We start from the raw sequence: 71,577 nt of genomic DNA, 5'->3' as shown, positions 1-71,577 counted from the left end.
CGGTATGGACATGAGCAGTTCAGGGGACTCAAGGTATGTGAGAGTGAGTGAGTGAGTGAGTGAGTGAGCGAGTGTGTGTGTGTGTGTGTGTGTGTGTGTGTGTGTGTGTGTGTGTGTGGTATTCGGTGTATAGTATTTAGTGTGTTTGTGAGCTGCATGTGAGCTTGTAGGTGCATGAGTCTGTGGATAGGCATATGGTGGCCTTTGTAACTCTACCCCACTGACTCAAGACATTTGACATTCTTGGGAGCCACCTGTCCCTGTCCTTCAAATCCCAGGGTTACAGGCACACACAGCCATGCCTTTTTTTTGGGGGGGGGATTCAAACTCAGGTCCTCACGCTTGCAGGGAATTCACTCTCAACTTCTGTGCCATCTTCCCAGTCCTCTAGTTTAGGCTATTTTTTATTTTTAATTGCATCTTCTGTTACTTACAGCCAATGTAGCCTTGTTTAATGCTTTGCTTAAAAATTACTTTCATGAGGTTGGGGATTTAGCTCAGTATAGTGGCACACACCTTTAATTCTAGCACTGAGGAGGCAGAGGCAAGGAGATTGTGAGTTCAAAGCCAGCCTGGCCTACATAGCAAGTTCCAGAACAGCCAAAGCTACGTAGTAAGACCCTGTCTAAAAAAAAAAAAAAACTAAATAAAAAGGCATTCACAATTTAGAAAAGCAGACTTTATTATTAAGAATAGTTTTTGGTTTATAGGAAATCCAACAAACAACAGTTTCTGAATACTGTTCTCCCTCGACTTTCACTTTATCCTATTACTAGAGTCTTGTGTTAGTATGGCTCATTCATTACCACTGATGGTCCAATATAAACCCAAGATTACATTAAGATTTCATCTGTACATTCTCCACAGTTTTGTAATTGTATGATGAGACGTATCTTATCTTATAATAGAGATAACAATCTCACTGCCATAGAAAACCCCTTATGTAGCCAGGTATGGTGGTGCAAGTGTTTGATCCCAGGACTTGAGATACAGAGGTAGGAGGATCTGTGTGAATTTGAGAACATAGTGGGTTCTAGACCAGCCTAGGCTCCCAGTGAGGCCCTATTCCCCCAAACAAAATAAAATCCTCTATGCCCATCTATTCACCTCATCTTCTACTACTGGAGACCACTGATTTTTTTTTTTCTAAATTGTCTCCATAGTTTAGCCCTTCCAAGAACGTTATATAGTTGGACTCACACATAAAGCCTTTCCATATTGTTTTTTTTTTTCACACTTACCGATTTTCATGTAAGTGTCTTCCATGTCTTTTTGTGACTTAATAATTCCTCTTCCAATTGATTTCTTTTCTTTCTTTTTTTTGTTTTTCAGAGCTGAGGATCGAACCCAGGGCCTTGTGCTTGCTAGGCAAGTGCTCTATCACTTAGCTAAATCCCCAACCCCTTGATTTCTTTTTTTTTTAATCACTGAATAATATTCCACTGCATGGCTATGCCAGACTTTGTTTATATATTCACCTATTGACAGACATCTTGGATGTCTGTATTTTAGAAACTAGCACTAAATCTACTGTAAAATCCATGTGCAAGTTTTAATGTGTACATATGTTTTCAGCTCATTTGGGTAAATAGCAAGGAGTATAATTGGCATATCATATGGTAAGAATGTGTTTATTTTTTTACTTTAAGAAACTGTCAAATTATCTTCCAAAGTGGTTATACCACTCTGCTTCCCACCAGCAGCGAAGGAAGAGTTCCCATTACTCTGTATTCGCACTAACATTTGGTGTTGACAGTATTTGGATCCCAGCCACTCTGACAGGCCCAAATTCGAGCAGGCTATCTGGAACGGTTTCTCATTGCTGTTCTAACTTCCAGCTCTCTGATGACATAGGATGTGGCCATCTTTCACAATGTTTACATCCCATCTGTAGGTGTGTGTGTGTGTGTGTGTGTGTGTGTGTGTGTGTGTGTGTGTGATTTATCTGTTCAGATTGTGTGGCCATTTTTTTTGAGCTGAGGATCAAACCCAGGGCCTTGCACTTGCTAGGCAAGTGCTCTACCACTGAGCTAAATACCCAACCAAGTGTGGCCATTTTTAAATTGGAGTGTTTATTTTCTTACTGTTGAATTTCTTAAGTTCTGTGTGGTATAATTTAGAGGCCAGATCCTTATCAAATATATGTTTTGTAAATATTTCCTCCTCATTTGACTTATCTTTTTCTTTTAACTGTCTTTCCTGGAGAAGTTTTTAATTTTAATGAAGACCAACTTAGTTTTATTTTTCTCCCAGGAGTCATGCGTTCTGTGTTGTACCCACAAAATCCTAAAGTCAGGCAATAGCTCATGCCTGTAAACCTAGTACGGAGGGGCAGAGCCAGGATCATCAAGAGCTCAAGGCCAACTTGGACTATGTAACAAGACCTTATCTCAAACAAAATAAAACAAACCCAACAAAAACAATTTTTAAAAAAATCCAAAAGTGTCATCAAACTCAAGATCATGTAGAATGTTCTCTCAGTAAGTTTTACAGTTTTACATTTAGCCTTACAATCTATTTTAAGTCTATTTGGTTTTCTGTGGAAGGAATGGATATGTGGGAAAGATTATTTTTTCCATGTCACTGCCCAGTAGTTCCAACATTGTTTGATGACTGAGAATATCCTTTCTCCCCTGCACACGCTTCTTCTCTTACACAGGTCAGTAGATGTGTTTGTACTGGTCTTCTTCTGGGCTTTCTGTTTGTTTTCTTGATTCTTCTGGGCCAGTTTTTCAACAGCTCATTGTCTTCATCACTGTGGATTTGTATGTGGTAAGTCTTGAGTCTGGTTAGTAACCAGCCACCCCACGTTCCATTCTGTTTTCTTTTTTTTTCCTTTCCATGTAAACAGTGTAGGAAAGGTCCTTTCATTTACCCGTTCACAGATGAGCTGGAGGCCCAAGGCCATTGAAGATTTGTTCAGCATCGTTGTGAATCCAGACCTGTTGCTGCTGAGCTCCCAGGTTTTCCTTTCTCCCACATCCCCAGACAATGGACCAAGCATGTGTATGAACTAGCATTCAATGTGGTTTCTTAGCTTGTGCATCCTGTACACAAAACAGAACCTGGGATTTACCAGAGATAAGGGTCCACTGAACAGCAACTTGCTTACAACGATAAGCAGCCAACAGTTCAGAGCAACTGGGAAAGTAATAGCTTGTTCTGTTGGGAGGGTTGGAAATGAGGAAGCTGATCAAGAACGGGAGTGATCTGGCTGTCCTTGGAACCCATAGAATAAAAGGAGAAAAATTACTCCTGTGAGTTGTCCTCTGGCTTCCACACATGTGGCATGCATGCCCATGCGCACACACGAAAAATAAATGTGAAAAAATAGGAAGAGAGCAAGTAAATGATACTGAAATACAGCTGCCCCCCCCATCTTAAATCTTTCACTACTTAATGAGTGTGTCTCTAAAGCTGAGGGGAGGGGCTTGTTCTCATATCACATTTAATGTATGCTGCCCCTCTCAACCCGAAGGCATGAACTTTTTCTTATTAGGAAACAATACAGGTTTGGGAAAGTATATGTGCTGTGTGGTAATTTCCTCTGAAATGAAACATTCCCTTTTGGGAGGAGGGAGATTCTTAAGACATGGGTAAAGAAAATCTACAAGTCTCATTGAGCTCCTGAAACTTACAAGATTCCCAAGGCCCCTTCCTGAGGTCATACGGGAGAAACCTTTCTTGGGGGAAGAGACTCTGACCAGCCAAGTTGCCCATAAGTGGTGCAGGACACTCCAGGCATGAATGAATCATCCATCACCTGTGATGGACTGGGACTTGGTAATTATGCTGCTGCCTTTGAGTCTCCCAGTGCAGTAATCCCTCACCCACACTCCGTAAATAAGCACGATAAAAATGCTTTGTTCAACAAGATGGACTTTAATGGGGAATTGCTTTGGTCTATCATCAGTTGATGGATATCTCCTCAAGGAAAATGTCACACAACAAAATCAAAAGTTCAGGAAATCCTAAGAAGAAAAACAAAACCATGTCCTTTCAGAGAGAGAGAGACAGAGAGAGAGAGAGAGAGAGAGAGAGAGAGACAGAGAGACAGAGAGCCACCATCCAGTTTAGCATTTTCCTTAGAGTCCTGCTGCTATGAGTGTGCCCAGGTTTTCAGCATTACTCCACTTTGTTGCTTAGTTATTTTTCCTTGGCTCTATTGTTTTTGAATGTGTGCATGTTACACTCTATTATGGACCTTTCCTATGATGTTGCAAATATTTCACAAATACAACTTTCAACAGTTGCAATATATTTCTTTATCATATAACATTCCAATTATTGAATTATTCTAGCTGCTGCTAGAAATTTTGGTTACAATTATGTTATCATAGTTCAATGTGTGCATGTCTTCATCCATATCTCTGAGTTCAAACTTGTCCCTAAGTAAAGATTCGGATGCTGTTTGAAGAGGGCGGCCCTCTTCAACAATTTTGCTGTCAGTTTTGTCAAAACATGTGTGGTTTTTTAACACATTAGTGCCATGTTCTTACTGTCTTCCCATCCAAACACAATGCAAGACACTTATCTTGTCTCCTTCTCATCAATTTGTTTGTTTTTGCCCTTCTGGTAGCTCTTAGCCGAATATAAATATCTTTTGCTTTTTCAAGTTAAGACAGAGTTATGGGACAATGGCCTTTAAGAGGAGATTCTTACTTGAAAACTAAACCAAAGAGCTGTCAACAAAACCCCACACAGACTTGTCATTAATAAGGACCTGCCACCAGAACTCACCAATGGTTTTAGATGCATCTCTGCATAAAGATTATTGAAATGACCTAAAAACCTTCTCTCCCACACTCAAGAAGTTGAATTATCCCACATCAAAATACATACATTAAAGTCTAAGAAAATTAGAATGAAATAGAAAAATGTACAAGTTCCCCCTCCTGTCTCCATATAAGGTTGAGTGATGAATCCTTCTGCCATTTTAATGATATTTTCTGCCTTGTTTATCTAACTTGTTATATAGTCAGTTGGATTGAATAATTGAAATCTCCCAAGACTACTACAGCATATAAATATATGATATATATGTTTGTATATTTAGCCTTAGGGTAGAGTGGATAGTTAATTGATTGCCACTGGTACAATTGTAGAGTAACCAAGCAGCATAACAACCACAGGCCAAATCATTGCCATGCTATCTACTGATAAAAATGTAGCCCTTGTTATAAGACAAGAAAACCATAGCTTAAACTTCCTTATCAATAAACACAAAAACCTTCAAAAACTATGAACAAATCAAGTCTAGTCATATATATATACATATATATATGTATATATATATGTATATATCTACATATATATATATGTATTTATTTTGTTTATGTGATATGTGGAGGCATGGGGGATATGTGCATGTGTATGCATATGGCACAGAGGCCAGAAGAGGGCATCAGAGTCCCTGGAGCTGGAATTACAGGCTGTTGTGAGCTACCTGATAAGGGTGCTAGGAACCAAACATGGGTCCTCTGTAAAAGCAGTAAATGATCTTAACCACTTAGCCACCTCTCCAGCCCTGAATCATGGATCTTGGACAGTGCAGAAAGGCAAGAAGAAAAGACAGCATCTCACTAAACAGCATCACCAACTGGGGACCAAGTATTCAAATCCCTGAGCCTATGGGGGACATTTTGTATTGGAACCACCACACCAACTTCAGTTACTGCACACGGTTAGTGTTGACAAAGCAGCTCCATTTTGATTCACATATCTGAAGTTGGGGTAGTCTCATATTCCTTAGACTGTGGGCCATGACACTAATTCTAGGTACTGAACTGAACTGAACTGGACTGAATTGAATTGAAAAGTATCCAGTTTATGTTAGAGGGGAAATCTCCTCTACTCATTTGTTCTTGGAAATGGTTTGGTTTGATATTGAGAATATAAGGAGAAAATGGTTTGTCTCTCCTTATTATACATCTTTGTAGCTTAGAAGTAGCTAGATAGGATAGAAAGAGTACTAACCTTTAACAGAAACATTAGAGACTAAGACTTCATCAATTGTAAAGTTGATGATCCTTACTAGACGCTATTAAGGGCAGGAGACATGGCTCAGTTGGTAGAGTGATTGCCTGAAACACACAAAGCCTTAGCTTTGATACCTAGAACTGCTTAAAAAACCATCCTCAGAACCGCATAAAGCCTGGCATGGTATACAATACTGTAATGCTACCTCTCAGAAGGCAGATTGGAAGTTCAAGGTCTTCCTCAGATAAACAGAGAATTTGAGGCCAGCCTGGGCTAACTGAGATTCTGTCTCAAACAATTGAGCTACAGGGGCTGGAAAGATAGCTCAGCGGTTAAGAGCACTGGCTGCTCTTCCAGAGGTCCTGAGTTCAATTCCCAGCAACCACATGGTGACTCACAGCCATCTATAATGTCTTCAGGTGCCCTCTTCTGCCCTGCGGGGATATGTGCAGGCAGAACACTATATATATAATATTTAAAAAAAAAAAAAAAGAAAAGATGAGCACAGACAGAGATAAAGTATTTGCAAAAGACTTATGTCTACAGTACCTATGATAAAAAGAAGTGTCAAAGAACACAGTTTCTTAAATTGATGAAAGACTGGAGCAAATATTTCACAAAGATAAAGTTATGACTCAATAAACACACAAGAAATGTGCTGACATTATCATTCATCAGAAAGTTGCGAATTAAAACCACAGCAAGATACCACATAAAGCCACAAGGAAACTAAAAGTAAAATTACTGACAGTACTAAAAGTGTACTCTCATCTTGCTAATGTAGATGAGTAACAACCATGTTGGGAACATTTTGAACACATACATACACAGCAATTCTACTCTTGTCTGAACTAGAGAAACGAAATACATATGCACAAAGTGATTTGTTAGTAGCAGCTTAATTCACATTACTTAGTGAGTTAGTAGAAAATGTAAATGGCCCATCCACAGAGAGTGGATAAGTTGAGCCATATTCATATCATTGAATTCTACTTAGTGATAAGAAAGAATGAATTGCTAATTTCTGTACCATTATGCTGTACAGAAATTATGTATGCATGAATATTAGACTAATATACTAATATAAATACATACACACAAAATAAATAAGTATTCTAAAAATTAAAACACAATAAGAAGACAGCTTCTGGTGGGAAGATATGCGCAGAGGACAATTCCAAGGTGTCATTCCTCAGGAGACATCCTTTTTGTTCATTAAGACAGAGAGAGTCTCTTGGCGCTGATTTCATGGAGTGGGTCAGACAGCCCAAGGAATACACCCAACTGCTTCTCCAGAGGTAGAATTACAAGTGTGTCCACTATATGTAGCTATAGTGCACATATAGGCGCGCGCGCACGCGCGCGCGCGCGCGCGCGCACACACACACACACACACACACAATAAGTAAATAAACAATATATTTTTTTAATAAAATGGGCCTCCAAATGGTCTGTTCCAGAATTTCAGAATGTCTTGACTGAACATGCTGTTTGCTCAGGGTTGGCCTAACAGACCTCCCCAGCTCCAAGACTGTGAGAGTGTGTGAACTGTCAGCTTCCCCAGCTGAGCAGTGCAATCAGAGAAACAGAATGTGAATGATCACTTAGTCTGGAATGAAAAGATTTATCCATGAAGCGTAAGTCCAGAATAAAATCTATCAGAAGGCTGCTGGGAGAGTTGGCAATCAAAGCAGGTAAGGCTGGAATCAAGGATGAAAAGCAAAGCTCAGGGGCCAGAATGCTGAGTACACAAGCAGAGAACGTGTGGTCTCTCCTCCCATCTTTCTTACTTCCTCTAGATGGCTCCTGGGAAATGTGATGCTAATGATGCCATCCTTGAGATGCAGATGTGTGTTGAAAATAAATTAGGGAAGAGTCATAGTTTCTCTTCTGAGCTCATTAAAATCACTTACACCTCACTAGCAGAGTGATGATTATCTTTTTTTTTTTTTTTGGTATTATACTCTGTGTGTGTGTGTGTGTGTGTGTGTGTGTGTGTGTGTGTGTGTACACAAGTGTGTATTTGTGTTTGTGAGGGAGGGTGTCATTCTTCAGGAGCCATCCAGTTTCTTCACTGAGACAGGGCCTCTTACTGACTTTTTGCTCACTGAGTGGGCTAGGCTGGGTGGCCCAGGAGCCCCCAGAATTTACCCATCTCTGCCTCCCCAGTGATGGGATTACAAGTGTACCCCCACTGAATCCAGCTTTCTTGTGTGGATTCTAAGGATCAAATCAGGTCCTTGTGTTTGCAAGGAAAGAACTGTAGTGATCGAGCCATCTCCCAGGCCCCAAATTTATATTAAAAACCTCCTTAACTGGGTGTGGTGGCACACATCTTTACTCTCAGCACTGGCAAGACAGAGACTCTGTGAGTTCAAGGCCAGCCTGGTATCGAGTTCCAGGACAGCTAGAGCTGTTCCACAGACAAACCTTGTCTTGAAAAACTGAAACAAACAAACAAACAAAAAGACATCTCCTTAATCAGGCATGGTGGTGCACATTTTTAATTTCAGCACTTGGGAGGCAGAACCAAGCAGATCTCTATGAGTCTGAGGCAGCCTGTGCTACATAGTGAGTTCTAGACCAGTCAGAGCTAGAAGATATCTCCTTAATAATTGTCCTAAGGCAAATTACTTCATTTACTTCAGCCTGCCTTGTGTTGCCATATTTGTGGGGGGGGGTTTAACCTTTAAGTTTATGTATGTGGATTTTCTGCTTACAGATGTGTCTGTATACTGTATCCATGTAGTGTCCAAAGAGGCCAGAAGAAGACATTAGATCCCACAGGACTGGAGTTACAGACAGCTGTGAGCTGCTCTGTGGTACTGGGAATTGAACCCAGGTCCTCTGGAAGAGCAGTAAGTGCTCTTAACTGCTGAGCCGTCTCTCTAGACCTCTTGCTGCCATATGTGGATGTGCCCCTCTAGATATTCTTCCTTTATCTGAATTATACACCATACCTATTGAGAACCATTATGTCGTATTCACATGCACACCAATTAAAAGAACTACTGTGAACATCATTTTCTATTGACTATAAACAACAGGGGTTTTCTTTCTTTCTTTCTTTCTTTCTTTCTTTCTTTCTTTCTTTCTTTTCTTTCTTTTTTTTTTTTGAATGATTTGTTTTTAAATTATGTGTATGTGAGGATTCCTTGGATTGGAGTGACTTCCAACTGTGCTGTGGTTCTCAGCTGTGTGTTCTGAAAACCACACTCAGACCTTCCAAACAGGTATTCTGTGATAGGCTTGCAATGCTTGTTTGTTGAGCTGAACTAGCCTGTAATAGCCATCACCCCACAGGTCCAGTTATGCAACCGTGAAGGGAGGCAGCTGGGCTCCTGGGGACGTTTCTATAGCACCTTCTCTAGGGACAGAGGGATTCACTCCTTCACCACAGCCCTGCCCCCTGGGGACAATGCAGCTCTTGTGAGGCAGCCAGCACAGTCTGACCATCGCTGTTATCAGGATACAGTCACCTACTAAGGAGAACAAGAACTGAGGGTTCCAAGATTGCATGTGCCTCAGCCCTACCCAGGGCTTGGCAGAGCCAGCGATCAGCAGTTAAGGCACTATGTATCAATCAAAATAATGCTAATAACTTGTACAGTGGGTTTACATGTAGAGGGTTGGGGGACAGAGATACAGCTCAGTTGGCAGGGTGCTTTTCCTGGCATGTATGAAGCCCTGGATTTGATGCCTAGAACCCTATAGATCAAGAATGGTAATACATGCTGGCAATCTCATCATGCAGATCAGGAAGTTCAAGGTCATTCTTAGCTAACTAGTGAGTTCAAGGCCAGCTTGGGCTACATGAGACCTTGTCTCCAAAATACACACATACATATACACAGAAAGCTGAAAATAACTGGGCAAAGTGAAGTCAAGTGTTTCGGACTGTCTAGTACAAGAAACACAAACAAAAGCTCCATACCTTTAGGTGTCGCTGGGCGTGTACAACCATCATCTTCCACCTCAAAGCCGTCTTTCTTGTTTGGTTTTGTTTTGTTTTTCCTACAGATGCATGACTTACTCGATAGAACAAATCATGGACTCGGCACATAAATGCGTCTTCGGAAGTGTCCACAAGAAGAAAACAAAAAGGAGTTGTTTCCCCTGCCAGGACAAATGCCACTCAGCAGCCACGCACGGAGGGACGTGATGAAAATCGCAGCTGCAGAAAAGTGTGCTGTTAGTGTATTAGCCAGGCTGACCTATTCTTTCAAGCTGCCCAGAGAAATAACAGTCATTTACAGCGATTTTAGTCAACTGCTCTATCATTTTGTGTAATTAGGGACAGCCATTTTCTTGAAGGTAGCGAAAACATGGAGAGACAGAGCCCCCACCCCCAGAGCTCCACTTCTGTAGCCATCAGAAAGTTAATGGTCTCCAGGCAGAACAAGTCACTGAGGCAGTGGCGACATCAGCCCGGGACATGGGGGTGACCAGGTGGAGAGACAGGAGAGGCTGACACATACAATCCTCTGCGTGGACAGAGGAGAGATGAGTGACAGAGCCGTTCTCTAAATGTCCTACCTGTCTGTCACCGGGTGCCAAAATGCCCCCTTGGATATCCGGCCTCTTATTTTTATCTCTGGAGGTCAGAGCCCCTCAGGATTCAAAAGCTTATGTATTTTAACGTGTCAGAAGAGAAAGTGATAAAATGAAATTTTCTTGCCACACAGGCTGAGGGGAATTTGAATATGTAATTGCTGTCAGCAGCGCCTTTGTCCCCAGCACTACCCCTTCATCTACTGCTCGGGAGAAATGATTTCATTCACCCCAACTCCTTCCCTCCTGCCTCCATCACAGGCAGCTTTCAAAGCCTCTGCCACACGCGGCTCTGCTTCATTAGCGTCTTTGTGTCCCAGCATCACTGATGGTATCGGCGGCGGGGAGAGCTCGGGGAGTCAAGTTTGTTCAGACATTAACCATCATTAGGAACAAATAGCAAACAGCTTCTGTCGGGAGCAAAACTGGCTCCCTGGCTCAGAGCTTTGGAAATGGGGCTTCTTCCTGCCTGCCCAGCTGGCTTTGAGCTATGCTGGCCTAGCATGCTCTCCTGGAGGTAGAGTAATCCCTACAGCAGTTTAGAAACCTTCATGTTGTTGCTGTTTTCAGTAAGACTCACAAACAGGATCCCTGCCACTGCTGGCCCACGGGCTTCATTCTGTGTGGATGTTTGTTTTGTATTGTTATTTTGGATTGTCATTAAGACATGAGTGATCTTGTGGGTTTGGTGTGTGTGTGTGTGTGTGTGTGTGTGTGTGTGTGTGTGTGTGTGTATGGTGGTGTTGTTTTGCTTTTGTTTTGGCAAAGTCTCTCTATGTATTCCTGGCTGGCCTGGAACTTGCAATGTAGACTAGGCTGGTTTCAAACCTAGAGATCTGCCTGCTTCAAGTCATGAGTGATCTTAAAGTCCTAGATCTCAATTTAATTTATACAGTTCAGTAGTAGAGGAAGGAGGAGGAGGAAAAGGAGGAGGAGAAAGAGAAGACGAAGGAGAAGAAAAAGAGGAGGAGAAACATACACTGAAAATTAATTCTCTTGTTATAGACCTGTTATCTAATAATGATCAATTTTGACAATAAAAACATCAAGCCATCACCTGTCGGGAGAGTTTCTCAAGTGAATTATCCCTGGTCTTACTGGCCTGAGCATTGAAAGACTGGCTTCTACAGAGCTGTAGACTGCCAGACAGTCCCTGGATCATGTCATCCAGACTCTCTGCTTCTAAAGAGCATAGGGCCATGCAAAGCACATATCACTCAACCGCCAACTCTTTTTACCATTAACTCATGTTCACTTTATGTTGTATCTTTTTCTTAGGCCAGACTATGAATGAAACAAAATGATTCTATTGAAACAAAATGATTCTAATCTCTAAGATTGGCCAGGTGTGGTAGTGTATGCCTTTAATCTCAGCCTAGGGCATGTAGATCTCTATGAGTTTGAGGCCAGCCTGGTCTACTAGTGAGTTCCAGGTCAGTCAGGACTACATAGTGAGACCCTCCCTCATTAAAAAAAAAATAGCCCCAAATTATTTTATTCCCTATCTTTCCCGCTTCTGTCTGTCTGTCTGTCTATCTCTCTCTCTATCCCCCCATTCTTTGATTTTTTTTTTTTGAGATTATAAGAAAGAAGGGGAGTGGGGGGAGGAAGAACTAAGCAACCATAAAAGAAACAATCTTTATGCCAACAAGCCTCCCCTGCTGGAGCCTTTCCTTACCTACGGGCCAAGTAGGAAACACACGCCTATGACCCACAGCCTACAGATCAAGGTGAAAGAGGGTCTTTGATGGTTACCTCCAGGCCCAGAGAGAAGCTCAGGACTGTGAAGACATCTTCCCAACTCCCTGGCTGTTGGAGTAGCTTTCTTCCCTGTGGAGAAGCTGGTAGTTGAAGACAGATAATGTTTATATTTCCTGCCACAGACTTAAACGTGTGTCTGGAGTGCTGTTGGCTGTAAAATGTCCAGACCTGTTCTTCCAAAGCCTGCTTTTTCTGAGGACTTTGGACTCATCCTGCATACAAGTCCGAGTCTCCAAGAGACAAAGGACATCCAGAGCAAGACTTCAGTAGACTCTTTCTGTCAAGGTGAAACACACTGAGCTTTCAACTTCGCAGATTTTCACACACAGCTTTCAACACAACTGCTCTGCTCAGTCACTGTCGTCAAAAGATTAACTGTTAGCAATATATTACCCAGGTCCTGGTGAGATGCTGCAGGCATTTAATTAACTTCAGCACTCAGGAGGCAGAAATAGGTCGATCTCTGTGAGTTCAAGGCCAGCCTGGTCTCCATAGCAAGTTCCAGGCTAGCCAGAGCCACACAGAGAAACTCTGTGTCAAAACAACAATGACTAAATATGTTGTTTGGAAAAAAAAAAAAAAAAAAAGCAGCAGTCTAGATTTGACCTGAAGGCCATAGTTTGCCAGTGAAAGAAACACACCCTGGCCCTGAAACCAGAGCCAAATGGTTAAAAATGGCCAAAGAAAGAAACACATCTTGACCCTGAAACCAGAGCCAAAGAAACATGCTCTTCCCCTGACCAACTCAGCATAAAAATCAACCAATCCCTGGGCAAGAAAATCAACCAATCCCTGGGAAAGAAAATCATCCAATCCCTGGGCAAGAAAATCAACCAATCCCTGGGCAAGAAAATCAACCAATCCCTGGGCACAAAATCCAGCCAATCTCTGAGCTTGTCCAAGCTCAGGGATTGAAATCCAACCTGAAAATCTTCACCCTGGAAAAACTCGGCTGCAAAGAAGCATCATTATAAGCCCTGTCCTTGTTCAGTTGGGGGCTGCCTTTTTCTACCCTGGCAGAAGCAGCCACTCGCCTGGATTCTTCCCTCCCAAAGAAATCTCTTGAATGAGGTTTGGGTGACAACCTCTTTCACTGGAGTGGAGCAGAGCAGAGAAGAAGTAATTTTCACTGGAGCTGGAGCGGAACTATTTGGCTGGGGAAACCTTCCCTTAGTGGAGCAGAGATGTTACACTATGGGGAATCTGAGCAGAGTTGTGACAACTTCACTGGGGAAACCCTCCCCTGCCCGGGCAGAATTGCTTCCTATATTGGGGAAACCTTTCCCTGGAGCAGGTCTATAAGCTTCTATGCTTACAGTGACTTTGTGGTATTCGTTGGCTCCCAACTGCCAGGACACCTTTCCATCAGAGCTGCAATGCTCACAACTATATACCCTGCATCTCACCTGGGCAACACTGTAGAGCTGGTGTTGTTGTAGGTGAACCAGCCCTGAGAGCATGAAAACAGGAGAACCAGTACTGCCCCTTGCTCCTTGCTACATAGGGTGAACCAGCCAGGGCAAAGCTGGAGACTCACACTGGTGTCGAAGACAGGGGAGAGCTGGTGGGCTGACCAACCCTGCAAGTACCTGGGCCCAGAACCAGAGTCATGAGATGGCCCACCCCAACATCCACCCCATCTATGATCTGCTGGAGCATCTGAAGGGACCTATCCTGCAGACCCAAAACTGTAGGATCTCCACAACACAGGGCAACAACAGGATACACATGATGAGTCTCAGTGAGGGTCCAGCATCGACAGTGTATCAGAAACCAGAGGCCTTGAACCAGAGCAATGACTCTTTGCAATGAACACTTGTAAGGAAAGATACGTGGACAAAGGGGTATACTGTGTGACTCACTGTGTCACAGTACAACTCCACGATGAGATCTTTTTTTCTCTCTCCCTTTAAATTTTCTCTTAAATTTTATTTTATTTTACTTGGAGGGGGTTGTAAGGGCAGATACACAGGGACAGCGAGATGAATGGGATAGAGATGCATGATGTGAAAGACTCAGAATAAATAAAAAGAAAGTTAAAAAACTTTAAAAATTCATTTAAAAATTAAAGACATTTAAAGTGTGTGTAGATGTAAATGTGTGTGTGTGTGTGTGTGTGTGTGTGTGTGTGTGTGTGTGTGTACATAAGTTAGAGGATAGCACTGGAAGTCATTCTCAGGAATACCGAATACCACCCACTTCCTTTGAGACAGGGACTTCTGTTAGCCTAGAATTTATCAATTGGACTAGGCTGGCAGAGGAGTATATTCTGGGCATCCTCCTGTCTCTACTTCCCTAGTGCTGGGATAACAAGCATGTGCCACCATGCCTGGCATTTTTACCTGGGTTCTGAGTAGCAGACTCGGGTTCCCAGGTTTTGAGGCAAGCATTTCGCCTACTGAACCATTCCTCCAATCCTCACGCCCTTTTGTTGCAACAAGCTTATACATTGCCATCTATATTAGGCATTGACTTTAAAATATTTTAAAGTATCAACTTATTTAATTCTCACAATATCCCTGTGCAAGTGGTGTGTGTGTGTGTGTGTGTGTGTGTGTGTGTGTGTGTGTGTTCCTCTCATCCACTCTCACACAGTGGGAACTGCAGCACGGAGCAGTAAGGTGACTTGTCTGGCTACCGTGGGGAGGTGACAGGTTCTAGCCTCCTTCCTGAATTAAGCTGCCTGGGTGAGGCAGAGGATAGACACGAGCTCCTCTCTAAGAAGATGAGATTTCAGTTCAAATTTCACTTGTCTATTTAGGAAACAATGGCTATAGATAATGTATCCAATATTGAGTATGAGCTACGATAGATACTCTGTGACGGAATGAATTTGACAACCAATGAGGGGTCTCCTGTCAAACTCTGCTCTTGGATACTTTTTTTCCTGGGAAAACCAGAGAAGTACATGAATCTCACAGAAAGACTGGGGGTGCCAGAGTCAGTTTGTAAACTAAAGAGTATCCTTCCTTCGCTGCTTCGGTCATGTTTTGATGATAAACCCTAACATGTTCTTCCTGTCCCTAGATGGATCATCTTTGCTATGGCTTGAATGTGAGATATCCTTCATAGTCTCAGGTGTTACACACTTGTCCCCCAGCTGGTAGTGCTGTTGTGGGAAGTTGTTGGAATTTTAGGAAGTGGGATCTCACTGGAGGATGTAGGTCACTGGGGGGCAGGTCTTAAGGTTTTATACTTCCACCCTGCTTCCTGATCCATCATGACATGAATAAGCAGCCACCCGCTGGTCCTGCCACCATGCTTTCCACACATGATGAACCATATGCCTCTTTAAACCGTGAGACAAAACAAACCTTTCCTCCTCAAATTGCTTATTTCAGGTATTTTATCATGTAATGAAAAGTAACTAATAAAATCCAACTAGTACACCTCCTAGGATATGCTACCCATCTCACCAAGAGGGATGACCTTATGGCCCAATTATACTCTTCCCAATAAAACATTAACCCTGCTTACAGTAACACAGGGGAGGCTAATCTATCCTGTGATTAACATTACATTAAGATAAGCTTAATTAGAGGGGTCGTCAGATAGCATTGCCTTAAACATTGCTAATTAAAACCCTGCTCCTCTCTTTTGTATTTAGAGAACAAATAATCTGCAAAGTCCTGGTCTTGAGCACCAAGCAGAAATTTGTTGTGAGCTCTCTCACCCAGAGGAATTCCTCCTACTTTTCACTTCAGCTTGTGAGTTAGTACTTAATATTTTCTGAAGCAGCAGCCTTCACACTTGCTCATGCGCATATCAGAGCCAATCAGAGGGTCTGCTGCAGCACAGCCCCTGGGCTCTCGGCTGGACCCACATTTCTTACTTGGTAGTTCTGGGCGGGACCCAAGAATTTGACTTTCTAGCATGTGCCAGTGAGATACTGCTGGTCTAGGGGTCACACTGGAGAAGAACTGTACCATGAAGCTGTCTGTTCTAGCTTTGTTTCTGCTGCTGTGGTAAAATGCCCTGACAAAAATCAGCTCCTCTCTTAGTGGGGAAAGGGATTTTGTTTTGTTTTTTGAGACAGTGTTTCTCTGTGTAACTTTGCGCCTTTTCTAGAACTCACTTAGTAGCCCAGGCTGGCCTTGAACTCACAGAGATCCGCCTGGCTCTGCCTCCCGAGTGCTGGGATTAAAGGCATGCACCACCACTGCCCGGCTGAAAGGGATTTTTTTAAACCTAGAATTCCGGAGTACAGCTCATCATTGTGGGGAAGCTACAAGCCAAGGAATACCAAGCATTGTTAGCAAACATCAAAAGGCAGAAGTAAAGCCCTATAGGCTTCCGGGGCAACTTGATCCTTATGATGCTTGATCTAAGACTTCCGGGCTCCATTATATTAGTCAAGGTTCTTTAGAGGAACAGAACTGATAGAATGAGCAAGTGTGTGTGTGTGTGTGTGTGTGTGTGTGTGTGTGTGTGTGTGTGTTACAGGCTGTGGTTCACTAGTTCATCAGTGGCTATCTATTGACAAAAAGTCCAAGAATCAAGTACTTGTTCAGGCGGTAAAGTCCCTAAAGTATGCCTCAGCTGGTCTTCAGTATCTATTGGGATCCTAAAGAAGTAGGCTCCAATGCCACTGAAGGAATGAACTTGCCAGTGAGAGTGAGGGCAAGTGGGCAAAAAGCAAGCTTCCTTCTTCCATTCCCTTTAAACAGGCTGCTAGCAGAAGGTGTGGCCCAGAATTAGGGTGGGTCTTCCCCCTTCAATCAAGAAAAATCTCTCACAAGTGTACTCAGCTGCTTGGGTTTAGTTAATTCCAGATGTAGTCAAGAATAGCCATTACAAGAACTGTGAATCAGTAAATACGTGTGGTCTTAACCTAGCCTGTTTGTGCTATTAGCTGCAAGAGTCCCAAGAAACAGTGATTCTCATCATGTCTGAAGCTGAACTGAATGATGTCTTTCTCATGAATAACCCTAAGTTGTTTTTCTCTTAAGTTCCTGTGTCCAATAGCAGCGCCACAGTGTAGGCTTGTCAATCATGCAGCTAAAACCTAGACTCACCACACTCTCTTGTATTAGTAGCTTTTCAGTTGCTGTGATAAACACCATGACCAAGGCAACTTAGAGAAGGAGTTTATCTGGGCTTATAGTTCCGGAGGGAGAAGAGCCCATCATGGTGGGGAAGCCTGGCAGCAGGCATCAGGGTGGTAGATGTAGCAGGAAGCTTTGGACTAAACACAGAGCAGAGAGAAAGAACACTGGAAATGATGGGAGGGTTTTTTAAACTTCAAAGCCTATGCCTGGAGACATGCTTCCACCAATAGGGTCACACCTCCTAGACTTGCACCGACTGAGGACCATGTATTCAAACATCTGGACCTATAGGAGACATTCTCATTCAAACTACTACATTGCACTTACTGGCTTGTGGTGATCACATGACGTGGAAATGTACTTAGTCTAACTTTAAAAGCCCCTTGCATAGTCTCTTGGTCCCCACACTGTTTAAAAGTCTGGTCTCAAGTAATCTCTTAATTGTGAACCCCTGTAAAATCAGAAAGGAAACTATATGCTTACCACATGCAATGACACAGAATGTAAATTTCCATTCCACTCCTCTATACCTTTGTGTCCTGTAAGCCACAAAGTTTTGTCAACCTGAAACTGTATGTGGTACTCTTACATTGTGGCGAGGGGAAAGCACTCAGAACAAGCATGGGCAAGAAATTAAACCGTGTAGAAAGGCTGATTGCCTGCAACAAGTGAGAAGAGCAAGTATTTACTTCCAAATCAGCGGCTTCCTCAGACAAAAGAAGAAGGGGATTTTCTTGGAAGAACTTATCCATATTCATAGAAGAGAGCACCTTGATGGTGGACACATTGCTGAGCATGCTCAATTTAAGGAAGTAGTTTAAGATGGTATATAAGTCAGGGTTCTCTAGAGGAGTAGCACTTATAGAATGAATATATATATGTGTGTGTGTGTGTGTGTGTGTGTGTGTGTGTGTGTGTGTGTGTGTGTGTGCTTAATATATACTATATATATTTTAATATGTATATAATATTATATATAACCTGGCTTACAGGCTGTGGTCCAGCTAGTCCAACAATGGCTACCAAGGTCCAAGAATCCAATAGTTTGTTCAGTCCATTAAGTTGGATATCTCAGCTGGTCTTTAATACACATGGGAATCCAAAGAAGTAGGCTATAATGCCAGTGAAGAAATGAACTTGCCGGCTAGATAGAGCAGGAGCAAGCAGGCAAAGAGAGCAACCTTCCTTTTTCCATGCCCTTTATATAGGCTGCCACCAGAAGGTGTGGCCCAGATTAAAGGTGGATCTTGCTCCTCAAAAGGTCTACATTAAAGGTGTGTCTTCCCACCTCAAAATCTGGATTAGAAGTGGGTCTTCCTACTTCAAATGATTTAATTAAGAAAAACAAAAAACCTCTCACAGGTACACCCAACCACATGGGTTTTAGTTTATTCCAGATGTAGTCAAGTTGACAACCAGGAGTAGCCATCATAGATGGAAAGATGTCAGGTACATTTTGGGGTACGTTTAGCCAAAGGTCATAACACATGTTGGAAAGGGTAAAAAAATGGACAAGAACATTCTGGGGCATGCTCAGCTCATCCCATAAAGACCTCAGATTGCGTTTGCATCAAACTTGATGAACCAGCCTTCCTCTATCTTAGGCTTGAAAGCCACTGTATAGTAAAAACAAAAGAGGTTCATGCCTGTTTGTGATTAAACCCCCTTTCTCCAGGCTCAGGTGGACATCTGCCTAACAACCGGAACCTGGATTTTCAAGATGTCCCTATGAAGGACATACCTGCTCTCATGTCTCACTCATTCACATAACTATCTGTTTTTTCCTCCTCGTAACCTGAGCTCTCAGCACATTCAAAGGAACAGACACCTGAGATTGTCATGGTGTCAGAGTTCACTCAAGGAACAGACGCCTGAAATCTCCATGGTGATAGCTAACTGGATGCTTCTTCACTCACACCCCTGCCCCATTTTGCCCCTTGTGATCTTGAAGTAGCCTCAAGAATTCAGCACCCTTATTCCCACACTTGCTTCCATAACTCACCTCTCAGAGCCCCACCCCTCCCTAACTCTTGGTGCTGCCTAGCATGTAAAAGGAAAAACTCCATCCCTCCTTCCCTCTCTTCCACTTCCCTCCCATGAGGTGCACATGCTCACTCCCCCCTCTCTCCTTTCTGTCTTTTCCTATCTTTCTCTTTATCCTCATTATAATAAACCATTTCCATGCAGATGCAGCCTCTGGATTGTGAATGTCCACCCGCCACCCCATCACTATATCTGAATGGAGTGGGTCACCTGCCAGCCTACTGCTACATCTGCCCAGCATGCGAGCATGTTTCCCTGCATGCTCAGGATACCTGTGGGGGCCCTCGGTGTAATAATTCATAACAGGTGGTCTTTCTCCTCAAGTCTTTAGGATTAACAAAAGATAGTAGGCAAGATTGTTTCTGGACATGCTCAATTTTTGTCTTAGGGTTTTATTGCTGTGAAGAGATGGCATGACCACAGCAACTCCTATAAAGGAAAATATTTCATTGGAGCTGGCTTACAGTTCAGAGGTTTAGTCCATTTTCACTATGGTGGGGAAAATGGCAGCATGCAGGCAGACAGAGTGAGCCACTAGGCTTCACTTGAGCTTCTGAGAGACCCCCCACACCATTTTTCTAGTAAGTCCACACCTGCTCCAACAAAGTCACGTGCCGTAATCCTTTCAAATAATATCACTCCCTATGAGCCTCTGAAGGCTATTTTCATTCAAACTATCAGAAGATGGGGCTGAAGAGATCACTGGATGGTTAAAAACACTTGTTACTCTTGAGGACCTGGATTCAACTCCAAGCAGCAGCACCGACATTGGCTCACAAACATCTGTAACTCCAGTTCCAGGTGATCTGATGTCCTCTTCTGACCTCCTCAGGCTCCAGGCATGAATGAGGTTCATATACATACACTGAGGCAAAACACTCATACATATAAAATAAATAATTCCAAAAAAATTTTAAAAGGAAAGGATACCTTGAAGGTGCATTAATATATAGGTATTTGCCCCAAAAGATACCTGCCTCCCTCACTGGCTAACAAACTCTATTCCTCATTTAAATTTATCCATAACATCTTGGGCATTATAATAACTACTCATTATTTCCTCCTTTTCCTCATCCTCTGCCTCCTCTTTCTCTTTCTCCTCTTCCTCTGCTTCTTCACCTTTCTTGTCTCCCCAATTAAATTTTAATGTCTGCCACAATGATCCATCTACAATATTAAAACACATTATAATAGCTATCTTTTCTGCAGAGCTTACTTTGTATCTATAGATATTTTATTTCTCTCTATCTATCTATCTATCTATCTATATATATATATATATATATGATTTTCATAACAATCTTAGGTGGTAACTAATATTATCTCCATTTTATGAATTAAAAAAACAACTGGCACTGGATCTCAGAAAGCTATGAAATGTCAGAATAGAGATCGACAGTCTTAATCTGTTCAGTTTCTCCTGGCACCCTGTGTCATCTCCATAAAATATAAAGAAGTGGCCTGGCACCCAAGACCAACTGCAGGTTGTTATCCTAGCCATCATCCCTCTTTCTTCCATGTACAGCCCTCTGTTCCAGGCTGAGACTCCTCACCATTCCCTGAATATACAGGTTCACTTCTTACCCTTACGGCTTCAGTTGTTCAGTTCCAACAACCTACAGAACCCTGAAACCTGACATCTGCAATGTCAACGCACATGTAGTTGGAATCATTCTGGAGACACACCTCTGGCTGTGTGTATGATAGAGTATCCAGAAAGATTTAACTGAGCTGGGAATGCCACCATGAGTGGTCATTCTCTACACCATATTTTAAAAGAGCAGGGAGGCCGGGCAGTGGTGGCGCGTGCCTTTAATCCCAGCACTTGGGAGGCAGAGGCAGGCGAATCTTTGTGAGTTCGAGGCCAGCCTGGTCTACAGAGATCCAAGAAAGGCTCAAAGCTACACAGAGAAACCCTGTCTCGAAAAACCAAAAGAAAAAAAGGGGGGGCAGGGAGTAGAGAGGGAGCTGAAGGGAAGCATCTGTCCTCCTTCCTGTTCACAGCTGAAGTGTGAGAAGCTGCTTCCTGATCCCACAGCCACACCTTTCCTGCCATGATGGGCTGCGAGCCGAAAGGAAACCAGCCTTCCTTCAGCTGCTTCTCGTCAAGTGTTTGGTCACAGCAAGGAGACGAATATAATACATTTTTAATGCCGATTTTTTATCAGTGTCCCAAGTCGGAATTATTTGCTCCTTTTGGGTCACCTAATCAGACCTTGGGCGGTCCCACCCTGCTTTCCAGCAGCCATCTGCACGGTCATTTCTGTCACTGTTGCTCTTCCTAATTCAAGGGCTAGCTATTTATTTCCTCCCATCATTTATAACAATGCCTCAATAAATGTCTGTTGATTTGAATTACTAACAATAGCAGTGGTAACTATGACGATAATGTCAGCTAGCCTTTGCTAGGCATTCTTACTCAACAATTTCACTTGTATGAGAAAAACTAAGTTTTTACTTAAAAATGTTGATCAGCTTCTCTTTTCCCACAATTAAAAAGAAATATGTTAATCTACTTACCAGTTTTTCTTGTCATTTGAGACGCTTCAATGGGAATCTCTCTCTCTCTCTCTCTCTCTCTCTCTCTCTCTCTCTCTCTCTCTCGATGTTTTTGTGTGATAGAGATTCATTTATGTGCAAGAACATAAAAATCTGTCCATTGTCCTCTAAAAGTATAATGCTCACAAAGTAGGCGAAGAGCCAGTTTGTCCCCTAGTCCCCAGAAGAGATTCCCCTTCTCCTTGGACCTTGGCAATAACACTCTATTTAAGGTTATACCCCAGTTAGTTTGAACCTAACCCAGAATCTTGTTTTAGGACAGGGAGAGGGTGTTCAGACTGAGTTATGATGGCTCAGGCGGCTTAGACTTATATTGGAATCTCAGAGGTCAGGATTCTATACTTCTGGGCCAACAGAAAGGATCTGAAAAAGAGACCAGACAAGAAAGCAAACAAGCCCAAGGGAAACGCAGCCAGAGTGGACATTCTGACAAGTGGGAGAACACCTTTCTGCTAAGCCTGGACACGATTTAGAAGCCAGTCATGTGTCAGTGACATAAGGAAATGGCCGTAACTGTGGGAGCCTTAATCAAATGCAGACTGAAGAAAATGACTGGGAAATAATTAAAAAGGAATGAGCGGAGTCCACAGAGCAGAGAAACACAACACACAATAAAGTGATCAGTCTTCCCCTTGGGTTTTCCTTTCCTCCAGCTGGAAGAATAATCCTTGTTTCTGCTCATAATTTGAAATATCTGGAACGCTGAGTTTATTGACAGGAAGTGTATTTACCATCTAATCAGAGAGATCCCACAGGGAAATGAGTTCTGTATGCATCAGGGTTACCCTAGAGACGCCCCTGTTCATAACGGCACAGAGGAGGGAAAGCGCCATCTTTCCATTAAAGAGAAGCTCGGTTGGTTAAGGAATGAACAAAAAGCAGCGTTTCTTCATTAGTGCCATTGCGGGGAGCCAGTGCCGTGAGAGCTGGAGGCCATCAATGGGATATTGTAGCAATAAAGCCGAATGAAAAAATGAACCGCTCCGGTCTCTTGTCAATCTCATATCCTTGTCTCTTTCTTTCTGTTTTTTTCTTTCTTCTTCTTTTTTTTTTTTTTTTTTTTTTTAATATACTAGGCGCTACTCTGGTAAGATAATGCTTATTTGCACTTTCATTTTGTGCTTGGTAATTGTGCTGTGGGCACTCATTCATTTGACAGAATTTGCTCCAAATGAAGGGAACTGGCAGGTTAGAAGACAAAACTCAGTGCTGCCAAAGCACCAATTAAGGAAACTGCCTGAGGGAAAACTGGACTTGAGACTGGGATCTGTTAAAAGTGATAGAATGAAAGCAGAGCTTGAAAAGACATTTGGAAGAGACACCTAATGAAGGAGATAAGAGGGGATTATAGGGCGGCTAATATCTACGTCTGCCAAAATCAGACCATGGAGATAGACACAGTGGGGGACAATCACTTCTGCAAAGTTTTGGACAGCTAAACAACAAATGTGTCCAATTGTGCAGTAGTTGATGGGAAAGCTGATTCTCTCCCAGTAAATGGAGAGAGTCAGCCCCATAATCAATCAATCCTGTTCAGATCTTCTGCTTGTGATGCCACCATGGCAGACACTAGCAAGCCATAGCCCTGCTCCACCCTCATGGAGCTCACCTCGTAGTCAAGGAACAGTCAGGTTCACACGCTGGTTGTATGAGGCTCAGAGGGTAAAGCAAGACACCCCCCAATTTCCCTTTAGGGTAGCCAGTCCCATCAGCATGATGGTGCCCTTTCTTTCTCCAAGCTTCCTCCATCCCTGTCCCTACAGGATCCCTGATTTTGTCCGGTGATCGTCCTACTCCATCCACAAGACCCAGCCCCACCTGCAAGGGGACAGACTCAAGGCTTGGTGTCTCTAAATTGCTAAAGTTCCTTTGGTTTCAGAAAGGAAACCGATTTGTGCTCTTGCTAGTATCCATGGCTTCTCATGAGATAAATTAATTTCAACGAATTATTGTACTAACCAAATCTTTTTCAAAGTATTAAAGATGCTACCAAAACTTTTACAAAAATTCATTTTGTTTGTTTTAGCAAGGAATGATTTTCCTTCTGAGAAAGGGAAGGACATGAAGAAAGACAGCACCATCTTTCCACAAGATAAAATGTATCTAAACTGCATTGTGAAAGTCATACTTTCATTTGTTTATTTTCCTTACATTGTGTGTGTGTGTGTGTGTGTGTGTGTGTGTGTGTGTGAGAGAGAGAGAGAGAGAGAGAGAGAGAGAGAGAGAGAGAGAGAGAGAGATGGAGAGACAGAGAGGTGATTTAAATGAAAACGCCCTCTATAGACTCATACAGAGTGGTATTATTTGAAAGGATTAGGACAAGTGGCCTCATTGGAGTGGGTGTGACCTTGTTGGAAGAAGTGTGTCACTGGGGGTAGGCTTTTGGGTTTCAGAAACTCAAAGCCCAGTGGTTCTCTCTTCTTTCTGCTGCCTGCAGATCCAGATGTAGAGCTCTCAGCTACCTCTCCAGCACCATGTCTGCCTGCATTCTGGCATGCTTCTCACCACGCTGACAATGGACTAAACCTCTGAACCTGTAAGGAAGCTCCAGTCAAATGCTTTCCTTTAGAAGAGTTGCTGTGGTCATGATGTCTGTTCACAGCAATAAAGAGAGAGGTGGGGGAGAGAATGTATGTTTGGAGGTCAGTTTTCAGGAATCTGTTTTCTCCTTCTACCATATGGGTGAGTCCTGGGAATGACTTCATTCAGGTCATCAGGCTTGGCAGCAGGTGCCTTTGCCCACAGAACCATCTCACTGGCCTGAACATCATGTGTCATAAAAGACTCAGAGAACAGGTAAAGTTTTATTAAGGGAAAGTATTTGTCCACATCACAGAGTTGGATACTGTCTAGTCAGAAGGTTTAAGACATACGTCCTTGACATGAAGAAGCTTTGAATTTAACCAAGAAGATGAGATAAACACACATAATATATAAAAGCCTACAGGACATCATGTAGCTATGCTTGTGATGCAAATGCATTGATCATCTTAGAACAAGGAGGGAGGGGCTGGACTGCTTGTTCTCAGAGAGGCTCAGTTCTGAAAGCTAATTTTGTTACCCAGATTCACTAGCTTGGTAAGTTACAGAGATGGAGCTTGCCGGTCAGTGCTCACATTGAGTCCCTTGCTCTGGGTAGTCATCTCTCTTCATCTTTCCTGCCACAAGTTCCACTCCTGTGTATTATTGTAGCATTTACCTTGAATCACCTAGCACTTACCCTAATATCCTAAAACTATCCTGTGGTTTCCTCTGCTGGTGTAATGTTAAAACTTCTGGGACAGTTGTCCTCTGTCTTACAGTGATCCTGGCCTGAATGAGAAGTTTTATTTGGGTGGCCTTCTGTGGGAACTGATAGAATGACCCATATTTTCCAGAGACAGGTGTTTGTGTTCTCTGGTGATTTCTGTGGCCACACAGATTGTGCACAAATACTTCCTTTATCAGTGTGAAGACAGAGCTCCCAAATAAAACTGCTGAGACCATGTATCTGTAACACTTAATAGTGAAAGGACACATCAAGCTAAGCACACCCAGAGAGCCCAAACATGGATGAGATAGATATAGATTTGAGTAGGGGTTTGTAACCTCACCCCATGCCTTATGCTCTAATTAGCTAAGCTTCTTTCTGAAAGAAAGAATTTAAATCATCCCTATGTTGGATCAATACACTCTGAACTGAGAACACTTGAAGAGAGTGAACCTATAGACAAGGTAGGGCCTGGAAATTTCAACATAAAATGAGGGGTCATGGGGAACGGGTGATCATCACATGTGCATGTCTGTATAGCCCATGTTCTCAGTCAATGTAAGGCCAGGCACACAGTCTGGGAAGTGTTTAGAGCTAACAGACACCTCACTGGGCTTAGTGTCACCCTGAGGCTCAATCACTCCTCCTGGGAGAGTCCCCTAATAATGAGCGAAGTAACAGGGAAGGGATTTCTGTAAACTAACCCCTTGCAGGGCAGAGCTCAGGATGCACACAACTGTGAGCACTGGCAGCTGAGTTGATTTTCATTGGCATAAGTATGGTCTGCTACTATTTGGGAGCCAAGTAGGATAAACACATGCATGTGGGGGGACATTTATAATCCAAACCATAACATATTGGTTACAACCCACCTGTAAGGCACCTACTCAAATTAGCGAAAGGGATTTGATGGAAAGGACTCAAGTGTTGGAATAATTGTAGAGAGAATTGACGCACAGGGGGAGAGCAGGCAGAGCAATAGCTGCCCTGAAATACAAACCCGCACCAGACAACTTGCCCTGCAGTCTCCCAGGAAGGCTTGGAGCTGGGATTTTTATACAGAGCTTCAAATACTCTCATGAAATATTAGCCAAGAGTGAACAGATTTAAACTGGAATCTTAAGGATCCTCCAGTGCTTGAGTCCACAGTTGGGATGCTTGGAGACATCTGAGTCATATAACGTGAAATCATGGATCTTTTGAAGGAGTCCCAGTAGGAGGGAGGTGGCAATTGTGTGTGCCAATGCAGAAGAGACTCAAATACAATTGCTTCAGTTCAGGTCTCCTTCTAAGTTCATTGAATGCTTATTCTCCATAGACTGATCATAGTGGAGAAGCTATGATGAGCATAAAGAATTCCAAAATAACGGAGGCTGTGGAGGTAGTGGGATGGTCACGGCATGCGGCAGAGAAAGAGAATGCAGAGAAGACAGAAAAGAGAAGACCAGAGCAGTCTTTATCTCTATCTCAACCTGATTCTGTGTATCTTCCCAATAGACTATGGTAGTGGCAATGTGTTCTATCACCATTCCAGCATCTTAAGACCAGACCATGAGAAGTCATATGTTCTTCCTTTTCTAATGTATGAGTGCCAGCTTTCTCTTGCTTGAAAAAATACCTAAGATAGGCAACTTACAAAGAATAGTGATTTTGCGTTGTCTTGTTTTGATCATGATTTCAGAGATTTGGGTTCAGGGTTCCTTGGCTCCATTGTCTTCAGGCTGATGGTGAGACAGAAATTCATGGCAGGGAGTATCTGGCAGAACAAAAACATTGTCCTTATGACTGCCAAGAAATATAGAGAGAAAAGAGGGGATTGGTGTCCCAGTATACCCTCCAAAAAGGTGTTCTCCATGATGACTTACTCCACCTCCTGGACCTCACTTCCTAATGTTCCCAACCATCAGATTGCACCACCAGCTGCTGACAATGTCTACAACACATGTGCTCTGGGAGGACATTTAAGATCCCAGCCACAACATGCCAATTACAATTCACATGAGAGACTCACTTGAAATTGCACAGAGTTGCCAGGGATGTTGCTTAGTTGGCCTGGTGGGCATGCACAAGGTCCTGGGTTTGATCTTCAGCACCTCAAAAATTGAGCATGGTGGTCTGTAACCTCAACTCATGGTGATCTGTAACTCCAACACATAGTGATCTGTAACCCCAACACATGATGCTCTGTAACCCCAACACATGGTGCTCTGTAACCTCAACATGTGGTGATTTGTAATACCAACATAGAGGCTTTGGAGCAGAAGGTCAAGGTCATCTTGGACTACAATTGGATACACCAGATCTTGTTGATGGAATAAATGGATAGATGGATGAATGGAGTGACAGCAAAGAAGAGAGAGAGAGAAAAGGAGGAAGAGGAAGGAGGAGAAGGAAGAAGGAAGAAGAAAGATGGAAAGGCACTCAAAAGTCATGGGATAATTGAGGGAAGAAGAGAAGCTTGCTAAGCTTTTCAGTTCATCAAAATTAAAAAATAAATAAATAAATAAAATATTTTGCTGAGCTGTTATGTTTTGGGGTCTTGGAATGTTCACCTTTTCCTACTTGAGAGCATCTCACAGAAATGTCAGAAACTAAGGAAAACCGAGTATGTGCCACTTTCTTAGAATTTGTAAAGTGTTTTCCAAATATGTCGTGGCTGCTACACAATTGAGAGTCACCAACGCAAGCAACTGTGAAAAATCAAAACAGCCTGCTATTTAACTAGGTTGCTCAGTTCAATTTACTGCTGTGGGTAAATTCAGAAGGAGTAGCAAACACGTGTTGCCCTCTGGGTGTTTGATATCAACCCTGTCTTCCAACTAATAGCTCTTCTCCTCTTTGGGGAGTCTTGGGAGGTAATGACCACAAAACCTATGTGGCTACACCCTGATTTCCTGCTCATACTGTAACCAGGCTAATGAGAGGGTAGCCAGCACTCCCGTGGAAGGCACTGTGGAGCAGCAGAGGCTGTCTGGACTGTGCCTGGGGCCTGCCCTTTGCTTCACAGCAGGTACCTTGACAATGCCCCAGGCAGTCGTCAGCCCCTACACCTGAGCTTACTCAGACACAACCCAAGCAATTAAACAGGAGCTGTCTTGAGAATCTCCCAGTTTCTCATTACAGCCCGTCCAGAATTCCCTCAACAACCAAGAAGTGAAAGGCAAGTGTAGCTCCTAACTTGACAGCAAGCAGGTGTTTGAGAAGGAATTAATCAGCTCACAGGGCACATGGGGGCAGAAGCAGGCAGTGTGTGGGTGCTGCCCCAGGCACCAGCTTCTGACCCCGGGACAGCTAAAACCACTCTCAATAAACTCGACTTTCCCCTGTTCTACCAAGACATTGGCATTTAACTCTCAAAGTTTAAAAACATTCCTTTGTAGTCCTTAGGAATATATTCTTTCTTTTTTTCTAAAGTTCATTTTTTTTTTTTTTTTTTTTTTTTTTTGAGACAGCTTCTCACTATGTAGCCCTGGCTGGCCTGGAACTCAGTTTGTAGAGTAGGCTAGGTTGACCTTGAATTCACAGAGTTCCTCCTACCTCTGCCTCCCAAGTTCTGGAATTCATGCTGTGTATCACCATGCTAACTTTTGTCATGCCTGTGTATGCGGTTGTGTGTGTGTGTGTGTGTGTGTGTGTGTGTGTGTGTGTGTGTAAGCACACATGCCCATGTGCCCATGGAGGGCAGAAGAGAGTGTAGGATCCCTCCCTCAGAGCTGGAGTTACAGGCTGATGTGAGCTGCCTGACATGGGTATTAGAAACTGAATTCCGGAGGTCTTCAAGAGCATGCAAATGCCCTTAACCACTGAGCCATCTCTGCAGCCCCAAGAACACTCTTTCTCAAGATGCACAGAGCCCTGGAAGAGAGGTCTCATTCTGTTTTCATTATTACCTAAGCTGATTCCCTCAGGATGAGTGCTTTGATGCTCTGGTGGATTCACACAGAGCACAGCCCTAAAATGACAGACAGGATTAGGATTCATGTCTGTCCCATTGTTGAGTCTAAATATGCTCTTTCCACTTTACTGCCCTTGGTCCCTAGAGTTGAGGAACGCAGTCAAGAGCATCTGGAACCCTCTTCCCTTCATGGGCTGCAACTTCACCTAAGAAACAGAATTTTGCCTCAGGTGCTTCTCTGATGCTCTCATTTTATTTGTCTGCAAGATTTCCTGTTTATCACTGAGCAGGGAGAAGACAGTATCCTTCCCAGCTGTTTCTGCACTGTGAGGCTGCAAAAGGACATAGGAGGAATGACCTCAGGATGCAGCCGTTACTGCTCGAGTCTCTAGATTTTTGTTTTCTTGAAGGAAAGATTCAGTTGAGAGACATACTTTAGGCAGTTTATTTAGCAAAGCAAAGCACACAGCCAAAGGGAGATTGGAGTGAACTGTCCCAAAAGGGAGGGGAAAGTAGTGGGTTTGGTGTTGTAGATTTTGCTGAGTTTTTTGAATATTCATGAGGTGAGTGGGATATTCATGAACTAAGATGACTATGGTAATTTGAATGTAATTGGCCCCCATAAACTCAGGGAGTGCTACTATTGGGAGATGTGGCCTTGTTAAAGTAGGTGTGGCCTTTTTGAAGGAAGTGTGTCACTGTGGGGGTGGGCTTTGAGGTCTCTTTCGCTTAAGCCTCATTCAGTGTCATAGACCATTTTCCTGTTGCCTTCAGAGCAAGATGTAGCCAGCACCATGTCTGCCAGCATGCTGCCACGCTCCCCGCCATGATAGTGGACTGAACCTCTGAAACTGTAAGCTGCCACCTCAGTGAAATGTTTTCCTGTACAATAGTTGCTGAGGTCATGGTGTCTCTTCACAGCAACAGAAACCCAACTAAGACAGTGACTCTTTTTTGGTGGAGCAAATCTTCATTTTAGTGTATTTCTTCCCACAATCCTCTAGACAATCCAACAAGGGGAGTGTGCTGAGTCATTGTGTGTCAACTTGACACAAGCTAGACTCCTATGAGAGAAGGGAGCCTCAACTAAGAAAATGCCTCTATAAGATCAGGCTACAGCTAAGCATGTAGAGCACTTTCTTAATTACTGATTCATGGGGAGGGCCTGCCCACTGTGGGTGGTGCCACCCCTGGGCTGGTACTCCTGGGTTCTATAAGGAAGCAAGCTGAGCAAGCAAGTAATCAGCACCGCTCCCTGGCCTCTGCATCAGCTCCTACCTCCAGGTTCCTGCCCTGGGTGAGAGTTCCTACCGTGGTTTCCTTCAGTGATGAACTAAAATGTGGTAGTGTAAGCCAAATAAACCCTTTCCTCCCCAACTTGCTTTTTAGTCATGGTGTTTCATTGCAGCAATAGAGAGCCTGGCTGAAACAGGGAGTGCAGATGCAGCCCATTCCTTAGTCCACTGTGTAGGAATGCTGAAGCTCCTTAGTTTTGCTGGGAAGGAGACAAAGCCCCTGAGATACCATGTAGACTTTCCGGTCAGCTCCTGTCTGATGTCTTTGGGAGGCATACACACTGACTGATCCCTGGCTGGCTATAGCTTGGGGAAACTGAGGCTTTAGTTATGAAAGCCAGAATTTGACAATGCACCAGAAAATGGCACAAACAGGAAACAGGACTTAGGCTGTGTGCAGGACTTCCTTCTCCCAGCTCCATCACTGGTGTCTGTCTCTCAGTAATGAAGCAAAGGCAGAACTCTAGCCTGAGTGCTCTGCCAGTGCAGTGCGCTACCAACCAGGCAGGGGGCAGAGACTCCCTCTGATTCTCTTGTGGCGTGCACGGGCTTATGCAGTAGTCACACAAAGCAAGGCCAGTCTCTGAGCAGTTTTAGAAACAGAGTCCTTTTCCTTTTCTCTAATTTCTGCTTTTCTTTTTCTGCCAAGATGGGTCTTGTTATGCTGTCCAGGTTGACTTGGAGCTCAAGCAATCTTCCTGCCTCCAACTCCCAAGTAGCTGAGGCTACCCAGGTGTGCACTTGCACCTGCCTGTCTCTTCCCCTTTGTGCAAGCTGTGCTTGTGTGGGCTCCTGGTCTGTATTTAAATTCTCCAGCAATAGATTCTCTAGAGTCTAGCTCTTTCTCCTGGGGCGCTTTGAATGAGAATGTTCCCTTTAGGCTCGGTCCCCTGTTGGTGGCATTGTTTTGAGGAGGTTATGGGGAGGTGCAGCCTTGCTGGAGGAGATGTGTTTGAGGGGTTGGCTTTGAGGATGTAAAGCCTCACCTCTCTTCACCTTGTTCTTACAGTGTGAGCTCTCCGCTTTGCTGCTCCTGCTTGCTGCCGTGGCTGCAGCTTGTTGCTATGCCTCCCTACCACGTTGGACTCCCATTCCTCTGGAACTGTCAATCAAAATAAACTTCTTTAAGTTGCCTTGATCTTGCTGTTTTATCACAGGGAAGTTACTACTACACCTCTGATTTATGACTGCCTGACCTTTCTTTGAGGTGAGTGTCTTTCACTTCTTTAGAAGGGAAAGGAAGATCTTTAAAACAAACAAACAAAATTTACATGCCAGGTGGTGGTGGTGGTGGTGGTGGTGCATGCCTTTAATCCCAGGACTCTGGAGGCAGTGGCAGGTGGATCTCTATGAGTTCAAGGTCAGCCTGGTCTATAGAGTGAATTCCAGGACATCCAGAGCTATTCTGAGAAACCCTGTCTCAAAAAACAATAAATTTTTTTTTTGCATTTATTTATTTTACGTGTGCATGTATGTATGTGGGTATGTATACACAGCGGCACATCTATAGAGGCGTTGGTTCTCTCCTACAGTGTGGGCCCCTGAGATCAAACTAAGGTAGCCAGGCTTGCAAATGCTTTGCTCTCTGAGCCTTCTGGATGGCCCCAGAAGAGGAAGAGATAAACTGAATTTCAGTCTCATGCTCTCCTCTTGTTCTATATCAGGAGAACATGAGGACCAAAGTAATCACAAAGGCTGCAGCTTGGTGCAGGTGTGTTTCCTGAAAGAGGCAGGGAAGAGGTGGAGCCGGAAATGAGCCCTGTAAGAGGTGGAGGTAGATTTGGATCACAGCATGTCATCTCACTAGATGAGCAATCTAGGTTAAATACTTCATGATTCAGTTTCCTGCTCTATCAGATGGAAATACAGACAGTGCAGTGCATCCCAAAAGTTCAAGTGCTGGGAACTAAACTACCATATTCCTATGATGTTGCTGTTTGGAGAGGTGTAGATGAAGTCATGAATGTGGGATCTGTGACTTGATATAAAGAAGACAAACCTGAGCTTACACACTTGTCCTCTAGCCACATGATACCTCCCTCTGTGTCATGGCATAACAGGAAAGCTCTCACCAGCTGCAGGATCTTGATGCTGGACTTCCCAGGCTTCACAACTGGGATAAACAAGTAAATTAATACATGTATAAATCTTCATAAAATGCTCAGTTTGGGAATTCTGTTACAGAAGTGGAAAATAAAGTAAGGCAAAGTTCTTTCTAGAAGGCTGTCTATAAAAATTAAAAGACACAACATATGCTAACTAGTGTGACCACAGAAGGCCACAGAAACCATGCATGATGAAATTCAAGAGCTATGCTGAGCCGGCCCCACCCTTCAATGGTCCTCACTGGACACTGCAGCAAGAGAGCTGGCCCCAACCCTCATGGGGAAGCTGGCCCCTATGTCCTGAACATAGGAGTATTGCCCCTTCATATTCAGGAGAGATGGCCCCACTCCACACCACAGGCATGGGAGAACTAGCGTGGATGGCATGGACATAGTAGAGCTGCCTTTGACCCTTGCCTGAGGTGGATAGCTCCAATGGCCCACACTGACCAGTGCAGCTACCACCCAGGCCCACATCTAGGGCTTTGGATTGGCCTACTCTACGTCTACCCCATCGATGACCTACTGGAGCATGTGAAGGGACTGGTCCTTTGGAACGATATCTGCAGGATCTCCATGATTTGAGGAGGCTTTGGAATATTCAAGAGGAGTTTTGGTGAGGGTTCAGTGATGATGGTGTACCAGAAATCAGAGGCCTTGAACTATACCAATGATGATGAGTACTTCAGGCAAAGCTGATTGGACAAGAGGGTATGCTGTGTGACACACTGAGGCTCCCATTGATACTAAGACAAATGAGGTATCAGAAAGGTGAAGAAGACAGAGGAGAGAAGAGGGTTTTGGGTTTTTGTGGGGGGAGGAGTTTAATTTTCTTACATTTTTTTGGAGGTGCCGCAAGGGTGAAGATTGGAAGTAAGGGGACTGGGAAATGAGCAGAATTGGGGTGCATGGTGTAAAATTCCTGAAGAATCAATAAAGAAATTACATTATAAAATATGCCAATTAGTTTCCTACATCCAATATAGATAAAGAATTCGGAAAAGGTAGTGGTGTTGAGACAAACAATACTGTGTCCTAGGTGTCGGAGCTATGGTTCTGGAGCTTCTGCAGTACAGTACAGGAAGCATCATAGGGGCTAGAGAGAAGGCTCAGTGGTTAAGAATGTTGGCCAGCAATCATGGGACCAGAGTTTGGATCCCAGCACCTAGGTAACAAGCCAGGCATCCAGCAAACATCGAGGGATCTAACAGACATATGACTTCTGTGAAAACATGTGCATATGCTCACAGACACACATAAATAAATCAGTCTTTTTATTTTTTATTTTTTATTTTTTGCCAGAGCTGAGGACCGAACCCAGGGAAGCGCTCTACCACTGAGCTAAATCCCCAGCTCCAAATCAGTCTTTTTAAAAGAGCATCAGTGCTGTTCTCGCTCTTGTGGTAAGATCCGGAACTCTTGGAGGGATCTCTTCAAATGAAGATTGTGACACCCTATTTTTAACCCATTACACCTAAGGTGCTCACGTTACTCCTGTGACTGTGTTAAGAAAAAAAAAATGAAAAGATAAAATGCCGTGGTGAAGAATAGAATGGAATGACTTACTGGCTTACTTTTTAATTTAAAAGCAAGAAGGAAAATTCTTTAAATAAAAAAAAAAAAAATGGGGGAGCTGTGGTTGGTATGTAAAAGCAAAAAATGTGTTTGCCACACAAACCTAGTAACTTGAGTTCAATACTCAAAACCCACAGTGGAAGGAGATAACTTACTCCAGAATGTGTCTTCTGACCTTCACACATGTGCTCTGGCATGTGCACGTGTACACACACTCACAAATGAAATTCAAAAACTGGGTTTAGGTATTTGAATGCAGACTTTGCTACTTCTTGGAAAACAAAAGCGTATAATAAAAGGTGTGAGTAACCAATTTGCACTCTTAAATCAGAACGTTCTTGGATTTTTATTCAGGTCTTATCTTTAAGATAAACTATGTGTTTTCAGACAGTCCAATATTTGACATTAATTTGAGTCCCTAAGCTATGTTTCATTTGACTAACAATGTCAAAAGGACACCATGTAAGAGAGCTACTTTGAACTACATCTTCAGTGGCTGCATAGTTCACTATAGTGCTTGCCTAGTATGCACAACATCACGCATGTGCTTGATCCTTGTTCTACATGATATGAAGAATGGTGGTACACACCTGTGATCCCAGCACTCTGGAGGTAGATGCCGTAGGATTAGACATTCAATGTCATTCTTGGCTATATAATAAGTTTGACAAGACTCTGTATCAATTACTTTCTGTTGCTATGATAAAACACCATGACCAAAAGCAACTTATGGAAGAAAGAGTTTATTTGGCTTATGGTTCCAGGGTGATAAGAGTCCGTCATGGTGGGGAGCTGTGACAGTAATTGGTAGGAGCAGGAAGCTGAGAGATCATATCTTCAACCCCAGCCATGAAACAGAGGGAATCGACTGGAACTAGAGCCGGGCTGTGAACTCACAAAGCCCACTTCCAGTGACATACTTCCTCCATAAGTCCATACCTCCTAAACCTCCCCAAACAGAGCTGTCAACTTAGAACCAAGTGTCCAAATACCCAAGCCTATGAGGGCCATTTCTCATTCAAACCGCCACAGATCCTAGTCTCAAAAACAAACAAACAAACAAAAACCCAACAAAATAGCAACAACAAATTTTATCAAATGACCTATAAAGCAAAAACAAATGGTCATAATCCCTTCAGTTCATTCAAATGAAAGTTTGAATTAGATGCTGAGGGAGGGAGGGAGTGGCTGTAGTGTTTGGGATAGAAGCTTTTTTGTGATTCCCAGACTCCCTGAAATTATTCACCAAATTTTGTGTTCATGGGATTATGTACATTTTCCCTAGAAATTTTATCTGTTCCTTCTTGGTTTGTTTATTTAATACTTGCCCTTCTGGGGATTAGATTAGCCCAAATAGCAAGGGTCTATGTATACAACTGCTGTGATCAATAGAGGAAAAAGCAGTATGTTTTCTTCCGCAGCCATGGGCATGTGAGAAAGGATTAGCTTGCCTACCTGACTTTTGCAATTTAATGGATGTATTTATGGTGGAATATTAGAGGTGACTTGTCTTGATCCAAAAATGCTAAATTTTTTAAACCTGGACTATGTTTTCAAAAATTTAAGATGCATTTTGCAAAGCAAGGGAAAATAAATTCAGGCTGCTAGCTTGGCAGCTGGTCTGGATACAGTATTTTGCTCTGTTTACTCTGTCAGGAAGCCAGTTCCATTTGATTAAATTCTGAAATTAGAATGCATGCATGCTGGAAGATAGCAGCTTCATGCTCTTACCCGTATGGAAAATGTGATTAAGGAAATGAACTCAGAAGCTGTAGCGCCAGAAGGGATCAATGCAACAGCTGTATTCAACCAGGCTCAATGGGTTAGACCTTTACTTTATTAAAATGGATGGCTTTAGCAGCGAAACTGTGTCCACATCACAGTACTGTTGTATTGCTCTGAGCTTGGTCCGAGAAGAGAGCCAAGTTGGAGCTGCCATAATATTTGATGGCAGCAGAGCAAGTGCAGATCTATTCTCACTCCACAAAGCTAAAATTAAGCCAAAGGAGAGATAATTAAAGAATTTATATGCACAGTCTTCCCACATCAACATACTGGATTCCTTTCAAAATTGCTAGTATGTTCTAATTTGGCAGATTTTCCAGAATAAACTACACAAAAGCAATCTTGAAAGCCTGTGTGAGGTGGCAGCATCTTCCACTTTGCCTAAAGTGGAGTGGACTGTGGATAATAACTGATATGTGAAATATTGTTAGAGAGCAGATCTGACTAGATAACTCACAAAAAGAATTTCACTGTGCCTAGTTATACAGTTACCAGAGAGGAAGAGAGGAGTTTATTAGAAAATATTTAAATTGGTGCCTATGATTGCCAACTCTTGACTTTGGCCACAGAGGGCCTGTTAATGAGTTGGGAAAACAAAAGCAGTAGAAGATGTGAAGGGAGTATGTCCTAAGAGATGCTGAATTAGGGGATAACCTAAGAAGAGTTTAGACATGGTCATTATTCTGTACACTATGTCCGCTATTGATCATAGCAGTTGTATACATAGACCTTTGCTATCTGAGCTGATCTAATCCCCAGAAGAGCAAACACTAAACAAACCAATCTGGACAGCGGTGGCCCACGCCTTTAATCCCAGCACTAAGGAGGCAGAGGCAGGTGGATCTCTGTGAGTTCAAGGCCAGCCTGGTCTACAGAGCGAGATTCAGGACAGGCACCTAAACCATACAAAGAAACCCTGTCTCAAAAAACCAAAACCAAACCAACAAACCAAGAGGGAACTAAAAGAGGCGAAACACTTTATAATATACTTAAGAGATATGCATAGAGTGAAAGTAAGTAAAAAATAATAAAACAAAGGAATATAAAAAATTTCTCATAGTGGCTGTGTGTATCTGGAGGAGATGCAAGCTGGTTATCACAGAATATTAAAGAGGGATTTCTAAAGCATGTTCTTTAAAATGAGGAATAATGTAAGTGCATGGACTCTGGTTGCATTTTACTCATTGTCATAGTTAGGGTCTCTATTGCTGCAATGTAACACTGCGACCAAAAAGCAAGTTCAGGAGAAAATGGTGTTTTGGCTTACACTTCCATATTGTTGTTCACTATTGAAGGAAGTCGGGACAGGAACTCAAACAGGGTAGGATCCTGGAGGCAGAAGCTGATACAGGAGTCATGGAGGGGTGCTGCTTGTGGGCTTGCTTCCCCTGACATGCTCAGCCTGTCTTCTTATAGCACCCAGGACCACCAGCCCAGAGATGTCCTCACCCACAGTATGCTGGGCCCTTCCCTATTCATCACTAATTGAGAAAGTGCCTTACAGCTGGATCTCATGGAGACATTTCTTCAACTGAGGCTTCTTCCTCTGATGACTCCAGGTTGAGTCAGGTTGATACAAAACTGGCCAGTATACACATCCTCTTTTACATGTATTAAATGCTGCATAATTCATGTTTTTAAGAAAAGAGAATGTTAGGAGAGAAACCTCCATGAGAATTTGGCTACTGGCTACCATGAGACAATAAATCATATCACACAGTAACCAAGGGAATTAGCTTTGACGTTAGGCTGCCTGATCAAATTTCAACCCCTGCTCTACCACTAAATACTTCCTGTGCCTTTGGGCAGTTTAGTAGAGATTTATTACATTCTCTGCTAACCAAAGCCCAAATACTAAACACAAGCCTCTGCCAGTTTTACCAGTCTTCCGGCTAAGAATGGTTTGTATGTTTTAAGTGGTGCAGAAAACTACCCTCAACAATGGTAGACTTGGAGCTGTGACTGGCTTTAGAAGAAGTCTCTGCTACAGGACTGTGTGTGTCTCTAAGCTAAAGCTAAGCAGTGAAGCCCTTTCAACACCAGCTAACAGTCTTAGGGGCTGGAGAGATGGCTCATAGGACCCAGGTTTGCTTGCCAGCACCCAAATGGGGTAGCTCACAACTGCCTCTACCTCCAGTTCCAGAGTATCTGACATACTCATCTGGCCTATGCTGGTTCCTGCATGCACATGGTGTGAGTAACTGCATACAGGCACACATATGTAAACGTCAAAACAAAAACAAACAAAACCAACAGCTAATAGTCTAGACTGATCACAACAATCTCAAACAGTTCCAGACACTTCTCTTCTTGTGCCGTCAGAACAAGCTACAGCCTTTATAGCCATACTGATTTTCAGTAGACTTATTTTCTGTGCTGCAACTAGAATCTAACAGCATCTTATGGATTCGAATGAAAGCACAATTTTTTTCATATTTCAAAAGTCATTTAACTGTGCAATTGAGGATCTTCCACCTAAATGTCAATTGGAAGCAATTAATCTGCAATGTAATGACAGGCTGAAAGGCAAATATCAAGAGAGGGACTTTAATAGTATTGTCTAAGTGCTTTCCAAGCAATGAATATACTCAATTAAACCATATGCTTGGAGATTCTTATCAGTATTTGGCAGTATCTATCTATATGAAAAGACATTTTCAAAGATGAAATACATAAAACCTCATTAAAACTCTGTGTTAACAGATGAGCGTTTGCTGCTGATTTGATGTTATAAGGAACACAACTTTGAACTCCAGGTAAGTGAAATGCTGTTCGCTGCCCCTCATCCCTGCCAAGAATTTAATCTTCTTAGAATTACAGTAAGTTTTACTCAATTACTTGTATGTGTGCATGTGGGGGCCACAGGCAGATGTTATGTGTCTTCCTTCATTGCGCCCTACATTGTTCCCTCATGACAGAACCTCTCACTGAACCTGAAGCTGGATTCTAGCTAGGCTGGCTGGTCAGCATGCTCTGTCATCTGCCATCTGTGCCCACGATGTAGCCATGCTCAGCTTTATGTGGGTGCTAGGGATGTGAACCCCGGTCCTCATGCTTGCACAGCAAGCCCTCCTAAAACCATTGAGCTATCTCTCCAGTCCCTCAATTACCCTTATATTTTTGAATTTCATCAGAATAATTTTTTGGAAATTCGTTCTTTCTTATGTAAGTTCCCATTGTCCCGTTGGGAACAATGAGCTAAAAGTGCAGGGGTATAAATCCTCATCAGATCAGAGATAATATGAAAGTGCTAATAAGGAACATATATTGTGAGAGACAGAAACAGCAGGCAAAATCTAAGAGAGAGAGAAGAGGGAGCACCTTGAAGGAAAATGGGAACCCTTTTGCAACAGTTATTTGGCCTTGTTGTGTGGGCACTAGCTCGTCAGGTAAGAGGTTGGCATATCACTAGCTTGTTAAGTAAAAAATTCTGTCCAGGAGGTGGTGGCGCACACCTTTAATCCCAGCACTCGGGAGGCAGAGCCAGGCAGATCTCTGTGAGTTCGAGGCCAGCCTGGGCTACCAAGTGAGTTCCAGGAAAGGAGCAAAGCTACACAGAGAAACCCTGTCTCGGGGAAAAAAAAAAAATTCCATGGCACCATTTGTCCTTCCTGTCATGGGAAATCAAAATCTGGATATTTGTATAAATCATTACAAGTCACTGGGCTGGCTCTAAGTATCAGAGTCTAGTTGTTAAAGACAGGGAATATTTGCTATATGTTTAGCATTTTTGTTTCTACATCTACCCGGGCCTTAACTTTGTCTCTTGGCTCACAATATCTGAAATATTTTCTAACTGGCTCTTTACAAAAAAAATTGCCAACCCATCACAGGACGATTGTGACGAGTAGATATAGCAACCTCTATGAAGCAGCTAGCAACAACACAGAGTGGAGTGAGTACCCACATTCTTTACCAATCATCTATTCTGGGCATGTTCTACATGCCGCCATATTTTTATATTTTTGGTTGTGAGCCTAGCCTTTAACAGCTGAGCCATCTCTCCAGCTCTCTGTCATATTTTTAAATAAGTACAAATAAGGAAAATATTACCTGCCTCAAATATTCCCGTGCATAAGTGTCAGCTGAAATCTTGGGTTAGGATCTAAATTTGTATGACAGTCCCAGAAGAAAATTGAAGCAAATCTTTGTTCTGTCTTGTTTTTTGAGACAGGGTTTCTCTGTAGCTTTGGAGCCCATCCTGGATCTCGCTCTGTAGACCAGGCTGGCCTCAAACTCACAGAGATCCACCTGCATCTGCCTCCCGAGTGCTGGGATTACAGGTGAGCGCCACCACCGCCCGGTGAAGCAAATCTTAAAGCACAGTTTTCCTTAATGTTATATACATCTACTCCAGTGAGATCATCTTAGACTAAGGTGCTAACAAGTACTGTCCTTGTGGCTAGCAAGATGGCTTGGCAGGTAAGAGGTACTTGCCACTGAAAGGGCAAAAAATCAGTAGCCATCTTGATAGATGCTTCCCCCTCCCCTCCTCCGAAGGTATTTGCTGACCAGCAGTTTTAGAAGTGACCAGAAGTTGAACTTGTAGGGCTGGGACAATAAATCTATGTATCCTGGACTCGGCAAAACAAGATATGGGGAATAATGGGCCCAACTGACCAGAAGTTAACCTCAGAGGAGAGCAGGACCACAGAAATAAATCTGAATGTGTATATCCTGGGTTCAGTGAAAGCAGGACAAAGGGAGTAAAAAATTTATGTCTCTATAGATACCCTGAATCCTATTAGCCATTAGTAACCTCGTGCTTATAGTTCAGCCAGTAACTTCAAAGAACTACCTCACCCTATCCCCCTTGTCCAACCCCAAACTGCATGTAAACCTTTCCCATATAAACCCCTTAAAGTGAGTGCTTGGGGCCATTCTCCTCCACCCACTGTGTCAGATGTTGGACAGGGACCAAGCTTGTTATTAAAAACCTCTGTGTGCTTGCCTCAGATATTGGCTCTGTGGTGGTCTTGCTTGGGGGTCTTATGACCTGGGCACAACATACACAAGGCCTAATGACTTGAGTTCCATTTCTAGAATCCATGAGGTATGACAGAACTGACTTGGATAGTTGGCCTTTGACCTCTACACAGCTGCCATGGAGTGTTGCACACACATGCTAAATTAAAAAAAAAAAAAAAAAACTGCCCTTGACTTCTTGAAATGTTTCTTCTTCAGTTTTGAATCTAAGGAAAAATAGCCTGTCTATGAAGTTTTATTTATTCATTCATTAAACAAACACTATTTCCTCTTGAACATACTTTATAGGTATAAAAAACATAGGCAAGTTGAATGCCTCCAGGTAAGTTACATTAGATGAAACAGATTATATCTGTCCCTGGAGTTGGCTGTGAAGCATCATGACAAATAACTGAATGAAGGGTGGGCTCCAAGACAAAGGAAAAGCAAAATGGAGGGGAGATAGTTGCTACACACTTTGCCAACTCTGCAAATTAATGTATTTTCCTGTTTAGCCTGGTTTAAATGGGCTTTTACAATGTACGGAATCTTGATTAAGTTTAATTGGGAGAAAAAGGGTGAACTAATTCGGGAGATGAGGGAAGCTGGGTATAAGGCAGAAGTGAAGTGGGAAGCCACAAGTATGTATATTGGATTGTGCAATTCTTAGTCACCATGCTTCAGGTACTCTGAAGTATTTGGGAACTCAAAAACAAAATATTTTTCTATGATTTAGATATGCCTACTAAAGGAGGGCTGCCCTTAGATATTCCAGGGAGAAATCCAACTAAACCATTATTAAAAAAAAAATAGTATTTCTAAGAAACAACTGTACTTATCTGTCTACATGAAGAGACATTATCATTAGTACATCAGTCTTCATCCTGTGTCAGGGGATTTGCAGTGACATGTTTGTCCCCTCCTACCCACCCACCAGGACATTGACAGGTATAGGTCAATCCTGTGCAGAACAGCTCAGGTTTCTGTACCTTGATGACCAAACTATTTGCCTAAGAACACTCTGGAAACTTACTAAAATCTTCCCCACTCTATAATTTTCAATCTATGAGAAAGTTAAAGCTTTAGCACTGTCTTCAGTTCTTACAGAAGAGGATCTCTCTAAGAGGGAGGATGCGAAAGTCAAATGCACAGAGAAGCTGTCAAACAGCGCTCCAAATAAAGAAAAGTGGCGCCTTCCTCTGAAGAAGCCATCGGAACTTTGAACATGCTGTCACACACTGGGCTACCTAAGGTCATAAAGCATGTGCCACGGGCCAAATTCAGTTTCCTCGTATCACTTCCAAAGTAGTCGCTTTTATTTCTAATGAAGGACTCGAGGACAGACTTAGAGAAACACTGAGTAGTTGTGAAAAGATAGGGGAGGGAGGAAGAGGGAGAGTGATCTAGATAAATACAAGTCAAGTAAGGGAAGCCATCACGGAGACACAACAAATACACATTATGGAGATTAGCTGAGGAAGAAAGACCTTGCAAATGAACAGGGACAGCCAGTAAGGTCAGGTATTGAGGAGCCATATTCAACATTATGCATTTAGTTGGCTAAGAAAAAGGCAGTTTTTTACAGAATTGAAAAGACCAAAGATGTATTTGTTTTTCAAGACAGGGTTTCTCTGTGTAGGCCTGGCTCTCCTGGAACTCACTCTGTAGGTCAGACTGGCCTCAAACTCAGAGATCTTCCTGCCTTTACCTCCTGAGTACTAGGATTAAAGGCCTGGGTCACCAGCACCCGTCTCCAGAGATGTATCTTAATGGGATCTGAACAAATGAACTGAATGTGTGAGACAGCTGGAAAGACACTGGGGTCTCCAGGGAGCACTCTTTTTTTGTAGTATTTCCCTTTCTTCCTTCCCTCCCGTTCCCTTCTACAGTCACTCTTGTGTAAATACCATCTAGTCTCATCGCTCTCCTTTGTTTAGTCCCTTCACTGGTCTCCTTTACAAACAATTAGTATTTATTTGGCACAACTTTTGGGAGCAGGCTCTCTCCTTTCACTGTGGTATCCAGGGATGGGACTCAGGTCTCAGGCTTTCCACAGCTTTTACCTTCTCTCAATGGCTCCATTGGTCTCCTTTTAATACCTTGAATGGTTTTAGAATTTTAAAAAGCATGCTAATAGGAGCCCACTTCAACACAAGCTATCCGGCTGCCTAGCCCCAGGTGTTTATAAAGACTTGCTAACTCCCAAGACTATTCTTTGAACTCGTGGTATAGGGTCAGCATGTGCATTAGTAACACCGCAAGGATACTCACTTTGTGAAGTACCTTAAAGATAAGGTCTGTTCTTGGGGACATTTACTTGTCCATTTCGGGTAACTCCAAAGGTTTATGTTGGTTCCTGCTTCCCTCCAACCCTTCTGCACATACTAAGAACAAGGATTTGGGCATCCATTGATGCTCACGTAAAATAATGGAGTTTCCGTGAAGACACCCTTCCTTCCAAAGGAAACACAACAATCCTTGTGAACACTATTACTCAACCAGAGCCTGACTCCTGATGACCATATACACACCACAACAGAAATGAAATCAACTCCCTGAAGGCCCTCCCTTGCCCAAGTGCACTTTTAGGTTTTCATGACAGGTTTTTTTCTTCATTTGCAAACCTCAGAGTATGTTCCAGAAACAATTTAATGCTAAACCACCTCCAAGGTGATGAGCGCTTGGCCTGCCATTGTCTTTAATTACCCTCTTTCAAGCTATCTAGTGCCCTCGCTTGCTAAGGTACTAACCTTTTTTTAATCATAAAATTTCTTAATCCCTACTTCCCAATGTCTAACTTCAACAGAATGTCTTTTTAGTACAGAATTAGATGTTAAACGGCAAGACCTGAAGTCCCTTTAGCCCTATTTTGCACACAAAAGCATTTGCTGAAATCAGGATTCAGCCTCTTGTGAATTCTCTGGCAGCTAACTTACTGCCTTTTGAGGTGGCATTTTCTACTATTAGACAGCTCTACATTTTAGGACTGCACTATTTTTTCAAGCTTCATTTCACTATCCCTCCCCAGGCTAAAACCCATGTAGATATATGGAATTTTTCTCAACTGTGAGTTTCGATTAAAGCTCTGTTAACTTCCTTTTAGGTATCTGGGATACTTTGTTACAAATTATCTTCCAAAAAATTATCAAAGTAACTACTCTAAGGTGTGTCTGTGTTGCGGGGTTCAGATAAAGGACCTCAGCTGAAAGGCTACAAACTCTACAAGCCACCTTACTTTTGGACTACCCCAAATTTTACCAGCAGCAAAATTACTTCTTACAGGCTGCTGTGAGAATCAAGTAACACACTATAAAGCTCTGTAGGAGCAAAGCTGCTGATGTATCTTGTTCACTATTTAATTCTAAGTGCCTGATGCCTGATGCAGGCAACAGCATGCACAGAATAATTCAATCAGCACAACCTACTGATCAACAGCCTCTAGCACAATGCCATGCACTCAATTAAAAGTAGCTAATATTATTAATTCTGTCAGCATCTTTCCTTTGGCATGGTTTCGTCTCACCATATTAACCACTCTATTGAAATTCTCATCTTAAGATGTGGTTCTATAACAATCACTGTGGTGATTTTACTTTATCTCAATATTTTAAGTAAGTTTGAGTAGACAAGGGTCCAAAAACAAAAAATCCCACAAACTTCCTCCCAATATTACTCTGGGGAACAGTATAAAAATGATCAGCCACCTAAGAGAACCATGATAACAGTTATCACGGGAAGCCATCACAATCAATACCAAATGGCATTACTATATACAATAAACAGTCTAGTGTGGCCATTGCCTATTAGTTTCTCCATTTAGAATGCATTCATGGCTCTTGAGGACAGGGATGTGTGAAGTTCACCTGCTGCTGGGTACACGCCTATCACTGGGTAGAAACCTTAGGTAGGGTTTCTAATTCTAGACCAATCTGGGCAGCACAGAAAGGCCCTGTCAAGTAAGTTATAAAAACTTGCCGGGCGGGCGTGGCACACGCCTGTAATCCCAGCACTCGGGAGGCAGAGGCAGGTGAGTTCGAGGCCAGCCTGGTCTACATAGCTAGTCCAGGACAGGCTCCAAAGCTACAGTGAAACCCTGTCTCGAAAAACCAAAACAAACAAACAAAAAACAAAACAAAACAAAAACTGTTCCAGCATTCAAAAAGTAAAGACAAAAGATTTCAAGTGATCATAGTGAGCAGAACAAATGAGAGGTGACTGTGATGGAGCCTTAAGTCCCACCAGCATATTTTGTGACAGCAGATTCACACTAATAAACTTGGGAGTTATGACATGACACATATAACGATTCATTTGAAGTCTTTGGAAGAGTATGCACATTGACTTAACTTGGAATAGTACTTGTTTTTAGCATGTTTAAGATTGAGGTTTGGGGCTGGAGAGATGGCTCAGAGGTTAAGAGCACTGGCTGCTCTTCCAGAGGTCCTGAGTTCAATTCCCAGCACCCACATGGTGGCTCACAACCATCTGTAATGAGATCTGATGCCCTCTTCTGGCCTGCAGGCACACATGCTGTATACATAATAAATAAATAAATCTTTAAAAAAAAAAAAAAAAGATTGAGGTCTGGCCAGGCCTGGTGGTCTGGTAGTGCACGCCTCTAAATCCCAGCACCTGGGAAGCAGAGGCAGTCATGTTTGTCAGTTCCTGAACAGCCAGGGCTACAGAGTGTGACCCTGGGGGGAAAAATTAGGAGACTATAGACATTAGTAAAAAACAGAGCACGGGGTGGGGTGGGGGTAGGGGTAATGTGAGGTGGTGAGAGAAGATGTAAGGATAAAACAGTGTGATAAAGGACATTTGTTTTCACCAACAGGTATTCAAGGGTAGTCTGAGGTAAAGAGGAAGGCAGTTAAGAACACTTGAGTTACAAGCCTCAAGAGTAATCACTCTGGGAGGTTTGTGGAAATCAGATACTGCTGGATTCTGTATTGAGTAACTGTTACTCAAGTCGGATGTGTGGCTCACGCCTGTAAATCTCAGCACCTAGGAGGCACAGGCAAGTAGACAGGGTGATTTCAAGACCATCCTTAACACATGGCATGTCCCGGCACGCCTTGGACGACAAGAGACCACATTCACAGTCACTTAGAAAATCCCTCCTACATTCTTCTTGGCCCCATATGGATCGATATTAAGACATGCTCCCAACTATGTAACACTGGCTGGCCTGGAACTCGAGCCTGCCTCCCGAGTCCTGAGATTAAAGAGGAGTGTCACGACGCCGGGCTAAACTTTTCTTAAATTGGGCTACATTAACTGCCCACATCAGTGAAGATATCAGTGAAAATAAAACTGCCGCTACACCAACACATGATTTCAGAGAAGCCTTGTTTGCAAGCTAAGTGAGGGGAGGCACTCGTTCTACGCTGAGATCCGGGCTGCGAGGGCATTTCCCAACGCAACCAGACGCTGCTGCAGCACACTTCTTAAGAGGTCCAGCTTGACGCCAGGGATCGGGTAAGGCGAGAATCTGCCTTGGCGGCTTCGGCTACGGCTGCAGCCACCAACGGGCATTCGACGTCTGTCGGTCCGAACGCTGGGTCGCGCTGGCGGCCGAGGTCCTCCTGGCTGATTCGGATCAACACTAGTAACCAGGAGGCTGTCTCCGGAGACCATCGCCCACGCCAATGCAGACGGGCTGAGATCTCCTTGGGAGGACCGGTAGGCCACCCTGTCGGCTTGATCGCCGGCCGACAGCGACACCGAGTTCTGGGCCATCTTCAAACACCGCCCGCAGTGTTTGCTTGACGAACGTCGACCACACTGGGCCCTCGGCAGCGCCGCAGATCACTCCAGCCCGCGTCGGAAGCAACCGTTACCAACCCCAGCCGCCATTTTTAGTGCAGCGGCGGAAGACGCAGCCGCCGGAAACGGGGCGCTTCTCCTGCACGCATGCGTAGCCGGCCTGCGGTCGCGCGCGAAGGGCGTTTACGTCGTGACGTCTGAACAAGAGGACGCGGGTCTTCCCGAGAGTGCGCAGTCGGGTCGGTCGGTCGGCTGGCTGGCCGTGAGCAGTCAGACTAGGCCCGAGACTGGAAGCGACGCGGAGATGGGGGCGGCGGCCGCCGAGGCCGACCGCACTCTGTTCGTGGGCAACCTGGAGACGAAGGTGACGGAGGAGCTCCTCTTCGAGCTGTTCCACCAGGTAAGGCGCGGGCACGGTCCTAGGGCGGCGGGGCCACTCAAGGGCCCCGCTAAGAAGCGGAGCGCGCCGGGCCGGAACCCCGGGGCGTTCGGGCCAAAAGTGACGTCTGACGATGTGGGTGTCTGCGTCTCCACCCCGGTGAAGGACCAGAGACCCGAGGCGGAATCTCAGCATTGTTTTCCCTGTCCTGCGTACCTCGCCTCCCCTTTGAGTTAATTGGCCTTTGCTTCGTCTCACACGTTTCCGCTTTTCTCTATTTCCGCTTAACTTGCGTATGATGTTGCAGACTTTAAAGTGATTTTTTGTTTTGTTTTGTTTTGTTTTTCTTTCCTCGAGACAAGGTTTCTCTGTGTAGCTTTGGAGCCTGCCCTGGAACTCACTTTATAGCCCAGGCTGGCCTTGAACTCACAGAGATTCGCCTGGCTCTGCCTTCCGAATGCTGGGATAAAAGGCGTGCGCCACCACTGCCCGGCTCATTAAAGTGTTTTAAAAACTCTATAAGCTTAACGTAGGAAAGCAGCATTGGCGTGTTTATTAAGTCCGAAAAACTCGACCTATCCTCTCCTTTTCCTGCTTCATGACTCAATAGCTGGGTTTATTTGATCGCTCGATGGCGGAAGTTAATTTTTTCAGTCGAAGAAAATCCGCTTTCTCTTGTAAATGTTCTTTTTTCATGCAGCGAGGAAATGACAGCTGTTGTTTGCTTTGTTAAGACGTCACGCAGTTATGGGAGATGTAAATACAGTATCGTGCTTTCTGTTCTTTTAAATATTATAAATAACATAATAAAAACTTTCCCCAAATAATCTCGATTTCAGTCAGAACTAGAATTGTTATCCTTACTAAAAGGAAAGTAGATGGCTGGCCCCTGTCAGGACATTTTGTTTTCAATGAGGTCTAGATTACATACTTTTGTTTAAAACTTTGTGTTCTCTTCTTTATAGTATTTGAGACAAAGAGACAGTCTCTGTAGCCTTGGCAGCCTGGGACTCCGAGGCTGACTTTGAACTGATCCTTCTGCCTGCACCTCTTGATTGCTGACAATACAGGCATGTGCCACTGTGACAGGCTTGCAATCTCATTTATTTCTGAAATTCAAATGTTTTCCTGAAATTGCCTTGTTTAAGTTATGAATACTTTTCTTTGCAGGCTGGGCCAGTAATAAAGGTGAAAATCCCAAAAGATAAAGATGGCAAACTGAAACAGTTTGCATTTGTGAATTTCAAACACGAAGTGTCCGTTCCTTACGCCATGAATCTTCTCAATGGAATCAAACTTTTCGGGAGGCCTATCAAAATTCAGTTTAGATCAGGTAATGGCTCAGGTATAGTGGTAATAGGGAGAGGGGCGATTGTTTGTTTTTCTTTTGCTTTCTATTTTACTGTTCAGGGTTTTTTTTTTGTTTGGTTGGTTGATTGGTTTTTGAGACAGGCTTTCAGGTATTCTAGGCTAGCTCACTGTGTAGCCATGTCTGGCTTGAATTCTTGATCCTTCTACCCCACAAGTGCTGGGATTGTAGTTGTTGACTCTGTACCAGACTTCTGTTTTAAAGATTAGGAATAGGGAGTTAATGATGATGAGAATACTTGAAACTTTGCTATTTCCCTGGTTACTTTGTGATTTACAAATACTGATTTTATTGCTGCTCTTCTGTGAGGATAAGATAAGGCTTTCCACTCATCCAGTCATACATTATAGTATGGGGATCAGAATACCGTGGCCAGATTGCTGTTTCTGCTTTAAGTAGTTAGTATCTTGTTTGGAATGCTTTCTTTTTCTGGTATTACTGTGAAGTAGTCTAACAATTTGAGTGGTGGTTTGTTTTGTTTTGTTTTAGTTTGAGGGTGGGGGTTGGTGTTGGCTTTTAAGCTATTTATCTCTTTGGGGGTAATTTAGACTGGAGGAGACATTTCAAATTGTTGTTGGGCTTTTTGGTTTTCAATTAGAATTTTTGAAATTACCTCATTTTAGGGAGTAGTCACGCCTCTCAGGATGCCAGTATGTCATATCCCCAGCATCATGTTGGAAATTTAAGCCCTACCTCCACATCTCCTAACAGGTACTGTTTCTCACTCACTATTAAAGTCATTTATCAGAAAGTTTTTGAGTTAATGATCTCAGTGCACGATTGACTGGTTCTTTTGCACTAAATAAAATACAACTATAGTCATATGTGTTTGTTTTGTTTGTTTGTTTGTGTTTTGAGCTGAGGATCTAACCCAGGGCCTTGCGCTCGCTAGGCAAGTGCTCTACCACTGAGCTAAATCCCCAATCCGTCATATGTGTTTGTAAAGACATGTCCCACCCACATAAACAGATGGAAGTGAAACAAAAGATATTTATCATAATGGTAGTATAGTGTGCACTCCCCACCCCACCCCCATCTTTTAAAGGTTCAAATTAACTTTATAGTAACTTTATCCCCTATAATTGTTTTTTTTTTCTTACTGTTTAAAAATACTGATTAGTGAATATTGACTACTGGACTGAATTAATAGAACTGGAGTGTAAATCTACCTCTGCCGATTGTACAGTCATTAGGTTCATTTCTCTTGGTCCTATCCTTTGTGAGGAAAGAAAGTTGAATAAAATGGTCTCTAAAATCCCTGTAGCTACTGAAGGTTAGAGATAGTACTGAATTAACTCAATTTGTTTGTTTTAGATGCCTCACCAAAGCCTTTCCGTGCTCTCGAAACAACTATGAAATAGGATTTATCTCTACTTTTGGTGCAGAAAGTTAATTTTGGCTAACTTGCCCAAGTTTGAGCTGTTTGTAAGCAATGTGTGAAGTTAAGCCTGGTTGGTATGATCAAGCCACAGTATGGTACACTGCCAAGTGGAGCTTCAGATTTAGATGAACACATGTACTTTGTGGCTACTTGCTTAATGACTATAATTAGTTCCCTAGAGATGTAGAAAGTGCTTTGAGAGAGTTTTAACAGCAGGGGATGATGCAGATGGGGGAGGAATAAAAGAAACCAGTGCAATGAAGGCAGCAGGGAATTTTGACGAAGTACAGAAGAGCTAAGTAAGCATCTCAGGGCTACAATCAAGTTCTGGGGGGATTTTATTCTAAGCAGGAAGAAAGCATTAAAATAGTTGAGGTACACTGGTGATACAAAGTCCGAAGTTTAGAGAGTTCTTGGTCGCTGTGGGAGGAGAGTGTGTTAGAAGTGACAGTAGTGACAGAGACGCCGATTAGGAAGCCATTGGCAGGTGACTGGGCGGGGCTGTTGTTGGGTCAAAGCCAGAGAGAATTGGATGGCTGCTCTGAAGAGAAGTGTTGGAAGGAGGAATTATAAAAAGCAGTAGCACAAAAACACTGATCTCCGTGTGACCTCTTTTGCCAGCTGAAGTCAATTAGTGGTGTTTAAACACTTAGTTGGCCACTTTCATAGAACAGTCACAGGCATCCTAAGTGGAACAAAGATCTCCCCCTTAGAAGTTCTTGTCATTCCTTTTAACTTTAACCATAGGCTAGGGTGGATTATTTTAATATGCTGCTGGCATAAAGTAAATTGTACTCTTAGAATCTGGACACACGATCTCCTCTGAGACCCCCAGAAAAGCTAAAGGAGAGCCCCTTGGTTTTTTGCTTTGTTTTGCAGAGCTGAGGATGGAACCAGGGCCTTGCCCTTGCTAGGCAAGCGCTCTACCACTGAGCTAAATCCCCAACCCCCCGCCCCTTGTTTTTTTCTACCTCCACTGAGTCTAATCAACACTAAGATGAGGAAACATGGTGCAAAACCTTTTTAATTGTGCAAACCTTTTCAATTTGATGTCTCAGAAATATCTACCTAATTGCTCAAGTTAAAATTTACAGTTTCTTTACTCTGTTTCCTTCATTTATAGCTAGAAGATAAAATCTCTGTCTGAACGATGGCATTAGCTTAGGACCAATGCATTGCCTTGCTGTCTTTGTGTCTGAGGTTATATTGGTGAAGGTGCCATAGTTATGCAAGAGGAAAACAGTGTCGTGTCTCCAGAAATCATCAAGTTCAGAACTGTGTTTGCTCCTGGGCTCCTAGTTTGACTTCTCTAACTAGCTTTTCCCAGTTAGGACCTGTTCTGCCTCCAGATAATCACATTCCTCACTTTGTACTTTAAATATCTCCTTTTCAGAAAGGCTGTCCTGATCAGCCAACCTAAAGTAGACTGCCCTTTCTTTCCTCCAGCTATTTCAATCATCTAACACATCTAACAGACAACTGTACTTGTCTGAATCATTTTCATCATTGAGAACTGTCTTACTTGTGACTGGTGTTGAGAGTCTGTTGAAGAATGACCACTCATCATTCTTGCTTTCTCTTTGCAGCTATGAAAGGATGGTGGGTAACGTAACTCCATCAGCACAGATGGTCCAGAGGTCCTTCTCTTCTCCAGAAGATTATCAGCGGCAAGCAGTAGTAGGCATTTTTTTTTTTCCCAATTGTGTTGCTAAGATAAAGTCATACTTGAGTTAAAGTATTTCTGTTACATCAGATAACTTTTCACTTCTCAGTCAGTTTTATTACTTTATGTCCTTTAGACATAAATTAACTGTTTTTATTTTAATTCTTAATACTGTGTCAAATATTTAGACTAACATGATCATTACAGTTTAACATATATCTTCTAGACCAACTTACCTGAAGTGGTTTTGTAATATCATGAGATCTACCCTAAAACTCAAATCAGCTGTTTTGATGTTTCTTTTCTTTTTTGAGATAGTCTCATTCCGTAGACCAGGCTGCCCTTGAACTCACGGAGCTATACCTGCGTCTGCCTCCAGATTGCTGGGTTTGAAGGTGTGTGCCACTCCACACAGCTTTTGTTATCAACCCTTAACAGCTTCTAAGATGCAGGACCTCTTCTGCTACTGTAGCTGTCTTTCTCAGAGACCATTCTGGATTCTGCTGTATGCTGCTTTATCCCTTGAAGTGGTTTCTGTTTGTTTGTTTTGTTTTTTTCGAGACAGGGTTTCTTTCTCTGTATAGTTTTGGTTCCTGTCCTGGATCTCACTCTGTAGACCAGGCTGGCCTTGAACTCACAGAGACCTTCGTGGCTCTGCCTCCCGAGTGCTGGGATTAAAGACGTGTGCCACCAATGCCAAGAAAAATGGTCTCTTTTTGATCAGTTTATTTTCTTAGCACTCAGATTGTATGCCACCTTCATAAAGATTTTCCTAGTGAGGATCTAGTTCTTCATGAGTTCTTACAGTGATTCATAGTATGGTCATATTGAGTGATGTCTTTCTTTTATTATATTCTTGGAAGCAAGTAGTATTTATGTTCAAGTATCTGTAAGTAGACACTCAAGATGAATGAAACTTTGGTATTGGGCCACATTTAATTACAGTCAGTTTGGGATGCATCTGGGCAAGGGTGATTTTGATTTTCCTTTATTCTGTGTATCATTGACTGACTAAATGATACATTGGCTTTGCTATTAAGAAGTCATTACAGTTAACATTTTTTTTTCTTCCCTCAGATGAACAGTGCTTTCAGACAGATGTCATATGTTGGGAAATTTGGTTCTCCACGTGCAGATCAGTCGGGATTTTCGCCGTCAGGTCAATCACACGCTCATACCTTTAACCAGTCTTCCAGCTCCCAGTGGCGCCAAGATGCACTGTCATTACAGCGTAAAAGACAGAATTCTCACCCCTACCTAGGAGATAGACACTGCAGCCGTGAGCAGCGCTCTGATCATGGGTCTGACTATCATTACAGAGGAGGCCGAGAGGACTACTTCTATGACGACAGGAATCATAATGGATGGAGCCATGACTATGATAACAGAAGAGACAGTAGTAGAGGTGGGAAATGGCCCTCATCTCGACACTAACAAGCATTCCAAGGACATTGTTTACAGGGCCATTTTAGGCCCTTTTAATTAAGTTGTTCTGAAAGTATTTCTAAAAACTGTACACAGTAGCCCCACAATTTTCCACCTGTCTTTGAAAAAATTTTTTGAACCCAGCAGCAGTTCATACAGAACTGGGAACTGTGGCTCCACATTGTTACTTAAGTACCTTCCCTCGGGGTTTCAGAAGAGCAGGATTTTATGCAAGAGAACGGGCCACCAATCCAGTCATTTCAGCCTAGGAAAGATGAACTGTATAGATTGGTTGATTATAAAGCAAATGTTTGAGTTATTTCATCCTTTTGTGTTGCAAGAAATTTCTTGGTAATGAAATCATTTTGGTGTATATAGTAGGAAACATCCAAGTTGGTAGTCTGAAATGACTATCTGCATTTTATTAATAAATGAGAAAATAGGACTTCTCAGTGATTGTTTTATTAACAATTTATTTAAAACAGTTTATTGGTTTTTGGGAATAAATTATATTTTCTAACTCAGAATTGAAGTACAAATTCTGTGGTATGCTCTTGAATTTTATCACAATTAAACATACATTATAATTCTATACAAGTTCATTCTAAGAACTTTAAAATTGTTTCATTAAATTATATTTGATGTATGACTAGTCACTCAGGAAGTTAAATATCTACATGTATATTTTTTACATAAAAAGAGTGTTGATGAAAATTCTTAGAGAAACAACAATGTTTAATACATAGATAAAATGGCAAATGTGGGATTATAATTTTGAAATTTTGTTTAACAAAACTTCCATGTTTCAAGATCCTGTTGCTCATTCACTGCAAGTCATTTTTAAGAATTTATTCTGTGAGAAATGTGGATCCTCTTTATACCACAGCATTTATACTATGTTCCTTTTTAATATATTAAATACATACAAAGAGAACGTGTCTCTTCATTTTGGCATCACTGACGTTGGGTCTATCCAGTAAATTAGCAGTGTGCTTTGAATCTTGTTGGTTCACACTTTGGTAAAGATTGTCCATCTTACAGCATCTTCTGTAGATTTGCCTTGAAGTGTGGCTAGACTTATTAAATAGACATATTACATGTGGTGTAGAGCACTGTGAACATGAGTTCCTTTGTCTGCTTTCTACACCCAGATGTTGTAAGTGTCCAGGCTCTGTGTCCTCCCTTGGCATAGGTTAAGGTTAAGGTTTTGTTTGTTTATTTAAAGAAATTGTTTGCTTAAGCAGTTTTATTTCCAATAAGCCTGATATTTCTAAGTCTCTACAAGGAAACTTAATACTTTATTGTAATTTAGCTTGGACTGTCATGTCAATCCACAGGTCATCAGAAATAGTCTTGCCTTAATGGCTTTTGGGGGCCAGCTTTGGGAGAGCCAGTGACCGTTTCCCTTCACTTTTACCCAGTTGAACCAATAAACTAAATATCTGTACTTTGTAAACATTCAGTACGAAATAGCTTCAGAGTTCAATATAGACAATAGTCGAAAGCTTCATTTCTATAGCTGAGGAACCTCTCCTTTATAAAGAATTAATAATACTTTATATTTAGGGTGTACCCTAAAATCTCAGGAGTGGGGGTATTGGTGTCAGTATTCTTAAAAATAATATGCAGCAGGGTTGGGGAAACTGTAAGACAGCATTCCTGTTTAATTCCCAGTGGTTTTATTTGTTTATTTTTAAGTCAGTGGATGTTCTCTATCTTTCACAATAAAATTAGCATAGCAGAACTAAGTGATGTAGAAGGAGGAATTTATTATAGGGGTGCAAAATTACACCATGGGTCAGTCAGACTGTCGGTTGAATAGACAACTGAAGAGCAGCACTGACCAGGAAGTAGCTGGAGAAGGCTAAGAACTAGCTTGAGCTTCCATCTATCTCATTCTTAGCTACAGAGCTCTACAGTTCTGTGCCCCATGCAATAGGAACTGGAAAATCAAAGACTTAAGTGCTCACGCCAAGCTAAGCCAATCAGTAAACGATGCATAAAGTGCCACAATGCCCATTATCCTGCAGTGTCTTCCAGATTCTAAGCCATGCCTGCTGCTTCCCTTTCATTTTAGTTACCTTTTTTGTAGCTGTGTCAAAATATCTGACAGAAATAGAGGAGGAATTTTTTTTGGGTGTACATTTCTAGAGAAATTTTCATCTGCCATAGAATAGAAGTCATAGCCAATCAGGCAACTTGTTATTTTTTTGTTGGTTTTTTATAGAGTAGGAGGCATGGTAGAATGGTCCATAGCAGTAGAATTATATGGCAGCTCCTTGTTCACTTCATGACCATAGGGCCAAGAAGTAACTCATTTAGGAGAAAACAGGAACCGCACCTCTTTTCTCTCAGCAAGGGCACTCTTGGCACTCTGAAGACTGCTGCTTTGGGGTCCCTACCCTACCTGGCCATTTTCTATCTCCTGTTTTCATAGATGTTTCTGTTTGGTCAACAACATTAATATTCTAAGAGTAACTTACTAGAGTTGAGCCAAAGTTCTAATAAAGGCTCAGTCTTCTTGAGACCACCCTCAATTCAGATGGGAGCCGGGAGAGCAGAAACTCCCAGGCCACCCACAGGTCTGACCAATTAGCTACAAAGTTCAAGGGTTTCCATTATACCTTAAGGTTGGTAGTTTACTACAAAGACACCCAGAATTCAGGAAAGAACTATACACAATGATACAGTTTTGCTGTAGCAGAAAGGTAAAAATGAAAGCTAGTCCCAAAAGGAGATGCACAGGAAAAGAACAGGGAAGTTCTCAGAAGCAAAGTTTCCATGTTTTCTCCCCCTTGGCCTCAGGTTGGATCACCTTCCTAGCAAAGCAAAGCATCATGGTCGGTCAGGAAACATCTGAGCTTTATTGTCCATTCAGAATTTTTATTGGAGGGCAAGCAAGATGGCTTTGAAGATAAAGGTCGGACATCCAGAGTCTTATTCCCCAGGAGCAGACAGAAAACTCCACACAGGTGTCATGGCACAAACACACCAGAACACACTTATAAAATTTGTACAGTTTCCAGCTTGTATTACGTTCCATTAAGTAGTCATCATAATAGAATTTTTGGCTAAGTGATTGAACCCAATTTTGCTTCTCTCCCAGGAGGTTCAGACTAATATATGGCCCAAAGCCCCAACTCTGTAATCACATGGTTGGCCTTTGCATGCTGGCCTGGTCCCATCCTGAAGGTCCCACCTTGTATCACCTCAGTAGCATAAACTTCCAGGGCTCACCATTTGAAGACAGTAATGAAGATACTGCTGCGACTTGAGAAAGTTTAAGAATTTAGGCTTTCTCTCAGAGTTAGGAATAAAAGCCCAAATTCTTTTCAACGCTATAGGAACTACTGTAGGAGGGACATTCTGGAACCCATCATTCTACCTTAGCTAAGCTGACAGAGCACAAGACTACCATGGCGCCACCAAATCTCTCTTCCATACCCTATTATGAAAATACTGGAAACGGGCTGTGGTGGTGCATGCCTTTAATCCCAGCACTCGGGAGGCAGAGGCAGGTGGCTATCTGAATTTGAGGCCAGGCTGGTCTACAGAGCAAGTTCCAAGACAGCTAAGGCTATACAGAGAAACTATCTTGGGGGGAAAAATCCCGCTAGGCAGCTTTCCCACTTGCTGCTTCTCTCCAACCACTACCACACAGACCACCTCCAGTGCTGTTATTTCTATCTCTTGGACTGTGGTTTTTGGGTGCTACAAATAGTTTACAATATTGTTACTTCAAAAAGTTGAACCCACAGAAAACTCCACACAGGTGTCATGGCACAAACACACCAAAACACATTAATAAAATTTGACAGTTTCCAGCTTGTATTACGTTCCATTAAAAGTAAAGTGGGGAGTGGGCTTTAAGAACCTGGGGTAAGCTGGGCAGTGGTGGTGCACGCCTTTATCCCAGCACTCGGGAGGCAGAGGCAGGCGGATCTCCGAGTTTGAGGACAGCCTTGGCTACAGAGTGAATTCCAGGAAAGGCTCCAAAGCTACGCAGAAAAACCCTGTCTCGGAGGGAGTGGGAGGGGGAGGGGAGGGAGAGGAGGAGAGGGAGAGAGAGAGAGAGAGAGAGAGAGAGAGAGAGAGAGAGAGAGAGAGAGAGAGAGAACACCTGGTGTAGGGAGTTGATAGGGAAAAGGAAGATAATTGCTTAAAGAATATTCTGTAATTTTGTTTCCCATTGCTGTGATAAGATGATTGGATAAAAGTAACTTCAAGGAGAAGGGTTTTATTTTAGCTTACAATTCCAGGTTACAGTTCATCATTGTAAAGAAGTCAGGGCAGCAAGAACTTGGAGCAGTCATGTTATATCTACGGTTAAGAGCAGGGAGCCATGAATTAATGCATTTCTCTGCTATTATACAGACCAGAATTTCTTGCCTAAGGAATGGTGCCATCCACAGTGGGCAGATCTTTCCACTTAATGTAATCAAGATAATCTATTAAAAACATGTCCATGGTGTTGTAGATTATTTTAAGGTGTGTTACTTTTGTTTATGTTGCATTTGCTTAACTCTGTGGAGCTGTGTTATTTTGCCTGTCTAAAACACCTGATGCTCTAATAAAGAGCTGAATGGTCACTGGCGAGGCAGGAGAAAGGATAGGCAGGGCTGGCAGGCAGAGAAAATATATAGAAAGAAAAAACTGGAAAAAGATTAAAGAAGTAACCAGAGAAGGAGGAAGACATCACGGGCCAGCTACACAGAAAGCCATGGAGTGAGAAATAATGAAAGGTATACAGAAATGGAGATAGGTAAAAGCCCAAAGGCAAAAGGTGGGATAATTTAAGAAAAGCTGGCTAGAAACAAGTCAAGCTAAGGCCAGGCATTCATATTTAAGACTAAACTTCTGTGTATGATTTATTTGGGAGTTGGGTGGTGGGCCCCCAAAAGAGCAAACCAATACCAAACAATGCCACCATGGCCTATCCCGATCTAGACAGTTCTTCATTGAGATTTCCTTCTGAGGTCGTGCACGCCTTTAATCCCAGCACTCAGGAGGCCGAGGCAGGTGGATCCCAGTGAGTTCGAGGCCAGCCAGAACTGTTACACAGAGAAACCCTATCTGGAAAAACAAAACAAAAAAAGATTTCTTTCTGAGGTGATTCTAGATTGTGTCAAGTTGACAACACTAAACAGTGGGCTAGAGAGATGACAGTTGTTAAAAGAGTATGTGCTTCTCTTCCAGAGGACCAGAGTTTGGTTCTCAGCACCTGAACTGCCTCTAAGCAAGATGGACAGAGAGAACTGACTCCTGAAAATCGTCCTCTGACTTTCAGAGGCCATGGCATGCACTTGGACGACCCTCCCCCCATGCTGTATATACAAACAAAAACCAATAAAAAATTTGAGGTTGTTTGATTCTGTAATTCCAATACTTTTCCTCTAAATGATAATAGAAAAGGTAGTAGGGATCTATCTACTTATGCAAGTAGCATAGTTTAAGTCCCAATTAAAGAAATGCAAAATTGAAGTCATTGTAATATTTTTGTTAATCTGCTTTCCATATACAAAGATGTATTGATATTCCATTTTAAAATATGACTACTTGTGTTCTTTTTAAAGTTTCTAATCCCTTAGAACAAAGAATACACTTGCATGGTTCAAAACAACAACAAAAAAAATGTGTATGTTGAGAAATATCACCCCCACTCTTATATCTTCTAACTTGCTCTTTAACATTTTCCAGCAAGTAATCAGTTTGTTAGTGGAGTGGCATTCCAGTATCTCTTATGTTTTCATGTCTCCTCTCTAATTGCATTTGGTCATTTTTATGCTTAACAGTATAATCCAGATGTCTTGAGTTGTGATTATTTGAATGCAATTTTTGTATATCTGGTAAAGAATGCCCTTCAGCAAATTTGCATAATTAAAACATCTTTACATGCCTTATTTTCTTGCTTTATTTTGATATCAGTGTACATTATACTTTCCTTTAGAAGAACAATAAGTGGAATATTCTCAAATGTTATTAATGTTTCTTTACTTTTCCGTTATCTTGGTAATAGCCCATTTCACAGATGGGAAAGTAGTCACTCCTTACCTATCAAAGAAACAGCTCCAGATCAAAAATAATGCACCCTAATTTTAGAAATTAAAACTACCTTAGATTCACCAGTCTTTTGCTTCCCGAGTGTGGATGCAACTGCTTCCTCAAGCTCCTGATGCCAGGACCGCCCTGCCATGAAGGACTGTATTACTTAACTGTGAGCTAATGTATTCTGTCCTCCCCACCCCCCCAAACTCCCAAAGCAACCAAATAAACACATAGACCTCTGCTTTAGTATGTTGAGTATTTATTGTGTCTGGTATAATGAACATCAACTAGCTTTGTAAGTGGATTCTTTGGTATTTCATTGGAGTAACAAAGTACCCTAGATAATCAACTGAGGAAAAGAATGGTTTGCTTTGGCACACGGTTTAGAGGTTTAAGTTCATGGTCAGGTGGAGCACTGCTTCTGGGCCTGTGGTAGGGCGGTGCGTGTTCCTAGGGAGCATGCAGTAGAGCCGAGCCTCCCAGCTCCTGGCTGAGATGAAACAGAGCAGGAGGAAGGGGTGGAGGTCTCACTGTTCCCTTCAGGGCCATGCTTCCAGTGACTGGAAGGCCTACCATGAGGTCCCACCTTCCAGAGTTTTCACAAGCTCTGAACACCATGCTGGACCGAGCCTTTAAACTCTGGCCTTTGACAGACTTCCAGATCCAAATCCCAACAGCTTTGTAGTCCAGTGTTCCATACATGCTAAGTACTTGGTATGTGTTTTTAAACTGAATTGACATAAAATATACTTCTGACTTAATAAAAACAATGGCCATTTGTTTACAAGGTGCACTCAGCTCATTTTATTTTTAATGATGGATGTGGGGGAGATACGAATTAAAACAACAACAACAACAACAACAACAACAAACATTTCTGGAGCCAAACATGTTACCTCATAACTGTAATCCCTGAACTGGAGAGGCAGAAAGACTGCCATAAATTTGAGACCAGCCTAGACTATATAATGAGTGAGACCTTGTTTCAGACAAAGAAAAATAAAACAAATAGACAAAACTCCAACTGTTTCTGTAGCAGAAAAAAAGGACAGTGCATGCAACTTATGGGCCATATCCTGTCTCAGCTAAATTTACAATATTCTAGCCTTTGTCACATGGCTTTCTCCAAACTCAAAAGATGACCATAGACATGATGGGGAAGAAATTAGCACACCACCACTCTCCCTAGTTTAGCAAAAGTGTGTATAAATCCAAATCCACTTTTCCTTTACCATTTTCTGTTTTATAATTTCTTTAGAATTTTGGGAGCATGAGTGTTTTATTCCTGGTAACAACACAAAATCTGTATTTATCATTGTATCAGGAATATAATACTATAGCTGAATAAACATGGAAGTTTCTGAAAAGCCCACACATCATTTCTGTTTACTTTTGAGACAGGGTTTTCTAGGGCTTATTTACATAACTAATTTGAAGCATTCATTGTTGGGGGGGGAGGGGGAAACCAAAAAACATTGGCATGGCTTTTTGGGATATAACCTGTTAAATACCATCATCAAAAGATGTAATTTTTAAAGATCTATTTTATCTGTGCTGTGTGTGTGTGTGTGTGTGTGTGTGTGTGTGTGTGTGTGTGTGTGTGTGTTTACCGGTGCCCATGAAGGCCTGAAGAGGACAACACATCCCATTGAGCTGAGGTTACTTCCTCTGCATGAGCAACAAGTAGTCTTTAACTTTTGAGCTATTTCTCCACCCTAAAGATGTGGAAAACAGAAGGTATTCTTTCAAAATGTAAAGAAATAGTACTTCAGAGTGATAATAAGCCCAGCTGATAGAAGTTTCTATATGTGCACCATGGTTGTGCACATCTTTAATACTAGCACTTGGGAGGCAGAGTTCTAGGCCACCTAGAATTCAGTAGTGAGTCTCTGTCTCAAAAACAAACAAGCAAACATAAACAAACAAAAAACAGAAGCAAAAACATGCAAACAAACCAAGTTTCGATATGCCAATGGAGTTCTCCTTCCAATGATTAGGGCTGAAACTGATTACAAACTAAAAACAGTATGATTCATTCATTAGGCAATGCTGTTATAATATACATCTATTCTGCGGTAAAATTGTACATACACTATCACACGTTTCCAAGATCTTTCCGTTTCTCTGGTCAAGCTTGGCAGGTTAAGTAGCTGAAATCCACTAGTAGGTTGCAGCATCCCTAAAGCTCCGATTGGGCAACAATGTTTGTCTCACAAAACCAGCTCACCAGGTAGGAATTACTGTGCTACCAACCACAAGCTCTGTAATTACTGGCAACACAGCTCTCAGAAAAAGACACAGGAGGATGTGATTCAAGACTGAGCACGTATGTGATAAAACTACCCCTTGCAGAGGTGTTTGCTACTAAGCTAAAATGTAAGCGATCCCCACAGAGGCCCCTTCCAGTGGTGGTGATGAAAACCGCAGCTATTTAGTGGGAGATTAAGGACCCTTTGATCAATACCAGAATGGATGACAGAGTCAGAGTGGATGACAGAACAGGCAGAACTATTTCAGTTCGCTTTAGTCGGCTGCAAAAATGATACAAGGACATGATTTAACTTTGATAAGTTTTAAAGGAAAAGTAGTATAAGATCTAACAACCGAAACACAGCCCACACGTCCCGGCAACTTGGAATATAAGACAAGGCTTTTACTAAGGACGGGAATGGAACATTTATGGAACACCTGATATGTGCGAAGTCATCTTTCAGACAAGAGCCCATTTAAGGACTTCTAAACGATGATGGCGGATTTGGCCTTGTAGCTCAAAATAGCACGTCATTCTCGGATTCCAAGTAAATAAGAAATATACTCAATACGTGGAAGGGAGGGGCAGGTAAAAAAAAAGGGGGGGTATTAGTAAGGGAAAGATACATTTTAAAAAATTCTTAAACAGACAATCAGATTCTTTTTCGAAGTAAAACCTTTTCAAGTCCGCTGCTCAGAACTAATAAAAACTCAGGACTGATACCTCCTGGAAACAGACAAACTTTAGCAATGGAATACAAGCCAGTCCCGTAACATCGGAAAACACGTGGCGGGGGAGGGGGAGCTGGCGGCTGGACCAAGGACTCCCGCTCCCACCAGCCCTTTCGGCAGCCAAACGTGGCTGTGGAGGGCGAGTCGGCGCGCGGCATGTTGGGGCTTGTAGTCTTCTCCCGGCACCTCCCAGTGGGTTTGCGACGTTTAGCGACTGTGGCGCCTGCGCGCGCTGGGCCGGCGGGGCTGGGGCCGTGGCGGCTCGTGCCGGGTGATGCTAGGCGTATCCCTGGGCTCCAGGCTGTTGCGGGGCGTGGGTGGCAGGCACGGGCAGTTCGGGGCGCGAGGTGTCAGCGAAGGTGGCGCAGCCATGGCGGCAGGGGAGAGCATGGCTCAGCGGATGGTCTGGGTGGACCTGGAGGTGAGAGTCGGGCTGGGGGTGCGGGGAGGCGAGCCTGGGACCGAAGGACCCACCTGTTCTGGGAGGCGGCGGGGGTCACCTGGGTGTCAGGTGCGCCAGGTGAGCACAGCCCCAGGAGCCCGATCCGGGAGTTCTGAGTGGTTCTGGGACTGTGTTGGACTGTGGGGTTTCTTTCCATCTGGGTGGAGCCATCCATGTGTCTTCCCTCTCAGCAGCCTCGACCTCCTCCACCCAGTTGTGAATTTGCCTAATCCTCTAGTGTCCCTGGGCTCAGGATCAAGGGTGGGGGTGGGGACAGCGCCTCTGAGCGCCCCCCCCCCCCCCCCCCACCTCCTATCCTTAAAAGACTAGGTTGCTTAAACTAGTTGGGACTCAGGAGATGACTCAGCCTTACCCCTCATTCCATAAAAGAGAAAATTGAGGCCCCGGTTGAAGATTCAAGTTACTCAAAGTGCACTGGGAACAGAACCCTTTTTAGTTTTAACACATTCATACTTCGGCCTGCCCCGAGCCCCAGTTTTTTCCTTATGAAAAGAGTTTAGTTGTTAACTTTTTACACTAGATTATGATAAAGACCAGATGTTGGAACAAATAGGAAGCCTTTATAAACTTCAGATAGGTAATGTTAGTGAGTTCACTTTTCTGTAATCAAGTGTTGTATTTATCTTGTTTACTTTGCATCCGTTCCAAGGACAGACACAGCATTTGGCATTAGCTAGCCCACGGTAAATGTCTGTTGCATTCTCTGAGCGCTCAGAACTTATTATCCCGAGTACTGCCCCGGAAGGAAACATCATTACTGATCCTAGAATGTAATCCGAGTATGCACAAAGGAATCTCTATATAAACTTGGGCAGAAGAGGTTTACAAAAGATGGTTTCATGTTATATATATGCTAATTTTTTATTTTTATTTTTGCAGATGACAGGATTGGACATTGAGAAGGATCAGATTATTGAGATGGCGTGTCTGATAACTGACTCTGATCTTAACATTTTGGCTGAAGTAGGTGATGCCATGTAAATACATTCATACCACTTAAAGGGGTTTGGGAATCTAAAGATGGCTTCTTCCACTACAATTGAAAAATTTAGTGGATTGAGGTCCATGTAGATTAAGGTCCACCATAATATGCTAGGATGTGTTAGAGCTGTACTCAAACCAACATTGAGGTAGAAACAATTATGAGGTAGAACTGAATTAATTTTTCAATTGAAATTTATAGAAACAAAGCTGGCTGGTTTTCTGAGGGCTAAATAATCCTGGTGGCTTTACGTGTGTTGGTTCTTATGACCATAAAGTTGGTTTGGTTAATAGTGCTTATTTCATACCTGAAGATATTGGGTTACAGAAATTTGGGGAACTTGGTTAGGTATTGGGGAAGCTGGGTAAAGGACTGTCTAGATTCAGGCAGTCTGAAGTGCTCCTAACCAGTAGTCCAGCCAGCTGTGGTCCTATCAGGTGTGGTGACCTCTGCCAGAATTTTCCGTCCTTATGTCATAACTTTGACTTGAATTTCATATATAGTTATCCCTTCACCATCCCATAGGGGATTAGTTCTAGGATTCCTCTGTAGGGACCAAAATCTCATGTGCCTACATCCTTTACCTAGTGAGTACTCTAGATTGCCTGTGCTCATTCTTCCTGTAGAATGCCAATGCAATGTCAGTGCATGTAAGTATTTTTTATACCGGGAACGATAAGAAAAAAAAATCTATATATGTTCCTTACAGACAGATGAGGGTCGGTCTGAGTTGGTTGAATCCCCACAGACAATACCTATTGTTCCAGATGGCTGATTGCCTTTTCAGCTGGATGTGTGCTTCCTGCACGTCTGTGTTAGGGTCCTAGGCTGTGTTCTCTTAGCTGTAATAAAAATCTTGATCATGCTGCTTTTAACTGAAACATTTAGCAAAACAAGTAAAACACACCGGTTGGCATTTGTATTTTAGCTACTTGTGAAGCATTTTAAAAGCTTGTGGTATCTCTGATTCATAGATGAAATCCCTGATCTTGATATGGTCCTTCATATTTGAAGTCATTAAAAAAACAAAGCAGGCCAGGCATAGTGGCTCACACCTTTAATCCCAGCACTTGGGAGGCAATGGCAGGTGGATCTCTGAATTGAGACCAGCCTAGTCTGTATGGGATGGTTCCAGGCTAGCCAAGGCTACATAGTGGGGCTGGAGAGGTGGCTCAGTAGTTTTAAAACATGTACTACTCAATCATGAAGAGTTTGCATCCCAGTGCCTACCTTTATCAGGTATCTCACAAGCACCCAGATCTCTAGCTCTAAAGGATTTAATGGCCCTCTTCTGGCCTCCATGGGTACCCCCACCAGACACATACATATAGGAATAAAATTAGCAACAAACAAAACAACAACAAATCCTGTAGGGATGCTGTGCAAAGGGGAGTCTTGTTAATAACGAGTTGTAAGAGGGTAGACTTGATAAACACAGGAGCTGGAGACATCTCCTAGGCCCACAGTTAGGACTTCTTTTTATTCCCTAGGTAGGCAAAGGAGATAAGGCATTTTCAGCTGGGCATGATATCACACACCTTTACTCTCGGCACTTTGGAAGGCAGAAGCAGGCCAGTCTCTGTGAGCTTGGGGTCAGGCTGGTCTACAGAGTGAGTTCCAGGTCAGCCAAGGCTACACAGTGAGACTGTCTCAAAACAATGACGACACCAGCAAAACTGAAAAACAAAAAAGAACAACACAGGACATTTAGAGATGAATCCCTGTCTTGTCGTGGCATTAGACTTATCTGGAAGAGAACTAGAGATTATTTCTTATAACAACTTCTTTAAAACCTGTAAATAAATGAATCAAGCTTTAGGTTTGCTTGCTTATTTTTCTGACTTGGAGCTTACTGGCAATAAACGGTCAAGTGTCTTTATTTTACCAGCTCTGATGAAGCTTGGCCAAAGAAGTGTTTTCCTTTTAGCCTCTTGACGACCCAAAATACGGTTTTAATGGATCAGTTGGTTGATGTGTACCCAGGGGAACTTCGTGTGTGCATCCATACAGTTGCTCGTAAATGGGGGATTTGTTCGAAGGCTTCAGTCAATTGAGGATAAAGGTGGTAAGAAAACACTTAAGGGAAGTCAGTTGTGTGGAATGTATGTTTTATCCTCATACAAGGGTCTGAGGAACGTGCCCCCCCCCCCCCCCCCCCAAGCATCCTGTTTTGCAAACTCAGTTTGGATGTCTTAGTTTGCCAAGGAGTAGTCTAGAAGAGGTCAGTAGATTTACAGTACGTCTTTTCTGTTTTCCAGTTTTTTTAAACTTTTTTTTTTTTAATTTCTCCACCGAGATTGTCAACATCTGTGTCTGTATTTGTCTACAATTCAGTGTTAGATGGCAGGACTATTTTAGTATAATTGTAGACTAGCTGTTGAGTTTAAGCTGTAGGGGCTCAGTGGGGCCCTTGCTTGCTGCCAATTCTGACGACCTGAGTTCAATCCTTAGGAACCACATGGAAGGAGAGGACCAACTCTTGTCTTCTGACTCTCGTGTGCGCATATACACATACACACACACACACACACACACACACACACACACACACACAGAACTGTGTCGCACTTACATCCTTGCATACAAATAAGTAAACAATACAGTTTTTAAAAAGGAGATAAGCTGTGCAGATGAAACTTGAATTCCTTTCAGTGACTGAAATCCCTTTTTACCACCTTACTAGCCATAGATGCCTGCGTTAAGTAGTAGATCATCTGCAGAGAGTTCACAGAAGTTGCCTGTGATTTCTTGCATTCCGTTAGGACCTGATGAGGAGAGCTAGACTCTCTTATGATCTTTGTCTTTTGAGGAGAAACGAACGTGGTAAGCTTAGTTCTCCTGTCTCTCTGACGGACTCTATTACCTGGACTGGAGGGCTGACAAGCTGGTTTCAGTGGGTAAAGGGGCTTGTGGCCAAGACTGATGACCTGAATTTGATCTCAGAACTCAGCTGGTAGAACTGACTCTCACAAGTTGTTCTTTGACTTTCACATACACGGTGTGTTATGAGTACGTGTGCATGTGCGTGTGTGTGTGCGTGTGCGTGTGCGTGTGTGTGTGTGTGTGTGTGTGTGTGTGTGCAGATAAAATTTAAGGACCAGAGAGATAGCTCAGCAGTTAAAGTAGTGTACTGCTCTTAAAAAGGACCAGAGTCCAGTTCCCAGTATCAACGTTGGGCAGCTCACAGCTGCTTGTAACTCCAGGGGTGCTGTGCTCTCTGGCCTCCAAGGATACCAGCACACACGTACACAGGCACACAGGCCTATACATAACTAGAACTAAATCTTGAAAGGTTTCCTTAATTTAAAGAAATTCATGAATGGAACTGAGAACTTGAGGGCCATTTTTTTCTTCATATATTATTAGTTATTTCTTTAAAAACATTAGTTTTTTTTTAACATAAAGCTGAAACTACAGACTATAACTTTATTCACATATGGCAAGCTGTTGTTTATTTGATCCTCTTCCTCTGTCCTAGCCTCTCCAAAGTATGAAGATAACAACGTGTATTTCAAAAAGAAAAGATGTTGTTGGTGTAGTAGCTTAGTCGTGGGTAAAGAGCTCACTGTGTACGCAGACCACCCTGAGTTAGATCTTCACCCCTATGTAAGATGGTTGGTGTGCATCTGTAACCCCAGTTGCAGGGAGGTGGAAATAGGTGGCTCTCTGGGGACTTGCTAGCTAGCCTACTTAATTGGTAAGCCTTAGGTCCCTAGGTGGATGGCTCATGAGGAGCACCCCCCAAGGCTGGCCTCTGACCTCACGTGCTTGTGCATATATGCCCCTCTCCCTAAATACACACATAAATACATACAATTTGAAAGTCGGGTTATTTCTGTTGATTCTTACATAGCTCTGGCTGGCTTAGAACTTACCTTGCAGACCCAGCTGGCCTCAAAGTCAAGGAGATCAGCATCCATCTCAGCCTCCCAAGTGCAGTGATTAAAGGTGTACACACCATGCTCAGCTTCTCTTGATTTTCTTGACGACTAATGTCCTTTCCCACCCACAGGGTCCCAACTTGATTATCAAACAGCCGGATGAGTTGCTGGACAGCATGTCAGATTGGTGCAAGGAGCATCATGGGAAGGTAACATTACCAAATAACAAGATTGCTGCTTTGGGGATCGGTCACAAGCTTGTTGCTCGCACATCTGAATCCTGTGCCCTTGGTGGATGGTGTTATAAAAGGGTTAGAGGAAGATGGCTGGGCAAGCCTGGGCAGCTGCTTGCTTGTTCACTTTTCATCTTTGGGACCTCTCGAGATCACCTTCTCCTGAATGTCCTCTTTTTTTTTCTCTTCTACATTCAGTCTGTCGCGAACGCATTGTGGAATTTCAAGTGTTACTCAAGTCAGTCTTATGGATAAGGTTAGACCTCGACCCACAGAGAAGGGGGACTGCTGCTTTCCTGGTAGTAGCTGTCTCTTCCCAGAGGGTCTAGCCTTGGACTCTGAGCGCCATCTTTTCTGACTGTGTGGAAGTGATATTAACAATCGGGAACATAATTTAATTTGGTTTGGATTCTTTAAGAAACAAAATTGGTGTAAAGATGGTGGTTTCAGTTCAAACTTGAGCCCGTCCCCCGACAAAACTGGTCCAGCTGTGGTTATAGTTACCGGTTTTAGAAGTGAAGTTTCATTTCAGATACGTTTGAAAACTGACTTCATGTGTTTCTGGTGGGGGCTGGGGATTCTCTCTTGCAGTCTGGTCTTACCAAGGCAGTGAAGGAGAGTACAATTACATTGCAGCAGGCAGAGTATGAATTTCTGTCCTTTGTACGACAGCAGACTCCTCCGGGGCTCTGTCCACTTGCAGGTAAAATCCAATCCTATGTCTATCTTGTAGATAGTCTTCTATAGTAATGGTTCAAGAAACCAGAGAGTTCCAGAGTTCCAGAGAAACCAGCTGAGACCATCCTTGCCTTCCACCCACCCTGATTTGGAGTACATGTCTCACTTTTGTGTATCAGTGAAATGGCTTGGAATTTGATCTGAGATCTGAGAAACCCAGACGAACTCAGCAAAAATTCCCCCATATTTTTATTATGGAAACAATTCCCAATGCACAGAGAAGGTGGATTTGGTCATTGTTAACCTTTGTCACGTTGGTTTCCCCTCTGTTTTTCTTGCTGCTATTGGATAATTGAAAATAAACTGCAGGCTTTGTGATCTTTCCTTCCTAAAGTCCCCCTCAAGCAGCTCCTAAGAGTCAGGACGTTTTCTTACGTAACACAGTATTATTGGTGCATTGGAAATCATTAACATCATTTAAGAATATCCATGGTACCTTGCCCACATTTGAAATGCCCTAAAGTGCCTGTTTTGAACCCAGATTTAGTCACTGCTCATATATGTTTTTTTGGTTATTTCATCTCTGTTGGTTAGTCTAAAGTCATTTACCATTCTCCCCCCCACTCCTGCTCCATCCCTGTGACATTGACTTTAAAGAGACCAGGTCTCTTATGCTAAGATTTTCAAGGGTTGACATTGTCAGAGGGAAGGTAATGTTCTGTGAGGGTGTGTTTGCGTTTGTGTATGTAAATTGATATGGTAACTTAACACTTTCAATATAAAGAAAAGTTTTGGCATTATATATAAGAGCATATATTGTATAAATGGTTTTTTTTTTTCCTTAGCCGATGCGGCTAATGTCCATTTTAGAGTTCTCATTTAAAATCTAGTGTTTATAATACAAATTATTGTATGGAAACATGAATATGGATATGATTTGTCAAAAACACTGGAATGTAAAATAAAGGTTTATCTACTATATGATTCAGTTAAATCTTTAGTGTTAGTAGTGTGGATTTTGTGACACTGGGAACAAGTTTGAACATCTGGAATGAACTTGAAAAGTAACAGATTTAAAACTCTTTAAGTGGAAGGCTAGACGGTCATTCTGCCCATGAGAGGCTGCTTATGAGTTTATTGTGAGCTAGACTGATGACCTGCTGGAGAACCCATATTTATAACCTGATCTGAAGTACTCAGATTTGATGGAGACATCCGTTTTTAGGAACTGTTTGGAAAAAAAAAAGTTAACTTCCATTTCAGATATGGTCTATGAATGTTTATATCATGCTGTACGCTGTTAGAAATGCGCAGACGCGGTATGCTTCGTGTCTTTCTAGGGAACTCAGTTCATGCAGATAAGAAGTTTCTTGACAAATACATGCCCCAGTTCATGAAACATCTTCATTATAGGATAATTGACGTGAGCACTGTTAAAGAGCTGTGCAGGTAAGGGCTATATTTAGGGTCCATTCTGTTGCCTCATGTAGCATGTCTCAATGGAGAATTTGTAGAAAATAATTGCCTAGAATTGAGGGTGCTGAGTGGGTGTGTGTCTTCCTCGTCCCGGTCTCATTTGTACGGGTCCTTATTCATTGTGAGTGGTGAGGGGTGGGAGAAGTGTCTGTTGTCGGAAGTCTTCCGCATAGATTTCATTAAACCAGAGAACCTGTGCATTGGCCTACCCTTCCTGGGAACCTGGAGATGAAACGCTCTTGAGTAGCTCAGTCTAGCGAGTTGACAGAGGTGTAAAAAACACCCTGAAAATAAACTGCCTAGTGACTCGTGTGATGGGGATGCAGGCGGAATATGAGGGAGCCAGGGAGAGCTCAGTGTGCTGGAGGAAAAGGGGGAGTCAGAAAGCTTTGTCTAGCACTCAGCCTTTTCAGTGAGATTGAAAGAGGTTTGAATGAGGAAAGCGGAGATAGGAGGATGCTGGGGAATTGAAAGCCAAGACAGAATAGGCCCAGGGGTGGCGGGATGTAGCACAGGTGGAATGTTTGCCCAGCGTGCAGGAAGTTCTGGCTTGGAGCCCCAGCACTGTACACACAGGATGTAATAGTTCACACTTGTAACTCCAGCCCTGGGGAAGGTGGAGGCAGGAGGATCAGGAAGCCAGCCTGGGGCTACATGAGACCCTGTCTAAAAAAAAAAAAAAGAAAAGATGCATGTTAAAATAAATTACAGATTATTTGCTAATGCCGAGGTGGAAAGCTTGGGATCGGCAAAGGTGAGACCAAGGCTGGGCCGTAAGGGGCTTGTGGGCCTGCTCCAGATGCTTGATTTCATCTCATGAGGGATGCAGTTCCTTTGAGAAAGTGTTAATGGAAGGATGAGAACAAACTGTATTCTGCTTAGAAGGTGGCAGGTAAAGTGATAGAAAGACATGTGTCATCTCAGGGACTGAGAAACAAGGGAGGGAACTGGCCATCGGGTACTCGGAAGGGATAAAACATTCGCCAAGGTCAGCAGTCATGATGCTAGATGCTTGGATGAGGGAGCAAAGAAAGAGGAGGTCGAGAAAGGGGTTAGCATTCCTGGCTGCAGCAGCTTAGGTGGATGGTGGACCTGCTCAAAAGAAGAGAGACTAAGAGTAAGGGCTGCATTTGCAGATGGGAGTGAAGGATGTGTGGTCTTCTATATATTCCATGAGAAGTGCCTGGTGGGTTAGGTGGAGATGCCCAGCAGGCAGTTAGATACGTGGGACAGGAAGTGTGGCAAGGACTGGGCTGATGTTAGAGACGTAGGAATCCTCTATAGTGACAGATTTGTTTAAAGAGAGTTTCTAGGGTAGAGAAAGGAAAAGCCTTTTCCAGTGTTAATTAGTGACCTGAAGAGGTTGGGGGTGGAGCTCAGTTGGTGGAGCCTTGCTTAGTCTGTGGGGAGCCCTGGGTTCGATTCCCAGCACCTCAAACCAGGCAAGGTGCCTGTTATTGTAGTCCTCTGAAGGTGGAGGCAGGAGGACCAGGAGGACTAGGGCAGCCTGGGCTACCTGAGACCCTGTCTCAAACAAGCAAAAGCCAGTAGGTAGATGACTTGAAGGTGATTGCTCAGTGTGCTTGAGACGGCTTCCTTTGAGAGTTTATAATTTTTACTGTGTATAGACGCTGGTATCCAGAGGATTATGAATTTGCACCGAAGAAGGCCGCTTCTCACAGGTAAGATCGGGACCTTCCAACAAGGGCTGACACACACTTAACCCCAGTCCTGACTTCTTAAATAATAACCGCTCTTCTTTATTGGTTACTGGGCAAAATAAAGTCGTGGAAAAGTAGCTTTCCTACACTAAGAGCCCCAAGGATTCTGGCTAGGTTTCTCCATCCTGTTCTCAGCAGGGCTCTATCTTTGGCTTTTTTGGGGGTGGGGTAAGGGGATGTTGTTTTGTTTTGAGTCATATAGTCTGTTAGAGTCTTAAAACATGGTTTGGAAACAATATATGACCTTTGTAGAAACTAGCACTGCTAGCTCTCTTGTCACAGAGGATGCAGATATGTGGCCATCTGAAGTTTACAGTGTCTT

At 42.9% G+C, this 71,577-nt stretch overlaps 3 protein-coding genes across 4 annotated transcripts in view; 2 read left to right on the top strand and 1 right to left on the bottom strand.

Annotated features, from left to right (window-relative positions):
* Positions 1-46,143: 46,143 nt before the first annotated feature.
* C7H11orf71 (chromosome 7 C11orf71 homolog) lies at positions 46,144-46,770 on the bottom strand. The gene has a single exon (XM_036193375.1). It carries the CDS (start codon positions 46,548-46,550, stop codon positions 46,194-46,196), a length of 357 nt encoding a protein of 118 aa, XP_036049268.1. The 5' UTR covers positions 46,551-46,770; the 3' UTR covers positions 46,144-46,193.
* Rbm7 (RNA binding motif protein 7) lies at positions 46,763-53,728 on the top strand. Of its 2 annotated transcripts, none has more exons than XM_036193374.1 (5): positions 46,763-46,977; positions 48,127-48,289; positions 48,949-49,036; positions 51,293-51,387; positions 52,447-52,553. In XM_036193374.1, the coding sequence occupies exons 1-5, from the start codon at positions 46,882-46,884 to the stop codon at positions 52,551-52,553; spliced, it is 549 nt and encodes a 182-aa protein (XP_036049267.1). In that variant the 5' UTR covers positions 46,763-46,881. The 2 variants fall into 2 exon arrangements, with proteins under 2 accessions (XP_036049267.1, XP_036049266.1); XM_036193373.1 differs by having other exon boundaries at positions 46,765-46,977; positions 51,293-51,383; positions 52,447-53,728.
* Positions 53,729-62,013: 8,285 nt separating this feature from the next.
* Rexo2 (RNA exonuclease 2) overlaps positions 62,014-71,577 on the top strand; it is a 12,533-nt gene continuing 2,969 nt past the window's right edge. The window contains exons 1-6 of the mRNA XM_036193770.1: positions 62,014-62,242; positions 63,164-63,247; positions 67,279-67,356; positions 67,972-68,083; positions 69,399-69,507; positions 71,163-71,216. Coding sequence (XP_036049663.1) covers positions 62,096-62,242; positions 63,164-63,247; positions 67,279-67,356; positions 67,972-68,083; positions 69,399-69,507; positions 71,163-71,216 — 584 coding nt within the window. The 5' untranslated portion in view covers positions 62,014-62,095. The remainder of the gene's footprint in view (positions 62,243-63,163; positions 63,248-67,278; positions 67,357-67,971; positions 68,084-69,398; positions 69,508-71,162; positions 71,217-71,577) is intronic.

Source organism: Onychomys torridus, chromosome 7 (assembly GCF_903995425.1).
Source record: "Onychomys torridus chromosome 7, mOncTor1.1, whole genome shotgun sequence".
Taxonomy (NCBI): Eukaryota; Metazoa; Chordata; class Mammalia; order Rodentia; family Cricetidae; genus Onychomys; species Onychomys torridus.
This window is presented reverse-complemented; position numbering and strand designations above follow the sequence as displayed.

Excerpts from the sequence above, each read along its gene's own strand:
- C7H11orf71 (XM_036193375.1), bottom strand. The coding sequence starts at position 46,550 with ATGGCCCAGAACTCGGTGTCGCTGTCGGCCGGCGATCAAGCCGACAGG.
- Rbm7 (XM_036193373.1), top strand. The coding sequence starts at position 46,882 with ATGGGGGCGGCGGCCGCCGAGGCCGACCGCACTCTGTTCGTGGGCAAC. Across the intron at positions 49,037-51,292 it reads ACCTCCACATCTCCTAACAG|CTATGAAAGGATGGTGGGTA; the intron begins GTACTGTTTCTC and ends TTCTCTTTGCAG. Across the intron at positions 51,384-52,446 it reads ATTATCAGCGGCAAGCAGTA|ATGAACAGTGCTTTCAGACA; the intron begins GTAGGCATTTTT and ends TTCTTCCCTCAG.